Source organism: Uloborus diversus, chromosome 1 (assembly GCF_026930045.1).
Source record: "Uloborus diversus isolate 005 chromosome 1, Udiv.v.3.1, whole genome shotgun sequence".
In the NCBI taxonomy this organism is placed as follows: domain Eukaryota; kingdom Metazoa; phylum Arthropoda; class Arachnida; order Araneae; family Uloboridae; genus Uloborus; species Uloborus diversus.
Window position 1 is genome coordinate 35,930,702 of NC_072731.1, and position 72,089 is coordinate 36,002,790.

Sequence of the window (72,089 nt, forward strand, 5' to 3'; positions counted from 1 at the left end):
AGTAATCATAATGAAAATTTTGAGTCAAGGCTTCTCTGGAGCAAGCATGACATGTATATAATATCATTGCTTTCTTAGGATTTTTATCCGCATCTGTGCCAATAATCGATAACGGTGCTAATGAGACACATAAAGATCTTTATCGCGAGTAACTTGCATGCTGTGAAACATACATTAGTTTGGGAAACCTTTTAATATTTAAATGGTTCTAATTAATTCAGCTCACAAATAAATCTTAGAGAGGGACAAGGATACATTTTTTAGGGCCAATTGTTTTAAGTTTTAGACATGTATATAGGATTCGTTTTCATTTAGTATGGAGCGTGTATATGAAAAAATAAGGTAAAGAATCGTGATAGTAACATTATTCTATTTCTGAAATACATTTACACTAAAAAGAATAAAATAACAGAATTTTTTTTTTTTTTTAAATACTAAGCACTTTTCATAATGCACTCAAAAGGATGAAATAACTTTTCTGGGTCAAAAAGGACAGTGTTAGTATTCCTGTAGTTTTCAATTTTTTTTTTTTTTTTTTTTTTTTTTTTTTTTTTTTTGTCGTGTCCATGGACAATTAAATGGCTCCGTGTATCTTCAAGACCGCACCCGCTAGCTGCAACGCATCTGTGCTGTAGAGGACCTCTCGAAGTTCTGAAGCCAGTGGCACCATACCCAGCTGCAGAACATGTGGGATAAGGGCCGGGCACTCAAGAATGTGATCCGGAGTCAGTTGGGCATCGGTGCAGTTCTTGCAGGGGATATAAGTTCTCGTTTTGTCGGGAAGAATTTTCATCCCTTTATAGTGGTTTGTTCTTAATCTTGCAATTGTAGATGTTAGGATTCTGGGGCAATCAAAGTCGGTGATGAGGGGCTTCTTAAAGGTATGTGGCAGAAGTCTATGTTTTGCGACAGCATTTGAGTCTGCTAGCGCGTGGTGGTGCAAGGTTTGCCAATGTTTCTGCCTTCTTTTGCTAGGGAATCCGCACACTCATTCCCTTCAATATTCACGTGTGCCGGTATCCATTGCAGCATGCAGGATTTTCCATTGCCGTGCAAGTCTTCGAGTAGGGCATTTATGGCAGAGGTGATGTTGGTTGCTCCGTTTTTGATTGCTTCTAAGGCCGCTTTTGAGTCAGAGAAGATTGCCAATCCATCAGTTGGGACTGAGATCTCTTGATTGGTCATGTAAAAGGTGAGTGCCTCCTTAATCGCAAGAAGTTCGCTGGTGAAGTTAGAAGCAATTATGCCTGTGTTGATTTTATGTGTATATTTATCTCCATTTGGAAGGAGGAAGAGAATGCCAGCACCTCCTTTGTTGAGGGATGTGTCAGATGAGCCGTCCGTATAGACAGTCACAAAGTTACCCTGGGAGAACTTTTCAATCGTCTCAAGGCCTTTTTGTCTGAGTGTTTGTGGGTCTTCTTTTTTCGAGCATGGCTGTAGGAGGTTCAAATTAATCTTTGTTTCCTTTGGTGGCTTTCTGGGAAATAGAGGCTCTTGCAAAAAGTTCAAGGTGGAATGCTCTAACTTTATTTGGCTCCTGATGTCTCCATCAAGTTGGAGCGTTGATGATCTTTTAAGCCTTTTCCTGTCTTTCCATTCGTTGAACACTCTGGTGGAGATATGGTCTTTATTGTAGCAATGTAGTTTGTTGGTGAACTTAATGGTGGTAAGATTGCGCCTACACTCCAGAGGAGGCAGACCACATTCCTGTTCAGCTTTTTCGTTATTAGCGGAAGAGACTGCGCCAATAATAATTTTTGATGCTCGGTGTTGTATTGAATCTAATTTAAGTTTGGAAGTGGCGGATGCCGGACACCAGATTGGGGCAGCATATTCAAGTACTGGTCTAATAATAGAGCAATAAGCACTTTTTAGGGTTTTAGGTCTTGATCCCCATGTAGTTCCGCAGAGTTTTATAAGTATGTTTAATTTTCCAAGCGCTTTGTTGGAAGTTTGTTCAATGTGCTTTGAAAAGCGAAGCTCAGGGTCTAAGGTTACTCCGAGATAGGTAGGGAAGAAAATCCTTTCGATGTTGGAGTCTTCAATTTTAATATTTGCATTAAAAGTGCCTCTATGTCGTCTGTCAGTAGAGAAAATGCAAAAGTTTGTCTTGTCAGCATTTATGGTCAACTTAAGCTCTTTTGCCCATGCGGCAATGCCCCTCAGAGATTTGTTCAGAGCCTCCTCTGATGCTGCAATGTCTGCGTGAGTATGCCATAGAGCGACATCGTCTGCGTAGCATGCGATTTTCGTATCTGGATGAATGTGAGGGTGAATGGTGTTCATATATGTAAGAAAAAGAAGAGGACTGAGAACTGAACCCTGAGGTACTCCAGCCCACAGTCTACGTGACTCAGAGAGCACACCATTGAACTTAACAGAGAATCTCCTGCCTCTGAGAAAGTCATTAATCCAGAGGAGTGCATTTCCCTTGATTCCAGAACTGTGGATAATGTCTACCAGTTTTTGACGCCAAACTCGGTCAAAAGCTGAAGAGAGGTCTAAAAACACTGCGACAGTTTTCAAATGAGGCTTTTCTTGGAAACCATTGATTATTGTTTGACTCAGGTAGAACAACTGGTCCACAGTGCTATGATTGGCACGATAGGCTGTTTGATAGAAATGAAGAATGTTGTGCTCCGTGAGATAATTCATAAGACGGCAGTGGATTACACGCTCCATAAGCTTACAGAGAATGCATGTCAGGGATATAGGTCTATAACCTTTGCAATTGGAAGCATCCTTTCCCGCCTTGAGGATAGGTATGATGATAGAGCTCTTCCAAATCTTGGGCAATTTGCCACTGCGCCAGGAAGTATTAAAAATGTTGAGTAAGTACCTTTTGGCAATTTCTCCAAAGTGTACAATCATCTGACCAAAGATAACATCAGGTCCTGGAGATTTCGTTTGATTAAGGCGCTGAATAGCATATTCCAGTTCATCGAGGGTAAGATCAGATGTGAAAATTTCCTCTGCGCAAAAACCCTTGTTATTCTCAATGATTGATTTATATTTCTGGTACTGTAACCTGTCCTCTACTGTGAACTTAAGTTTGCTTGTGACTTCATACTGTTTTGCAAGCATATTTGCTGCTTCCTTGTTTGTTCTTGCATTAACTCCGTCCATTGAGATAACGTTTGACTGAGGTTTCTTGGACATTGGGATGCTAGAGTTATTTAGGACCTTTAATAGTTTCCAGTATTGTGATGTTCCTTTTGTGGGGTCCAGTTTGCTGCATAGTTCAGCCCACTTTTCTTTTTTGCTCTCAGAGATCATTTCCTCTATCCTGTGGCTGACTTCAATAAATTTTCTTCTAAGTTGTTCGTTATTGTCCCTCTGGAGCTTTTGACTAATGGCATCTCTCTCATGGATCAGGTCTTCTATGTTGTAATCCTTCCAAAACGGGACCCAGTTGTCTCGTCGTTTTCCTCTGGGGATATGGTGTTTAGCTGCTTTTTGGATATAGCTGGTGAAAAGATGGAGTAGTTGCTCAAGATCTTTGTGTTCCGGCGAGGTGGAGCAGAGGTTCTCCAATTCTTGTGTAAATCCGTGCCAGTTCGCTTTGCGGAAGTTCCACGAGCGCTTAACCTGTGCAGGACATTCCTGTTCAATTGATAGAGTAGTGAGAACCGGATAGTGATCGCTAATAGCGGAGTCAAGTACTCTCCAGTGGGTTTTATCTGCAAAGTCATAGCTTATAGCAGTGATGTCAAGAGCCGATGCTGTGCCATTTGTTTTAGAGACGTAAGTGTTTTCTCCTGTGTTGAGAAAAGTCAAGTTGAGATCATCTGTGAGGTCTTCCACTTGATCTCCCTTGAGATCAAGAACTTTGCCGCCCCAGGTAGGGCTTTTTGCGTTAAAGTCTCCTAGAATGATTTTGATCTCAGATGATGTTGAAGCGAGGTCTTGAAGAAGACTTGTATCAATGGGTAAATTATCAGGATGGTATACATTCACCACCGTAATAGTGTGTTTGGGAAGAAAGATGTTGATAGCTTGAGCTTCAGTGCTGCTGTCTGTGTTTGAGGTTGGGAGGACCGTATATTTAATTTCAGGTGTTTTTACTAATAAAGCAATTCCACCTCCAGTACTACAGTTTCTATCTTTCCTGATAGTAGTATACCCCTTAATGTTAAAGCATAATTTGGGGTTTAGCTTTGTTTCTTGCAAGCAAGCAACATGGATGTTATTTGTGTGCAGGATATCTGAAAGTTCGGCACATTTTCTCTGGGTGCCATTGATATTTAGTTGTCGAAAGTTCACTGTCCCCGTAACATATTTCTCGACGCAACCCCGGACTGCAGGTAGCGACGCGTCGGCTGCCCCGGACGCGGTAAGTTTTCAATTATTCTATGAAAATGACATCACAAACGAAGAAAAGTGCGGCTCAAGTCATTTCAAACCAAACTTTCCCGTTAAGAAAAATATGCATGTTTGAACACTCAAACTTATGATTGAAAGCTAAGTAATGAGAAATTCTCTACATGACTCGAGCTTTTCCTCATTTCTGGTGTCATTTTCTTGGAATAATTGAAAACTACAGGAATACTGTACTGTCCTTTCTGACCCAGAAAAGTTATTTTATCCTTTTGAGTGCATTATGAAAAGTGCTTAGTATTTTTTAAAAAAATTCTGTTATTTCCCTTTTGGAATGATAGACGACGATAAGGTGTCCAATAATGTCTTTAATTTTATGTACGAGGCACCCAACTTCTTTTACATTCGAAACAGGGAAAAAAATGAAAAATTATTACAAAAGAAAAAGTTGCAATAGACGTGAGTTTATTTAGTTTTAACTTTCGGAACACAGCACAGAAAAGTTATTAAATGTAGTCATCTGAAAGTGAACTATAATTTTCAGATTAATCATTTAAATTAGTTTATTTTCAGTTTGGCAACATTAACTTGTAATAACTTTTCCGAGTTGTATTCCGAAAGTTTAAAAAAAAGAAAGAGAGAAAAATCTCATTTTTATTACTACTTTTTCTTTTGTAAGAGTTTTCCTTTTTTTAAAAAAAAAAATAAAGAAGCAAAAGAAAGTTGAGCGAATTCAAAAATGTAAAGACAAAATTTAAACAAAGAAATTCGCCATATGGCAAACTCAATCACGTGTTTGGCTTGGACAGAAGCGAATTGGTACCGAGCAGACGCCGTTGAATGCGAATACTATTGGATACCTTTTTTTATTAATTCCAGAGAAAATCCCCAAAAGTGGCATAGTGGCAAACCTTCTGGCATCCTGTTCGTTTACTTTCGGTCTATCTGGTCCGTGAGCAGAGTTTAGTAATCAAGCAAAAAAGTCAAGATCTTTAGCAAGAGCTCAAAAATAACTTTTTCTTTTTTGGAAAAATATGTTGTCTTTCATTAACTCAGTCATTCATTTACTCTATTATTCATTTAACTGTATTATTCATCAGTTTATTTCATCTACTGTTCTGCTCTTTTCTATTCGGCATTCATCACAAATATCATAAATGTTGGAAAACCGCAAAAGCTTGAGAGAACAAAGCTTCATGTAAACAATAATAATACAACATTAAAATGCACAAACTTGCAAGAAACTGAAATGCCTGGCCTTGTACCCTAGCTTTTAACTTCACTTTATAGTGCCACATCATATTTGTGAACCTGCTTTAAGTAGACGAAAAAATATTTTAGTTACCAGTGTGAAAGCAATATCAGTTTGTATGAGACGTCTACTACCTGCAGCTCTGCTCTAGCTATTTTAGACTGATGGTCCCAAATAAGAATGAAACAACATTCTGTGTATGTCGTAAAAAGAGCTGTGTAGCGTATTTTCTTGCAAAACAATCTATGTTGAGAAGCTAGTGATGTACCTGTATGGATCCTGAGACATGAAGTTAGAGTCGGTACGTCAAGTACAATTTTTTTTTATTCCCCTGGATATATACCAGCTGAAATTATCCCGCCCAGGGCAAATGCCAAAAGCTATAATACTTGAAAGCTAAAACGGGGGAGGGACTTTTTTTTACATTGGCACTCTAAAAACATTATTTTAAACCATCATTGGTGATTTTAGGCGAACGATTGAAAGATTCGGGACTTAATCTTAAAACCACATGTTAAGTTATCCTTGGCAACGTTGGACAAGGGAAAGAGGAGGCTCTGTTCCGGAAATTGTTTGAAATTGGAGTCGTATAAACGCTATTTCAGGCTATTTAACCAAGTTATAGGAAAATGAGGGAATAAGCGTCTCTCCTCCGGAAAATTTTCGAAAAAGAAGTCTCAAAAATGCAATTTTATGTCACCTATGATGGCATTAGAAAGGAGCGAGAGAAGCGCCCCCCCCCCCCCACACACACGGAAATTATATGAAATTAAAGGTCTAAAAACGCAATTTTCAACTCCCTTCGATACCGTCAAGGGGGTATGAACAGCCTTTGGAACTGCGCGGAGTTTGTCTTCCTCCAAAGTTGCTTTCTGGAGCACGCGCTATGGCTCGCCTCCTCCCCAAAATCTGGCATGTGCTACAGCAACCGCACCCTGTATTGTTGTGCAATTTTCAACTCCAGGTTTTTTTTTTTTTTTTTTTGTAGGTTTACGCTTTTCTGTTCTTTTTAATTTTCTTTTACTCCAGGAATTTGTCACCTCTACTAAAAAGCCCCATTGGGATGAACCCACTTTTAACTTTTCCACGCTAAGCTACTGTTAAAACGTCAATTCATTTAAACCACTTTTAAACCTCAATTTGGATGTCGAAATAAAAATTATACCTTAAGTCGAAGGCTATCAGGAGCTAAATGAATATAAGATTAAGGCAGTTCTGAGTTTACCGTAATCTTCAGTTAAGTAATAGTCATACGTTGCTGCATACAGCGTGGCTCTGATAAGTTGAGCTATGACCTTGACGATATTTACTTCTTTTTGGGGGGATAAGTTTAAAAGGGACGCGTTATGGGCTCGGATTTGAGTTTTAATACTTCTTCCAAACCACTACGAATAACCCAACTCAACTCAGCCCTCTCCTATTACCCCAAAAAGAGGTAAACCCTGTCAAGGTCATACCTCAACTTATCACAGCCGTACTGTATTAGCCGTAATAGTAGTAATTACTCATTCAGGGGTTGCCAACCTTGGAGAAACAATTTAAGGAGCACTTGTGCTGATTTTGAGGAGCAATTTCAAACTTTGCGGAGCAGTTCAAAATTTTGTATAAAAATCAATTCAAATAACTAAAACCATTTATCTAAAATTGTATTAGATCTTTAAAAATCATTTTTTAGTATTATTTTTAAATTAATGAAACAGCTTTAAACACTATTTCAATCTTTGAGTATGAGTATCTTTAATTTCCCATATTTACATGTTACGATGAAGTTGCAAAATTTAAGTTTAAAAGCGTTCGGCCGGGAAATGCGGAGCAAAAGAACTTCTTTGCGGAGCCGCGGAGTTTCACCATTTTTGCGGAACAATTCCGCAAAATGCGGAGCAGTTGGCAACCCTGCGTTCGTAATTTTCCTCCGACATCAAAAATGACGTTTAAAAGAAGAATATTACTTAAAACTTTTAAGTGCAGTTTATAATTTTATGAGTGGTAGTTTTTCCCATCTGAATTTTGCCTTGAAGTCGGTACTCCCTCCCCGCCTCCTCTATCTTGAAAATATGCATTAAAATATTACTTCTACGAAAAATTAAACATTCAATCCGAAATGTGCGTCGATATTGAACCATATTTTTCTTCAATTTGCTGCTGAAGATAAATAAGGAATGGAAAATCGATATGAGAATAGGAAACTATCTGAAGTGCTCATTGATTCAAGCTCCAGTTATTGTTCAGCCTCTGTCGAATTCGGTTTATTGAATGGAAGCATATTCCATAACATCTGTGTTAGAAACTTCATGCTGCTAATAACAGCACTCAATAAATTAATTTTTCATTTCTAATGCTTTCAGCTGAGTTCAAAAATGCATAATTCATAGCGAAAATCTATTTCCATATTTCTGGGAAAAGTCATGAATAAAAATGTGATGCGGATTTGTTGGAAAACGACTTCGGTTTTATTTTTATTTTTTTAGGAAAAACTCTTTGCATTTTGAAATGATGGATTATATGATTAATTACAATGCAATTGTATCTTTTCTGCTCTATTATCTCTGTTTACAATCCTACGGAAGCCTACTATGGATGCAACTTCCATGAACTTCAAAGATAATGCTTTAAACTTGGCGTATTGTACAATTGGAAGAATTGATTCATGACAAAACAGTTGAAAATAAACTTTATTAGCACCGAGAAGAACGTTAACTCTTCACAGTGTTGTCGTTTTGGCATGAATTTAAAACACAAAATAAATATCAAAGTCTCAAGAGCGGTTTTAAAAGATTCAACCAATTATTTTATCACAGCTTTCGTCAGGAAAATACTTTAAACAATAAGCCTAAGGGAGGAAAAATAAAGTTAGCATTACGTATTTAAAAAACAAAGTTTCACATTACAAAATGAGAGCAAGAATATGGAAACAAACTTCGTGTTGTGCAAAATTTTAGTACATCAACACATTTGTTATAGTGGAGTTCAAATCCGCCCGATTCTCGTATGCTTTCGGATTGAACTTTGATATCATTTTCTACTCGGTAACGAGACGAATTTGACGTCCGACTGGTAAATTGGATGCTATTTCGTCCACGTGACTGGTCGGAAACAACATCCAAAAAAGTTCGACCGAAACGAGAATCGATCCGGTTTCCGACGGATATTGAAGCCAATGGCGGATTATACTCGTGGACAAAATTCAAAGGATTTTGAAATACCATAGAGCTTTTCGAAGACAGAACAAGTTGTGAAAATTGTGCCCTGAAGAGATGTTGAAAAAAAACAATGTGTAATTGCTTAAAATGGTGTTATTCGAACAAAATGTTATTGCAATCCAGGAATTTTTACCTTTGACTTCACTTTTGTCCAGATTTCAAGTAATGATAAGACAATAAAGTTACATATTTTTTAATTACGTTTTTTTTTTTTTTTTCAAATTTAATTGATGAGTCATTTTAAATTTAGAACTTAATGTAACTTTTCAGTTACATTATTCATCTTTTTTTAATGAAAAAAAGATGAACTGAAATAAGTTATGTTTAAACTAAATAAAGAAACATTTAAGTCCATAAATGTGCCCCGCCCCCCCCAGTGTACATTTGGGGATCGTCGGAATGAATTTTTGGAGGATGGGAGGCTTTTCTACATCTAACCCTCTGAAAGCTCTGTAAAAATGTCTTTTTACAGTGCTATATCTGTACACAATAAGAATATCCTTTTAAAGACCTTCGTCAAATTAGACCAAGAAAGGGCTAGAAAATCTTTCAATCAGAATCAACCAATCTAACAATCAGAATCGTGAAAGTTATTCTTTTAAAACCATTTCTTTTGCATTTTCCATGTGTTAATTTGGAACATTGGTTGACAGACGATAGAAACCTACGTCCGTCCGCTCTATCAGACTCCCTGTGGTCTTAAGGGGTTCTGTTGCCTTTCTGAAGAATTTCTAACACGGGTAGGGTGTTCTGCAGTAGTGCATTGAACTTAAAGAAAAAACGCTTTACATTTAAGCATTTAAAGAGATTTCCTTTCTACTTTAGCGGAAGTACACATGTCAATGATCTGTTACTAATATTTTGAGCTATTCGCAGTTCTAGAGCTTGGTTACGCCACCTTGCGGTGATTTAAGTAATGAGCCTCAGTGGTAAAACAATGCAATTTAACGAGGACAAAGCAGATGTCAAGTTGGACAAGTGTAAGTGGACGGATCTTTGTTTTGACTCATTTAGCAGACACTTTGGCCAGAGACTGCAGGGGCTCTCATGATTTATTTGAATTGCACATTGGTAAATCTTCAAAAAACTGAAGAAATTTCTACGTGTCGAAGTTGTTGAGGGTATTTATGATGATGAGTGTTGCTCTCTACTAATACTGCAGTCAAAAAAGCTTTAAAACATCGGATAAACTCGAGCATTAGACAAGTGTATTTTGTAGTAGAGACATATAAACATATTACATAGGGATGACATAAAGACTGAAAAGCCTAGGTGCAACTGTTCAAAGTAAAGTTCGTTCAACGCAATAGTGGGCTTAAAACTTTACCGGTACCAATAGAGAATGAAGAGAATTTTTTTGTGAGAAAATGGGTAGCAAAAATAATTCCTGAGCAATCAAACCAAGCTCCTAGAATCCTGAGTGGGAACCTACAGTAGAATGAGGTGAGATTTACATAACTTTATTTTCTAGCTGTACCTGGCTACAAAATTGCAAGCTCACAAGTTTCAACTTTCGAATTAAAGTTGGCATAGTCAAAATATTTTTTATTAACACCATAAAAACACAGAAACAAATTTCAGGGTTAAATTTGTTGAATTCAATAGAAGATGACTGTAGAACCAGATCATACACATTGACACATGATATGGACTTCTTTCATAAACGGAATTCAAGTTTTAAAGAAGTCTAGAAGTGAAAGCAGTCTTTAAAGAAAACGAACAAAAACATGAAAAATCGCAGGAAAAATAAAAATGCTATTAAGGAACAAAAAGATTCTTGAAATATCTCTTAATTAAGTTGGCTCATTAACTAATTATTAAGTACGAGAAGCTTTGCGGAGTTCAAATTTTTCACTATTCGTTTATCATAAGGTCGCTCTCTTTCCTTTCACGTAAAATAATAGGATTCATTATTTCGTCTGATCAGTGATATACTTTCTTATAATTGCCGTATATTTACTGTTTAGATTATATTATATAATTTAAACAATAAAAAAGACAATTTGAAGAAATCTTTTTTGAATGCGAGTGTACGCATCTGTGCGATGCACAACAATATATGAATATTATAGTAATGCAGAAAAAAGGGAAATAATACTTCATCAAACTCTGTTCCAAATTTCTTTCTTATATATTGCAGGTACCTTGCTGCCGCTTCGAACACAGTAGCTTTGTCAGTTTTCTCACTTATTCCCGGTATCAAGTGTCTTAAAGTGCTGCAGGCTTCGGCTACCCGGCTCCTGAAATATAATCAGTACTTTCAACGTAAAACAATAGTCAAAATCAAGACATCTTAGAATTTTAAAAGTTGATTAAAAAATTGAAACTTGTGCCTTAAGCACAATAAGCAACAACGCTTATTCAATACAATTTTTACTTATACTATGGGACTACTGTCATGATGCTTCGCTGCATCTCACAAACCTCTAGGAACTGCAAGTTGTTCCATTCGGATCGCTTCGCGATTTGTACTTGCTGTTCTCGTTTACCACACATTACATACTTCGTAGGGGAATGCGGAACATAATGAAATGATTAAGATGACTGATTTTTTTTTTTTTTTTTTTTTTTTTTCAAAATGAACAAATCGGAAATTTGTTTTGAAAATTGCAGTACATAAAAAAAAGAACATTGCATTTTATGATAAAACTTGTGTTGAAACAGTATTTTTTATTTTTGAAGGTAAATTTGAGTCTTCAAAAAAAAGTGAAAAATGTTCACTTTTTTTTCTATGGGGCTAAGTAAAAAATAAAATATTTTTCTAATGAAATATTTTCTATTCGAATCCAAAGCATAGTTTGATCAAAAGAAACAGTAAATAAAAGCTTCAATGAATAAATGAAAAGATAATGAAACAATAAATGTATAATTAAAGGAATAATTCAATTAATAAATATATGGAGAAAAATTAATGAGCGAGTGAAAGAATGTATGAATAAGAAAATAAGTGAATGCGAATGAATAAATATGAGTGAATAACCAAATGAAGGAATGTAAATGAATGAATTAATAAATGAAAACATAAGTGATATATATTAAATTATAGATTGAGTAAATGAAGCAAACTATTTCACTTTGCCCCATCCACTTTTCCCGTATGTACTTGACTAATTGAAAAATTTATTTAAAATACAAATGAGTTAATATTAACTAAATTAATACTGCATTGGATATTAGGAGGTCTCAACTAATATTTAAAATGTTAATAACTAACTTTATCATTTTACTAGCAGTACTCGCACGGCGATGCCCGTGCTAAGAATTTAAAGAAAATCCGTTGAATAAAAAAATCCACGCCCCCCCCCCTCCTCTCCCACTGATGTGAAATGATAATTTTTCTTTAGTTAAAAGGCGTACAAACCTTTTCAAAAAAAAAAACTATTAAAGTTTCTTTGGAATTTAAAAGTACTCGCCAAAACATTAAATTAGATTCACTGTTGCTCTAAAACTTAAAATAAAATAACAGATTTTTTAAAAAATACCAAGCACTTTTCATAATGCACTCAAAAGGACAAAATAACTTTTCTGGATCAGAAAGGATAATTTAAGAATTCCTGTAGTTTTCGAAAATTTTAATAAAATGACACTACAAACAAAGAAAAGTGCGGCTCAAGTCATGAGGGGAATTTCTTTTCATTATCTAGCTTTTAATCGTAACTTTGAGTGTTGAAACATGCATATTTTTCTTAGTGGGAAAGTTTGGTTTGAAATGACTAGAACCGCACTTTTCTTCTTTTGTGGTGTCATTTTCTTGGAATTTTCGAAAACTACAGGAATTCTTAAATTGTCCTCTCTGACCCAGAAAAGCAATTTTGTCCTTTTGAGTGCATTATGGAAAGTGCTTGGTATTTTTTTTAAAAAAATCTGTTATTTTATTCTTTTTAGTGTAAATGTATTTCAGAAATACAATAATTTTACCATCACGAAGCTTCACCTTATTTTTTCATATAAATGCTTGGTACTAAAACGGAAAAAACCTGTATACTGTCTGACTACGGATTGTATGGAAAGACAAACATCCATTTTACAGCCGGAAATGGAGAAATCCATTATTTTTAGCGATGTCAGTTTTTTCAGAAGCAGTGACTCATTCAAATGAGTGGGATACACGCATCAAATTTTTACTTTTCCCCCTCATTCAGATAGATTCGTCTCATCTGGACGTTTGAAAATTCCATACAATCCGTGGTTGGTATAACGTACCTATAACGGACAAAAAAAAACGTGTTTCTGATATAATAAAGGTAACACTTTTCGAAGAGCGTCGACCGCCCTTTAAAAGCCTCGTCTGGAATAGTTTTCAAAATATTCATTGGAATAGGTCTAATTGCATAAAAAAACACCCTTTCAAGTAAGAGAAATATTCCTCAATATCGCCATTAAAACAAACATATCATTCACCCTTAAAAATAACGTTAATAAAACCAGCAATAGTCAGATTTTTTTAAAGACTACCACATCCATTAAAATCGTACATGAAAACATCGACTTGCGAAAACCTAATCAAAAAGGAAATATATTTTAAATGCCCTGCTACAGACAAAACCTCAATGCATTGAAAACCGATTGCAAGAAATTTTACTTTAGACACTCAAGCAAGAAATGGCAACAAATAATATTGTTCAGCTTAAATCTCGAGAAAGTCTTCTGATACACTCTGGATCCCCTGAATGTCCCCTTAATGCGGCTCCTGGGTGTGTCTGTATGTACCATGGGTGAGAAGGAGGCTCCACCCAGGTTTTTCTTAAGAGTTCCCACGCCATGGAGGAAATCTCAGTTGAAGTCAATCGCGTTTGGTCTGCCGGATCGACAGGAGAGCAGAGGCTTCCTTCGCAAGGTCGTCGGCAACTTCATTCCCAGGAAAAACAACATGCGAGGGGACCCACTGTATGTGGCTAGGGCACTGGAGAGACAGAACTTTCATCAGGTGGAGCACACTCCTGCTTGCGCTGTCGCCGATGGTCGACCAATTTGAAAGGTGCCGGATAGAGGGACGGCTGTATTTTATACTATATATCATACTCCAGGCACGGTCTCCCAAGGCGTGAAGGCCGTTCCATTATGCTCAGCTAAGGTTTGCAGGTGAAAGAGCAAAGTCAGTCTTCTACCTTAGGTCCTAACATCTAGCCAAAGTGCTCCAGGTTTTCTGTTCAACAGAAGCTGTCAAATTTTCCTTCCTTACCATGAGTCAAAACATGAGTCATTTTATATATACAAATAGCAACAAAAATAATTTTTGACGTACAACAAAATCGGCGGTATTTTTTTCCTGACTGGAATAGACTACACACGGTTCTACATAGTTAAAATAAGACAAGAGAGAGATGGAGCTAAAAGCAGAGTAAATATTTCACCATTTCACTTTGCCCTACTTTTTCACTTCGCCCATGTTCCCCTATATCATTATAATAACAACAAGTGGTGGCACCTTTTCTACCTGGAGAATCTTGTCAGAATAAAACGATATACGTAAAATACATAGTTTAGCCAGTATGCCGAAATCTAAAGTGTCAAAATATTTTCCACGATTAGGTATCTAATTTAACTTCAAATGATTTTGTGAAACATATATATGCAAAATTATAACACAAAAACTTTCAATAACAAGATTATTAGTAATGCCAGCCGCCTTGTTTAGTGGTCAAAGTAATCTGACTTAGATGAGGAGGTCCCGGGTTCGAATCCCGGCTCTGGCATGGATGTAATTTCCCTCCATTGTCCTTGTCTTTTTTTTTTTTTTTTTGTATGTGAATGTGTTGTTGCGCAATGAATGGTTGCCTACCTACAATATAAACGGGTCCGTATGGCATGTGTATAGTGTGGAAGTCGGACTTCACACAACATTAAGGTACAGTTGGAAAAATGAAGCAGCGCACCCCCCAAATTGCCAGCCTAGCTTGCACTAGGCAACAACTCTAGTATTATTTTAATCTACTGCAAACTCTACCACAAACTTTTAGCGTATTATTTTTTAGCATTCCTGTTACAATACGTTTGTCCATATTCCACGTTCAAAACTCATGAGAAAAAAAATCACGCATAACATTTTAAAATTCATGACAAATTCGCATTAATACCTTCGCTTTCTCTCCTTTTCGTTGTGACTTTCTCGGTCGCTTAGAGACGCGTACAGTCTTAAAGGATGAATCCTGAGTTCATCGGAATCTTTGTATCCGTACACGTATCGGCCATCCGATGCAATAAAACGCTGCAGCAACGGTTCGTCAATGGTCCGAAGCATAGTGTCATCCCCAGAAGAACTGCAAGAAAAGAAAATATTCTCACTTTCCAATCAACTCTTGATGGTATTTTTAGCAGCAAATTAGCACCCCTAAGCCAGGGCTAAGGAAGAATTAAATGCAATGTACCAGACAGCCCGGTTACCACATCCTGAGACTGCAGTTTCGTTCTTATTAGAGCTCTTCAGTCAGGAATAGTGAATAGCCGAGCTGGAGGCAGATGTCATCTCATTGAAGCTAAGAGTTCCTACAAACTGGTATATAAAGTGAATTTATCTCACCAGCGAGTGTCCTCAGCATAGCGCGGTTTGACTCGTGAATTGAAGGCAAAGCTTGGGCATTTTTTTTTTTTAGGGAAAATGCATATTTCGGTTGTTCATACGCTTATAGGTAAATATGTGCGTGCGGAAAAGCCCCCCCCCCCCCACCAAAAAAAAAAAAGCTCAGCATTCATTCAGAAGTGAGTAAAATGGAAATTTAAGCTGAAATTAGAGTGAAAATTTTTCTGTAAATACAATACGTCAAGTACTTCTTACAAAAAAATAAAAACTGCATAAGTCTTCCAAAAAATGTTGTTGTTGACTCCCTAAACAAACGTAATAAGAAAGTTTTATCCTAAAACCGAAACAAGAGGGCGATATTTAAAAAGGAATGAACTGCCAAAAACAGTTTTGAAGAACACACACACTCGCACAGAAAAGAGAGAAAAGACAAAACAAACACAAAGACAGCAAAACGAGCGCTTAAAATGAAAAACAGAGAACTAATCTGCCACTTAAACGAAAATGATATGAAAATGGTATCAAAGATTGTCTTTGGTGGTACTTCTTCTTAATAAATCCTTCAAATATGTTTTGGCTTTGAATAAACTTTTTAAAAAATGTAGGGAAATTTGATCAATTTGTCAGGATATGCAACGCTCTCTATTTCACATGATTTGTGCTGCATACAGGAACTGATTGAAAGCAGAACAAATATTTGTAGTTGATTGCAGTGTGATCAATACGAAAAAAGACTATCATAATAAATTGCGCACGAAAAATTAAAATGTGTTCAGTATACGCTACATCATATATATAAAATAATGCTTTCTTCTTAATTATTAAAAAAGTATAACCAATAAAAGTGAACTAACTTTGAAAATTCTGAACATGAATTTGGAAATTCAATGGTAGATGGCGAGAGAACAGAAATCGATGAAGATACTTCAGAGCTAGTGGAACTGCTGTTAGTGTTAAGAACCCACATAGCTGACTTTGGAGTTGTCCCCAAATTTGGAGAATTCTGAAACAAATAAGCACAATGAATTAACTTATTTACCTATGCTTGTATTCGTTTAAACAGGGAAGCTTTTGAAAACAGTTTTTTTTTCTTTTTTTAACAAACATTGACAAAGTGAAGTGGGGTAAGATTGTAAAAATAATGACATAGACATGAATCAGACATGAATCAGCCTTAGCTTCTTGTAGCCGAAATTAAACAACTAAGAATTAAGATTACTATGTAGAAACATGTGCACTTGGTTAGTTCAAAGAGATCTACACAGATGTGATGTTCATCATTCACGTTGTGAGCTTTTTGTATACAAGTCAACCCTTATAGGCCAGTGCCAATAGCTTTGAAAATGGTAAAAAGTCGAAAAAATTTAGAACACGATAAAATCAGTTCGAAAGGTAAGAAAATCTAATAACATTAATAGGAAAAATAAATTACGGGCGAACTAAGTTCGGGAAAGGTGGGTAGGGGGTTAAGGGGGGAAACGGTTTATCACGATTTCCGGAAAAACTAAGAGTCCTATCGAAAAAAACTAACCTACAAAGTTGTTGGTAATAAAAAGATCTACAACTTTTGCATTTGCACTTTTTTTCTATAGCCTTAAAATTTATGCGAAAAATTCAAAAAACCGATTTTTTGGTCTTTTATTTTTATCTCCCACAAAAAAAAAAAATTTCACTAAATTTAATGAAAAGTTACCTTATTATGTCTCAAATACACTGTAATTTTTTGGATTTAAAATATTTATTTTTTCTCCTTATTTTGATTCAATATTAAAAAAGCATCAGAATTTTCAATCAAAAAATCTCACGTCAAAATGTCTGATTTTTTTTTAAAAATCGGAGCAAGTTTTTTTCGTTGGAATCTACTTTTCGATGGTATAAAAAACAATACACAATACTATGGAAGCTTTTCGCAAAAAAATAAGAAAATCAAAAAACTCGAATTTGAAAAAAATAAAGTCATAACTATGTAAAAATTTTAAGCTCTTTATTAAAATGTACAATTTAATTACTCGAGAAATGAAATTTTCCATGTTACATTGACACAAACTGAAAATAAAAATATACTACAATAATTAAAAATCAAGCTACAACATGCGTTTGTTTTACCCTTCTCATCCACCATTAGACGGTGACTGTAGTGCCCCCTATAATTTTTTGGAGTTACGAATAGCAAGCTACACTGTAGCAACAGATTGGGGCTAGGAACAACATCTCACGGGCATTATGCCCAAATTCATCAAAAAAGAATTAATTCCGCAAATATTGTTGAAAACTATTTGTTGCAGCTGTGAAACTGGATGCAACAGTCTAAAATGTGGATGCCGAAAACATGGTTTAAAGTGTACGAATCTATGTTCAAATTGTCACGGTTTTGAAAAATGCGCCAATGTGGAAGTAAAAACCTACGAGGAAGTTAATGATTTAGATGAAATTGGGGATGAAGAACTAATGCAGATTGGAAAAATTATTGGGGACAAAGATGATGATGGTCTAGAAAATTTCGAAAATCTACTGAAATCAAGAACAATAGTTGAGCATAACGATGAAGAAAAGACATCAAAGAAGCGAAAACTAATGGATAAGTAAAGGATGTGATTATAGTTAACGATTAAATATTGATAGATAACAAGATAATAAAGCGTTTTGTTAAAATGAATGAAGTATTTTTTAAACGAAATAAATGTTCTATACCTTTTTTGTGTAATTAAAGTGCAAATTTTAATAAATAGCTTAAAATTTTACATAGTGATGATTTTTTTTTTCCCCTTCAAATTCGAGTTTTTTTTTTTTTTTGATTTTCTTCATTTTTTGCAAAAAGTTTCCATAGTATTGTATATTGTTTTTTATACCATCAAAAGGTAGAGATTCCAACGAAAAAAACCTGCTCCGATTTTTTAAAAAAATCAGTTATTTTGACGTGAGATTTTTGATTGAAAATTCTGATGCTTTTTTAATATTGAATCAAAATAAGGAGAAAAAATAAATATTTTAAATCCAAAAAATTACAGTTTATTTGAGACATAATAAGGTAACTTTTCATTAAATTTAGTGAAAAAAAAATTTTTTTGTGGGAGATAAAAATAAAAAACCAAAAAGTCGGTTTTTTGAATTTTTCGCATAAATTTTGAGGTTATGTAAAAAAAGTGCAAATACAAAAGTTGTAGATCTTTTTACTACCAACAACTTTGTACTTTAGTTTTTTTCGATAGGACTCTTAGTTTTTCCGGAAATCATGATAAACCGTTCCCCCCCTCATAAACCCCCCTACACCCCCCTTTCCGAACTCAGCTCGCCCGTAATTTATTTTTCCTATTAATGTTATTAGATTTTCTTACCTTTCGAACTGGTTTTATCCTGTTCTAAATTTTTTTGATCTCAAACATTATTGGCACTGGCCTATTAAGTGAAGAACCCTAATTACCCAACTAAACTTGCATTGTTCAACGAAATTTCATCGTTACTAAGCAATTTGAACCAGTATGAAAAATTTCTTTAAAATTTGCTTTAAGTAAATATAAATACTGTTTGCTGTTTCAAGTTTAGAGGAGAAAAAGAAACACTTCTCCAGTCTCTGAAAATATTAGTAGGGGGAATGTTTGTGTGTTGGGGGAAGGGGGCAAAGTAAAATAATGAAATATTTACTCTGTTTTTAGCACAACCTATCTGGTAATATTTTAACCATATAGTAACACATAGTCTATTCCAATCAGGGAAAAGTTACCCCTGAAGATCAAAGAATATAATAATACACTCAAACCTGTTTTTGTGCGATTTTTTTTTTTTTTTTTTTTTTTTGTACGGTACATGAAAATTTCTATCATATTGGGACTCAATCGACGAAATTATTTATAAAACGAGTGCGAGGTAGTATCTTCTAGCGACCACAGGGGCACCCTGATGGAAAGTCACTGTGACCTCCCAAAAATTTCCTTTTTCGGGAAATTTTGCCTGACGATTCGGCAGAATCATCATCACTTGGTTTATTTTGACTTCCTTTAAAGAAGCAATTCATAATTATTTCCTTTTATATTATTTATTTACTTTTGTGGGTTATTTTCTACGTGAGATTTTTTTTGTGCGATTCCTATCCACCGCATAGAAAAAAAAATTAACTCTGTTGCGAAAGCTATTTTTTATAGCTACTCGTGAAGTTTCGGACGATTTTTTAAGCGATTTTTTTCTATGCAGTCCCTATCCACCGCGCAAAAACAGGTTTGGGTGTACAAGCACTTTTTAAAAACTGATACTCAAATTGTAATGTTTTGTTGTAACTTAAAACGTGTTTTTGCTATTATAAAATGGTTTAATTTTTGTGATTGACATTTTAAATTTTTGTTGGGATCTTATTCGGTGCAGTATTTACTAAATATTCAGCTTATATTTCATTACGTTTACTTGTTCACTCATTTATTAAATCACTTACGTATGCATTTATTAATTCATTAATTGACATTCCTTATCGATTACATTCAACTGGAGCAAGGTCTGGTTAATTACCAGAGTGTTTAAGGACATTATATCGTGGTAGACTCTGTTGCGAGAGTCCTGCAATATGCGAACAAGCGTTGTCTTGCTGAGAAATGATGCAGTTATTTGAACGAATATTTTTACGAGGACGAATTATTTATTGTTTTCACTTTGCTAAGTTTATTTTTTGCTATTCATTAATTTGTCCATTTTTGTTGATTCATTTATTTATTTACAAACATTACTATATGTTATAATAAACGGTAAGATACGGGTTTATTTCATTGCTTCTAAGATTAATTTTCTTTCTTGAAAACAGAACGTTGTAAAAAGGGTACACTGAAAATAATGAATCGATGTAAGAAATGTTACCTTGTCACTTTTTGGAGTCCTTGACTCAAGTGATGAAGAACTTGAAACGCTCATAGCAACTCTCTTATAATCTGAGTTCTTATTTTCTGCATTAATATCCCCTAAATTTTCTACTTGCACAGGCCTGAACAGACCTGAACTGGTTACAGTACTTGCTGAACTCAATGAACGATGCAGTGGTGTTTTCGGAGTCAAAAACTGATATCCGTTCTGAAAACAAACGATAATTTGCTTTCTAGAAGTTGTAAATTACAATAAAGATTCTATTGCAAAACTTATACAGTTAGAAAGAACAGATTTTTACCTATCAAAATAGGTTTTTTTCCCGATAGTGTTCCTTCAGATAAGGATATAAAAATGAGTTTCAAATACTGTCTGTCGTAACGAATTGCTATCAAGGCCGGATTTAGGGGAGAGCAGGTGCGGCTACTACCCCAGGGCCACCACAATAAAGGGACCCCCACAATAAATTTTTTACAAAATATCCTTTCACGGGTCAGCAAATTTTTCGTTTTCTCTCCAAGACATTTTTTTTTTTTTTTTGAATTTCTACAAAGAATGCTTGCACAAAAATAATATTATTATCGATATATCAGAAAGCCCTGATTGCAAGTATCCATTTACTATCAAATTTTTATTTGATCGAGCATTTCAGTGGCAATATTTTTTTTTTATTCATTTAATTTGTAATTTGTACCGATGAGTCAAGGTATACATTAGTTTTACAAAGCATGTATAAGTATAACATTCAACATCCAACCTAATAACCAATCAATATCAATACATATATGTGTTTTATTTTTATAACATTAAGTTATCAGATTTCGCAAATGATTGTAAATATCATATGAAAATAACCTTAAAAGTACATAACTTTTAAAATGAAATGTATGTTCAGATATAAATAAGAAACAGTAATTTTAAGTCTATAAATAATAATAATAATAATAATGTAAAAAAATAAATAGCAGTAACTTCAGGATGTAAGTAACAAAATTAAAAATTTGGAGATAACCAGTACGAGGTATTTACTATTGAAGTGCTGATCGAAAATATCGGATATATACATGTATATCAAAATATTCGGATATATATCAAAGTATCGGATATTTTCGAAAATATGATGATCTTTTCGAACCCTGATTAGGGGCTTCCACTCCTTCGTTGCCCCGGGGCCTCCACACTTCCAAATCCGGCTCTGATTGCTATGTTTAGACAGAGATTGCAGAAACTTATGTGTCAGTGGAAGACTGAAATTTTGGGAGCTTAAATAAACATTTAATTGTCAATACGTTCTAGTAATTTTGTGAGTTTGAGCTCATTAGTTTTTGTGTAGGACGCATGCAAACTCTTGTCCAAAGCGCGGTGGGGAAATTTTTTCCTGGATTTTAGGACGTCATAAATTCTGAACAAAAATCATTCAAAAGCGCCTACTTCGTAATTCTATTGTTAAAATACTTGTTTTTAATGTTAACACAGCTGCAGAGCGTTAAGTTTGATTTTGCAAAAGATATTCTCATCCAAAATTGGCCATCAAAACCCTACTCAGGAAAAATAGTCCATTTTTAATGTGCTGTAAGTTCAAGTTGAATCTTCATTTGGTCAGTACCATTAGAAAGAAAAGATTTTTTCCTATCAAAACAGGGGGGGTTTTGTATGGTTTTCTTTCAGATAATTATGAAAAAATGGGTTTGAAGTAGTCTGTCGTTCACGAAAAAATCTCGTTCTGCAATGTATAACTGATGGTGCTTGTCATGGAAACCGGTTTATAGTGATTTTACAACTGTTATTAGTAAGAAATACCTTTTTATTCTTCTTTTAAAACGTTAATTTGCAAATTAAATATGATAGAAACGGAAAAATATCTTGTTCTAATTGTTGCATGTGTCCCTGTTGTTTCCTGAATTTGCTATTGTTATTTTTCGGAAATACTTTTTTATTCTTTTCTTGAAAGATAGTTTTCAAATTAAATATGATAGAAACGGGAAAACATCCTGTTCTGATTGTTGTGTGTATCCCTGTTGTTTCCTGAACAAGATGTTTTTCTCTTTCTATCATATTTAATTTGAAAAATAACTTTCAAAAAAATAATTAAAAAGTATTTCTGAAACATATATAACAGTAGAAAATTTACCATAAACCGGTTTCCATGGCAATCACTATGCGTTATACATTCAAGGACGAATTTTTCTTGTGAACGACAGACTGTATTTCAACATCATTTTTTATCTTTATATGAAAGAGCACCATCAAAAATAAAACTTATTTTGATAGGGAAAACTCTTTGTTCTAGTTGTGCTAACCAGTGGCGGCGATCCGTGGGGCAAGGAGAGAAAGACACCCCTCCCCCTTTTTATGGTTAATTTATTTTATTTTCCAATTTAGGAACCAAAACCAGAAATTATTTTTAAAAAAAGTTTTTTGTATTCAATGTTCAGATATTAGTAAACAATTGTTTTACTTAAACAAGCCGAATTCGTTTAATGAAATCATTACCAAGTTTGTGACTTATTAAAATACTTAGGGTTAAGTAATTTAAGTCTATTTGAGGCAGTGAGAAGCAAAGGGATGTAAGTGGACAGTTTCACGTTTTGAGTAAAATGTGTTTAAAGACAAGGTTCTGGGTAGATTTTCATTGAAAAGTTTTTCTAAATCATGCGGTATAGCAGCACCTACGAGGGCTACTAGTACTATCTCCTGTGCTAAGACACAGGGGAGGTTCACCAACCATGTGTACTGGTTATCATATTTTTAATTTTGCCACTTACAACCCTTTGCTTCTCACTGCCTCAATTCATGTCTAAGTGTTTCTTCAGGGAAAGTCATTGTATACACAATTCATCAAAATCTTAAGAAAAATGTGAGTTAAGTTGTTAGATTTCAATCAATTACCTCTTAGCCGCTCTCAAAACTAGCATTAATAATTTTTTTTTACTTTTTTTTCTCCTCTTTTTTTCTTTTCTTTTCTTTTGTTTTGCTGCTAAAATACCTATGGCTTAGGTTTTTTTTTTGCCCTCCCCCCCCCACTTATAATCCCGAGCGCCGTCTCTGGTGTTAACTAAAAGAGGATACCAGGGGACAAGCTTGAGCTACAGCGCATTGAAAACAGGATATGTTTTAAGTGAAGAATTTTGATGGCCTGTTTGAATGACATTATCTTTTATTAATGCTACTGAAAAACATTAAAAACAAATATTCTGACAATATAATAACTTAGTACTACAAGTTTTTGTATAACTTTTGTTCAGAATTTTTGACTTCCTAAAACCCAGAAAAAACTTCCCTACTGCGCTTTGCATGCGTGCTACACAAAAACTAATAAACTGAAACTCACAAAAATACTTGAACCTATCAACAACTAAAAATTCCGAAAATTACTGACTCTCAATGCGATAACATTTTGTACAATCTTAGCGTAAACATAGGAATTCGTTACGATGGACAGTATTTTAAGTTCCCATTTTCGCCCTTATCTGAAAGAACACCATCGACGAAAAATCCATTTTGACAGGAAAATAGTTTTTCTTTCTAATTGTACTAACGAAAAAAAAAGATGCAATATGACCAGCTTGAGCTACAGCGCATTGAGATCATTAAAAACAGGCCTTTTTTTACATCGAGTCATTTGTTGACCAATTTGGATGACAAATATCTCATTGATCCAAGATATTGATGGAGCTTGATCACGGAGAGATGGCGGATGACCTTGAAGCGAAAACCTAATTGTATCAATTGTAATAGGTAGAATCAGCCAAAATGCACCAAATATTAAGAGGTGCGTTCTCACGGATCCTATATATTAGAAAATAATAACAAACAACTACTATTGCAAATGATAAAAATCACGTTTCCACTTCAAGGTCATCCGCCACCTCTACGTGGTCAAGTTTACTTGGAATACTTTTGTTTTTACGAAATTGTGCTTTCTTTTATTTCACATAAAACTATACAAAATCAGTATTAAAACTAAAACAAAGCTTTGGATGCTGGCTCAACCCCACTTCATTCCCAACAGGGCATTTGTACCTCGGAACTTGCTGAGTTATTTGATGGAAATCCTTTCTCATGATCATCGCATACAGCTTCAGCGGAATCACTTGAAAATGACATGTCGCTGGAAGAATTTTTTCTCTTTTTTTCGTCGTAATCTGAGGCTACTTGGAGCCGCACGAGTCTAATGCTTCCTTTAAAGGGAACTGTTTTTTGAGTTCCATTTGCAAAGTCCTTTAATGACATAAACTTCGTTAATAGCCACATACAAACAAAATCATACAAAGTAATATTCGACTATAAAATTGCAAATTTCAATTGAATTTCGTTTTATCAATAAAATTAATATAGATAATTAGATTCAATATTTATATTCAGACAAGAGATGCATCATGTATTTTTTTAAACAGTAAACTCACATTTATTATAAATAACAACGATGATGACTGTACTGCAGAATTGTCCAACAAAAGTCCAAAAGTGCGCGAATTCACTAAGAACGTTAGAACCAATACTTTGGTTTGAAAATTTTATATAAAAACAATAATTCACACTGTCTGATATGATCGACAAATATAAAAGACATCTAACTTTATTTCATATAACCTTTTTAGTTATAACATATATGCGATGTGAATGTTAGTGTTTTCTTCCTTTCCTAAAACATTCCCAGTGCGACACGCTCAAAAACAACTTAATTATACATGGAAAATTCATACAGATTACTGACGAAAGCTACACTAGTGCTGCAGCTTTAGATGCATTCAGAGGAAGAAGTAACAAGAGTACATTCGATTGCTGACCCCCCTCCCTCTTGAGCTATTGGTACCAAAATTGAATCAGCATATGTCCCCTTTGAGGTTTACCAATGGACGAATTTTGTTTGATTCCGTCCGTTACTTCCTGAGATAGCAGTCACGCATACCGAAGAAAACGTCCGACTGCTCCCCCCCCCTCCCCTCGGAGGAATAAGCGACAAAAACAAATGAGCTCCAATTCGCTTAGAAGTATATATGTGTACCAAAATTAGTTCGATTTCATGCAATAATTGTTGAACTAGAGGCACCATAAAAAAATAAATAAATACATGAAGCAGTCACGCACATACCAACACATATACAGAGCTTTGTAGAGGTACTAATCAAAATCACACTATGTTCGTTCTAAACTACTTTTGAGAATTCACAAAAAACTTGTTTCTAAATTACCTTTCATGAAAAAATTTGTTTATATATTAACTAGAGAATCGACCCGACCTAGTTCAGATTTATAAAGCTATCTTAAATGATATTATACAGGTACTTTTTAGCTTGAAAATTAATAGTATGTAACATTTTTTTGTTTCGTTTTTATGAGATTTGAAACAAATTGATGTATCTCATTTCCTGATCAAGAGAGACCAACGTAACGTCGCACTACGTATCGTATAGTTGTACGTTTGATGATGGTGATGGCATAAGGATTTTTATTGGAAATTGTAATCACTTAAATTGGAAAAAGGAATATACAGGGACACCATGAGGATGCAAGGATTATGAGCCAACTGATCTGCTGTTGGTGTTGTAAGAACAATACTCGAAATCATATTATTCCGTAGTGAATTTAATTGGGGTTGAATTCCATTGAATAGATTAAAAAAATTAATGTTGCGCAATAAAATTATTATGATATTGCCTTTAATTTCAAAAGCATGAAGAGAAGTTCTGAGGAGTACCCTACTGAAGAAATTCTCAAAATTGCCCGTTTTTTCTTGTTAAACATACGGAGAATTTCTGAGTTTAAAAGTGGGATGGTCAGTTTTTACACCTCTAACTACAGTTCCGGAAGTTCCGTAAAAAAAACACCGCAAAAGTCTGTTTATTGATTTTTGGATTGAGTTGAATTTATTATTTTTTTCAGTTCCACCGGGTATGCCGATCAACATTGATTTATATTCCTGCTTTTCATATTTCAATCATTTTTTAATAGATTTTTTTCTTTGATTCTCCGCGGCAGTGGCAAACAAAAGTTCCCTGTTGAGTGTCCGCTTCATTCACAAATTTTGCCTTTAATTTTTATATTGCTTGACATTGAACGACAATCATAGCATTTCAGCTGACGCTCTTCTTGCAACTTGTCGTCACAGAGATCTTTTTTAAACGTTTGCCATAAAGCAATATGGTCAAAAATTTGACAAAAAAGTTAAAATAGTTGTAAACAATTCTCTGAGTCTAGTAGCGGAGTCAGAAAATTATATGTAACAACTAAGGTAAGTTTCCAAGGTTTGTCGTCGTCTATAAGACCGAGCACTTTAAATGCTTTATAGGTTGGCAGAATCGTAAACTGTTAAACGACTTTGGAAGTATGTAGGACCACGAAAATGTTCCAAATGAATTATTATGTGACAAAATTCAGATTAGCTATTAGGATGAATATTGTATATTCTACTAAGAGGTGAGTCTTTCTCAATCCCCGGATGCAAAGGAATCCCGGGATGGAGAAAACTTTTGTACTCGTTTTATTCGGGAAACTTGTTTTTTTTTTTTTCATGTGCCTCCATTTTTTTACTTATTTATTTATTTATTTATTTATTTATTTTTGGCAATTTCACTGTGATAGCACATTTGTGAACTTTATTAGTTAACTAGAAAGTCGCCCCCCTCATGGTATGACGGGTGAAAATTATTTCTACATTTGAACGAAGCAATTGCCTGCATGGGGATATTTTGATAGTTAAAATTTTAACCCTAACATCAGTGGATTAACACTAAACTCCAGTAGATAGCGTCAATTCGCATCTCCAGAGCTCAAATACGCTATCTTGCTGTGATTTACAATACCATATAATATTGATTTAAAAATATAGTATGAATACCTATATGCATAAATTATAGCCTATGTCACTCAGTAAGAATGCACCTTTCATATAATGAAAAAAATTTTCAAATAGTTTCAGTGGTCCTGGAGATTACCTCGAACATATAAACACGCAAAATTCCAGTTTTTATCCTTATAATATTAGTATAGATATTGATTGATTTAGTAACATTACTACTCTTAAGAGTAAGTTTTCAAATGTAGGATCAATAAACCTGTAATTAAATTTTTAAGTTAGACTTGACTTCTTTTGATTGGACCTAATGAATATGTTTTTCTATGATTAAAATCGTGTTGGACATGTTTGGTTTTGAACGAATTTAGAAACTAAAAACCATTCAGAGACGTTCACCATAACCTCAACAGTAAAAGTAGCACAAAGTTTGACAGTGCAGATCAGCTCCATGTCACGTGAACAAAATGGGGGCCTCCTATTGGTCAATTGGACATGTTGTGTTTTGATTGAAGCAAGTCTGTGGACATATTCTTGTTTGATTTAGGGTTCTAAATTTTAGTATGACATGATTTTCTTTTACTGGGCCGTCGTAGGAACATTTGGTAGGAGAATCCTGTAACATTTGAATAAGCTGTACCTCAATTTTTCTTAAAACTGAACACGCATGTGGTTTTGATTTATACATCCTCATTCTTAAAAAAAATGGTCAAAATGGATTCACTCAAAGCTTGTAAATCCGTAGAAATTCGAAAATTTTCACGAATGCAATACTTTCTTCTTCAGAGAGGTTCGAAAGTGGGTGTACCCCCCATTTTATTTTCAACATTATGTTAAATGCGTGTAAATGTTTGTTATAAACTTGAAGTCTTAAGAGTTATTAACATTGGTAGATCATCATCCATGTCGTAACACAGCTGAGTTGTACGTCATGTTCTCGCAGATCTTTTCGGAAAAACATCCCCGACACTACGCAAAACGTTTGCGAGAATTTCGTGCAGAATTCACTTGTGTTGCGACCCACAGGGGCGGATACAAGATTTCATTTTAGGGGGGGGCATGACCAGGGGTGATAGTGGACTCAAGTAACATTTTCTGAAAACAGTCTGAAATTTTCGGAAACTATGAGGAAGCTCGGTCCCCCCTCTTCCTCACGTAAAAAAAAATTTTAATTTGCATACAAAAATCATAGAAAAACAACATTTTTAAAGGTTTTTTTTTAAATAATTTTTCAGGTTTAGAATGTAATGTTAGCCCAAAACTTTCGGAAACGGTAACCCAAGATTTTCGAATTATAGGAATTTTTCGAAATTTTATGAATGTAATTCGGACATTGATAATTACTCACAGACTGATTCTTTTCAGTTGTAGAAAAATCGGAGGTGATGATGAGGACGTCCAAGTCTCAGAGTATGATATAGGAATTCGGGATATGGTTTCCATCGGATTTGGGTTCATCAGTTTTTTTTAACTTTGCAAAAAAAGACAACAATGTTTTGTCACCCGAAAGCTTCATCGTTATTGTAATATGTAGTCCGTTTGTGACAAAACACGGCATTTTTTAATACAGTTTCGTCTAATACGAGGGGCTAATTTTCTGGAACCCTCGTATAACTAGGTTTCACGCAAACACGAAACTAAAATTTTACATTTCTTGGATGACACAAAATCCAAAACATTGATTTTATCTAATTAACTATTTACAGCACATTTACAAATAAACTCAGCACGAACAAAAACGAAACTGTGTAAAAATTACAGTAGAAAGAAATAATAATTTAGACTTCACAGAAAATATATTTACACACTCAAATGTTTTATAAATTGAAACGATGCCTGCAGCTGCGGAAATAGTTTGGCAATAACTGTAGTCGATTAAATTTGTTGCATAAAAAGCGATCGGGCGGCAGACACTTCTTTGTTCCTTTTTATTTAACTGGCGTCTGATGACAGTGCCGTAGAAAAATTTTCTCAAGCAAAGCTATATATAAATAGAAAAATGACATGCAATGCCACAAAAAAGGAGCTTAAAAATTATTTACTTTTTCTTGTGGTTTCGTTACGGTTTTCTTTCTAAGGTTTTTTTTTTTTTTTCAAGCAACCATTTTCACTACTCAAATGTAATGAACCTTATAACGATTACAAAGTATTGTCGTAGATTAAGGGGAGGGGGATCACAACACTTATGACCCCCCCCCCTTCTTATTGTAATGCCCCACAAAATTGAATTAAAAAATTACGTTTTCTTATTTTTCTGATCAAGTTTTTATTTTTTCGTGCAAACAATCAAATACCGTAGCAGGTTTGGGGGCGGGTTATGACCCCCATGACCCCCCCCCCTTGTATCCGCCACTGGTTGCGACATATGGATGGTGTCCTACCGGTGTTTATGACTCTTAAGACTTCAAGGTGCATAACAATTGTTCAACCATAACTGACATAATGTTGAAAATAAGAAAAGGGGGACGCCAGCTTCCATAACACTTTGTGAACACGAGACGTAGAAGAAAGAAAAAATATGAACGACATATTTTTGTTGCCATGAAGAGGATTATCTACTTCACATTTCACGATCCCCCGTACCTACCACAGTTTGTGGTTCAACCGGTTGAAAGGAGCCCTGAAGATAGCTTTGATTTTTTGATCCAGACCAGAAGCCGAGAGATCCATGGTCCAGCACCCCGAAGGTATTTATTCACTTAGAGGACTTTGTAACTACGACATATTTAACGTGCTGCATTCACCATTAACGAGCAGGGAGGATCTTCGACCGACCGGATGAGATGGAACCCGGGACCCCGTTACGAGTTTGACGTCTTACCAATCAGGCTATGAGGGGATTCTCTACTGCGCATGCGCTTTTTACTGTATCGTCTTCTCTCAGAAATATATTGCATTATCCTGTGTCTTATGGCTTTGGGTGAAACAAACAATGTCAAATTGAAAATTTTAGCTTATGTTTTTAGTACAACTTTCGAAACCCATAGTCTAGTCCTAATGATGCAGCCTCAGAAGGCAGTGACTATGAAAGGTGGTGCCCACAGAGATTTTTTTTAAAAAGATAGCTCCCTAAATGCATAGTTCTGAAGCTATTTCTCTAATTTTTCCACCAATAAAGAATTTAAAGCTTCTAATTCACATTTATGTTTTATAAAATCTATCAGGAGACAATATATCCGAAAACACAAAACCATGATAGTTTATAATCGACTTGCGCATAATATTTTTGTTCAAAATTCGGCAACCATCTCATATTTTTACGTAGCACTAATTTTATTTTTTAAAGTATTCACATTTGTTCTAATTTATGAGTTATTGTGTACTCAGTTTAAATATTTGAATCAAATAGTCCTGGCATTAAAAATTAAAAAACAGAAAGAACACAGAACAGAACTTTAACAAAAAAGCTTTGCTTCAATATGCATCGTTATTTTTGAAGAAAAAATGACTTAAACATGCCTAGAGGGACAAAAAGAGTAATTAATTGAAGAAGCTAATTCTCAATAAGTAATATTTTTTAAATGTACAAACACTCAAACTCAAATTGGACGGAGTTTATTCGTCAGTTGAATAGAGTGAAGGTACAAAATATAAAGAAGTTACATACAAAGTTGAATCAGAATGGAAATAGGTAAGAAACACGGTTCCCATCCTGGTAATCACATCGTCTTGCCTTCTCCTGGTATTCTTTCTTCTCTCTCTCGCTCTCTCACTCTTTCTCTTTTTTTAGAAATTTTGCTAATTAGGGGCATAAGTGACGTCAGAGGGAATTAATATGAAAAAAAACTTCAGTAAAGTGTCATCCTTAAAATAATTTACATTCTCATTAAACCGTGCTGGATGTCTCTCTTTGTAAAATTAAATGAAACGATCTTTCATATTTAAGAACTTCGTTACTGAAGGACAAGTGTGTTCAGTAAAGCAATTATTTGAAAATAGTTGGAATAAAAGTTTGATTCCAAAAAGTTGGAAATGGAATGATTTCAATGCTTTTAAATTGGATCTCAGTACTACTTTGTCATTTTTTATTTATTTTTCTTTTTTAATAGTATAAAAGATCTTTATTTACCGTAAAAGGAGGTAGCTTTGAGACACCTTTCAAAGTTTTACTCTATAGGTATAGAATTAGGGTAGACTGGGGCACGTTTATGAGGATTTTTTTCAATGAATTTTCTAATTTTTATATTTTAACTTAAAAGCTTTCCGACATGGCGATTTTATGAAGCAAATAATGGAGTCAAAACTCGTATATTCAGTTGTTGGTCGGTTTGTGTTTTTAACCGTTAAAAAAATATTTTTGAGTCCAATTCGGTTGCGTAAACTTGCCCCGCATACGGGGCACGTTTATGCATATTTATTTTGACACCAAACGTGGTTCTGTTAATGTTTTGAACATAATTTCTTACCATCGTTAAAAGAATGCAAATTTATTACAGACTGAATCTTTACTAATAATAAAGTTGAAACTCTCTCTGTCTGGATCGCTCTTTGTCTGGATATCTCTCTGTATGGATATCTCTCTGTCAGGATCTCTGTGACGCGCGTAGTGCCTAGACCGTCCGGCCGATTTTCATGAAATTTGGCACAAAATTAGTTTGTAGCATGCAGGTGTGCAGCTCAAAGCGATTTTTCGAAAATTCGATTTTGTTCTTTTTCTATTCCAATTTTAAGAACACTTTATAGGGCAAATTATCATAACGTGGACAATTCATCATTTATTAGTTGTAAATATACAGACGAACCAAATGACCTTTTAATTTTCTACTACGGGCATAGCCGTCCGAGTACCCCTAGTAGTGTATAGCGAAAAAACTGAATGGGCACGAAGACAGCGCTACATGATTCTTTCCAATAAGATACGAATTTGTATTTCAATTAAAAAATAAATGGTGATTTTCAAAACTAAAAATCCTGAAAATACTAAAAAAGGTTGAGACAGTTCAGAGCGAAAAAAGCGTGAGGGCACGTTTAGAAGTAAGACACTGCAAGAACGTGCGCAAAGGTGCTTCGACGTCAACACGTAAACTTGCTCCGTCGCCAAGTTTGGATTTATTTTTAAAGTGCAAAAAAAATTAATAACATTTCAGTTCATACAAGAACAATTCTCAAAAAAGGATAAAATTCAGCTAATTTTTGCATAATCTTTCTTTCTAAAGTATTATTTATTCACAACTAGCCGCCTGCGGCGACCGGCTGGTCCGCCTTTTTACGCCATACGCCTTTTTGCGCCAGGGTTGGCGCCTTCGGCGGCTGCTTGGACAATTTAGCGACGGTATTAATGTTTTTCTCTATATTATCAATATTATCATTCGCCTTTTTACGCCAATGTTGCGGTCTGCCTTCGGCGGATGCTTAAATAAACTTCGTGGCGGTATCAATCAATCTATATCTATCTACATCATTAGTAGTTTGAATAAAATATTTTCTAGATCTATCTCCAGTTCCGTCGTTTGGAATATTATTAAAGGAGGGGGAGGGGAGACACAAACGGCGTACTCTTCATGGAAATATTTGTCGAAAAATAGCAAAAAGCACTTCCACTTTTATGTGAAAGCATTGTTTTTTCGAAGTCATGGTGTGTGTGTGTGTGTGAGAGGGGAGGGAGCATTGACACCTCGTTGAAGATCCTTAAATGACGGGCATGTCTCTTTCTTTGCTGTCCATTTACTGTATCGACCTCTATATTTGTTTATCTATCTATACGAACTATGCATATCTATCTCTGACAGAAATTAACAATCTTTTTTTATTTATATAAGTATTAATTCGAAAAAAACATTTTTTGTCCACTAAATCTCAATCTCTGTATCTACCTAATGCCGCCTTCGGCGGCTATCTACCTTTACGATCTATCTCTAAGTTTTCTTATCCATCTCTATTTATTTTAACTTCCCCGCTCATTTCCTAATAAAAACAAAGATCACTCAAAAAAACGCTTTTTTAATTTAAATAGAGCAAAAAAAAAAGTTATCTCCAAAATTTCCCGTAGTGTGCAAAAAGTTACTAAGTAAAGTAAGTGACGAAGAAAAAAAATTTCGCTGTTTTTATTGAATTAAATGCGCACATCTATGAAATTTAACGTAATATAGATACAGCAAAAGGTCCAGCTTGGGGGGAGGGGGTGGAATTCGAAAAAGAAATAAATGCAATCCTTAAATTAAACAAAAAAAAAAAAAGGAAGGGAAAGAAAAGCACTGCCGGAAAAACACGTGGTTATCACGTCATAAAATGTAGAAGTAAGCTATATAGTAAAAAAAAAAAAAAATTAACACTGTTTCCGATTAAGATTCCGTCGTAAATATCGAATCGAAATCCAAGTAGTGACGTCAGAGGCATAAAAGATTGAAGAACGCTTTTTTCGACCGATGCGTAGAAAGACATGATGTGTTCAGCATTAAAAAAATTGTAAAAAAAAAACTATTGCGTATTTTTAAGAACTTTTTTCTTTTGAAGAGGGCGAAATCTTTTTGCTATTACCAACTTAAATTTTAGAAATGAGGCTGTGATACTTCTCGCATTATGATATTAGAAAAATATAAAAACCAGGAAAAAATGCAAATTGAAGGTTTTTTCAAAAATTCATAAAAAATACAAAAATTGCTCTATCTTCAAAATTTTTTCATTCATCGTATTTAAAATTAAATTTCCAACACTATAGTACAAAAAATATTTGTGTGGCGTGATTGGTTCGGGGTCTGTGAGGTAAAAAGTACTAAAAAGTGCAAAAAAACACATAAAACATTAAATAACTTTTTTTCTAATTAAAATATCAAAAATCGAAGCCCGAGGTGCACATCTTCGGCAAAAACTGTACCTGTATACCAAATTTCATCTTTCTAGGCCTTACTGTTTTCCCGGGAAGCGCGCCACACACACACACACAAACATCTTATTTTATTATATGTATAGATAAGCTTCAATCGTTCAATACAAAACTTACTCAATTTGGTAGAAAACATATTATTATTTCTACATGCTAGACCGAAGCTCGACTGATGCTCAAAAACTTGTAAGAATATGTGTTAGAGAGCAGCATCAATCTGTAATGAGTGTTGTCCCTACAGTTATAATTCGTTTTGAAAAAAGAGCACTGCGTAAACTTGCCCCGGTCTACCCTACTGTGCTCTGATTAGTGTTTTGGAAAAGATTCCCTTTGATACTTTAACCTTGACATTTCTTTGTGTGTAACACGCCCTGTAATGAATGAAATGAACTATAACTAATCCAAACATAAAAAAATGCTTTTTTAATCATTTCCTGTCTTGTCATAAACTAGCTGCAATGAAGCGATGAAAAAAAAGGTTTTTTCTTGTGTCTTGCTATGCAATAAATTATTTAACGTAGGTTTTAAAACCGGTTTAAAGTAGTACATCAATACAAAAATTCTTGAAAACAAGGTTGAGCTTTCCTGCAAGTTTGCTTTTTTTCAATAAACGTATCGTTGTTGTGAAATCCAATCTACGGTACTGACAAGGCTGCCATCCAGTGATTCAAGTTCGACAACAGTTCATTATTTTTTTAGTTTGAAAGTTATTGAAGTTGTTTTATCGAAATGCGAACCTCAAGAATCAGTGCATGTAGTTTCTTTCTCGTATTTTTTTTCCGATTCTTCAATTACGAGTCCTGTCCCCCCCTCCCCATGTAACCCTCACTATATAATTATGCGCAATACTTCTCGCATTACTTGAAAAACTAGCTGCGTTGCCCGACCTTGCCCGTATCTACCTTGAAAATAAAAATTGCGTCAAGTGACATGTATTCAACAATCAAGCTTAAATAAAAGAAAAAAAAACATAATGCAAACTTTCCCTTCCAAACAATGACGACAGATAATAAAATCTTATACATATAAAATCTGAGTATCTATCTATCTATCTATGTCCAAGCTTCTTCTCCCGAACGACAGTGAACTGACCATCGAACCGGGTATCGATGGATTCGTCATCTTCCCGTCTTCATGCTTGGCTATTTAACATAATCCTCCGATAATAATTAGCGGAGATATCAATTAAAAACTATTAATTATGACTCTTAGATTTCAAAATCAAATCCCTATTTTTCGAAGGCTTTCCTCCATTCAAATTATTATTCAGTGCTTCATCTCAACTTTCCATAACAGTGCTTTTATTAAAATGTATTCTACTCTATTCAAGAGTCACAACTGACTACAACTGTATTTATGTCGAGGACTGCATACTAAGTGCCTTGCCTCCATTATTTTATATACCGATAGATGGCAGCACCATCACCGGATCGAACAGTTAATGAGAATTTAGAACTAGTCCAAGAGCTAATAGCTACCTGGTACTAGCACCCCCAGAGGTATCGTTTCACTTGGAGGACATTGAGACCACGAGCATATTTAACGTCGCCCAGTCCCCTTTAATGACGACGGTGGGTCTTCGACCAGCGGGGATCGAACCCGAGCCCCTCCGGCCCCGTGTCCAATGCCCTACCGATCAGGCTACCACGGCCACTATTAAAATGTATAGCGGGTGAAGAAAATCATTGAGATGAAAGATCTGTTGCCATTTTTTTTCTCGAATATGAACAGGTAAAATTCTTGTTTTTATTTTGAGGCTTTTCCTGTAACCAGGGGATTTAAAATGTTTACTTTTGGGGGTTTTCCGCAATCTGCCGCAAAATTTCAGTGACTTTTTTTTTTTTTTTTGGTTCAAGCCTGATTGTTAAATACGCGTCACATGACATAACTTTCATTTTCGAGGAGGACCGTGCACGTCGTAAAGTAAATGAGTGATTTACAAGTTATTTGAGTTCTTTGAGGGTTTGTACCTGGAAAACGGATTGATGTAATTCTTGTACGACCATGTGGATAGAATCCATCCAAATATTTATCTGAGTGGTATGTTGCATTAATAAACACCCGGGCAACGCCGGGTAGTAGACTATTTTATGTAAAAAGCGGATTGTTATTGTGCATAAATATTTCCGATATAGTCTATCAGATGTAATTCAGTTTAACGTGAGTAAAGATTATAGTTGATAATGCATATATTTTCCCCTTTTGTGCTGACTGAAAATGTACTCATAACTTGTATCATTGATAACGATTATTAACGTTGATGAGGTGTTTTGGCAAAAATATGTTTTACTGGTGTTTTGCAAACCTTGCTTTACGCGCATTTATTTATTCCTTAACGCGTTAGAAACTAGTGTCAGTGTACTACAAAAGCATCAACTGGACTGCTCTTACATTTTTTAGGTAGCCCGTGCAACGCCGGGCACGCAGCTAGTACTTTTAAGAAATGAAAATGAGAAAGATGGGTTTGAAAAGCGTAACCATGGAAACACAAAATAAAATAAGTTAAAGTGAAAATGAAAAAGATGGAAATAAACAATAGATTCAAAAGGCGTAACCATGGAAACGTGAAAAAATGGTTAACAACTTGACTGGAGCTGAGATTTTTCGAAAATGATTTAAAAAGTCTTACAACTTTTTTTCCTTTGGAAGTAGAAGCTTCGGTTTTCGACCAAAGGTCGAGATAGATCTGAAGTAAAAAATGTCGATGTGTGTCAAAAAGAAAACTGTGGGACAGTTCCTTCCTTTATATTGATATACTAGCTTTTACACGCGGCTTCGCTCAAGTTGACATAGATTTTTTTCAATTGGTTCAGGTTAATGGTCAACACAGGCAGGGGTCAAATAATTACTAAAAATTGGTTTGTTCCCAGTTTCTCCGACATTTCAAATTTCCTCCTCCCCTCTAATATATCAAAAAGTATGATTAAAAAGGAAAACCTGGGGGGGGAGGGGTAAATGAAATGTTGGTGAAATTGGGGAGCCACCCAAAAAATTACACAATATAAATCAGGAAAACGCATAGGAGTAGCAAAGAAGTTAGTAAGGGTAATTCTTAAAAATTCCAATTCGAGTGAGGTCAGCTATTCTTATGTAAAGTCAAACATTTTCCTTATAATCCTGATCCCCGTCAAATGGTGTCCAGCGCTACGCCGGCTATCTAAATTATTGCACATGCTTCTTGCCGGAGAAAGGAACAGAGCTCAGGTGACGCACGTCCCTCCTGAATAAATAAGGAGAAATAGACTTAAAATGGGGATCGTCCCAAAATAGTGTCAGCAGTCACTACAAATACTGATTTTCTAATATTGTCCCTTCGGTGAGAACATCAAATCTTTAAAATCCCCATCGGAAGGAAATCAACTGTTTCTAAATAACGTCAACGGTCCTGTTTGAAATACCAAAAAGTTCAGAGTAAAAATATACCATTACAATCAGAGCAAGCAAACTGTGTTTTTTTTTTCCTATTTCAATGAGGACAATAGTAAAAAAACTTCCCATTTCGGAAAGAGAAACTTTCCCTAAAATTTCAACTAGAATGGTGTTTTTATTTAGTTACCAGATTATTGTTCATTTTATCGAAAGTTTTAAGCTTGTCTTCTTGCGACTTTTGAAATCCATCGAAAATTTTAAAAAATCTCTACCAAACAGTCTTTTTTTTTTTTTTTCAAAGTTTGGGAATGTATTTTCAATATTCGAGACTTGAGTTGGCGAATTAAGCGCAATGATTATCTTTTGATGCATTGATGATTAGTGTTAAAACACTTGGCGACAATTGGAAACATTTCTAAGAGTACATGAAATACACCGCCAGCTCAGTCATTTCCAGCCGAGGACAGCAGTTTCGTGCTAATATTGAAGTTGCAACCTATTAAATGTTTATATTTTGGCTATTGGACGGAAAATTGAGTTGAAGCACTGAATAATAATTTGACTGGAGGAAAGCCTACGAAAATTAGGGATTTTCTGTCGAAAGTCAATCATCATAATTAATAGTTTTTAATTGATATCTCCGCTAATTGTTATCGGAGGATTATGTTGAATAGCCAAACATGAAGACGGGAAAATTACGAATCCATCCATACCTGGTTCGATGGTCAGTTTACTGTCGTTCGGTAGAAGAAGCTTGGACATACATACATGCATACATACATAGGTACATACTCTCAGTTTTTCATTATATAAATTTAATGAAAGAAGTAGTGCCTAAATTTCAGCTAAGCCTAAAAGAAATCCAAGCTAAAAACGCAAATTACTTCCGCCGCAATTAAGTTAGAGCATTGAAATAAATTGCGTAGAACGCTGAAAATTCTACCCTATCCAATGATATGTAATATTAATGTATGCAAGTAATTTTTCACCCCCATATTCGGGAATTTATGTGAAAATTGAACCTAATTTGGAATAAAAAAAGAACTACTCGTCGAATTTTTTTCGAACTGGTTTGCAAACCTTTCCGGAGCTAAAAGAAAGTTACTGTGAAAATTTCAGAGAAATCGGCCGGGTAGTCCTCGAGCTTTGCGCGTTCACACAAACATACGTTTTTTGGAAACTTCATTTTATACTATGTATAGAGAGAAAGGTTAAGAAAATGAAGTATATCTTGGCTGAGCCATATTTAAAAACAATAACGCAATTTTACGAATTTCGTAATCGCTATACTGGCCAGGTTTTGTCAAAACTACAGTTAATATTCTAATATTCTTCAAACTGATTCAAATTTAAATAACAAAAATTAATACAAAAAAAAAACAAACAAACAAAGAAAATGAAATAAGGAGTTCGTGCTTCTTATATGACCATGTATATTTTTTTTACTGAAACGAAAAACCAGCTGGTTAAAAAAAAATGTTGTCAGCAACTTTAAAATTCTTTGAAACAGAATTTAAATATTCAAAGCTTTTATGTTTTGTAAAAACTCTTTCGTGGCTTGCTTAATGTCCTTGACCGCTTTATTCGAACCACCGCTTCGATTCTCAAACCATCGAAAGATCTAACTCGATTTGCTGCAGGAAATGAATGTGGTTTTTTCACCGTGAGTCCTCTTCATATTCGAAATGTTTGGCATTGTTAAACGAGTATTGTAAAATCATCAATCAACAGTCAACACTACTAAAAGTTCTTGGAATGACATTCACCGCGCATTTTAATGAGTGTCTTAAAATAATCGCATCATTTTATATGCTGTGAATATATGTCCCTCTTTCTGTCCCTACTGCCGAGCTATCTGTATTTTTAAAAATAAGACTTACGATTTGTAAACAGGCAAATAGTCGGTAATTTGTTTAATTAGTACTTATCAAATTAAGGAAATAGAAAATTTATGTAGTCTTTAATTTTGAGCCACATAAGCGAAATAGTTTTGTAATTCCATCGTTATGAAAACATAATCAAAAGGAAAGTTTGTTCAACTCCCCCCCCCCTCCACCTTTTTATAAAGTCTGAGTCATAAATACGGTTGAAAAAATTAATTTTTTTCACACTCAAGTGAAACATAGCACCAGATAATATCAATCAGCATTTTCTTCACGCCAATTCTCTTGCGCACAGGATCACATAAAAATTAACTTTCACTTACGTAAAATTACTTATATAACTCTTTTTGTAATCAATTTACGAACTTTGTGCTTCGGAACGTTGGAAAAATGCTTCGAGGCGACATTTTTCACTGGCTTTCTAAATTCGAAAAGATTGGATTATTCTTTTGCGTAGAAAGAATCATTCAGGGCAAAACTTTCGCTTTTAATTAATATATCCTCTAATTCAAATCCTTCGAAAATGAGGTAGGGTTAGATGGAATCCTTGCAAAATTTCTAATTTTATGATATACTAGCATTCCCGTACCCGGCATTGCTCGGGTAATGGAATTAGCAGGGTTGACAGTGCTTCGTGCACCTAGTTTCGAAAATTTCCTATAATAATTACTTATTACCTATAACTTTTTCTAATTTGGGGAGGATCCCGGGGCCCCTGGACTCCTTACATATATGCCTTTGTCCTTAACCGATCTTTAACTGTTATTAACGATCCTTTTAAAGTATTGATTATCTTTGCAAACACTGGCCATCCACATTTTATTGATATACCTATGTTTAAGCAAGAACTTCTTTGTATACAACATTTTTAGTTTTTTTTCTGGTGCTAAAATTATTAAGCTGCTTGATGAACTGACTTTGGAGCAAGCTACATAACATTGGCCGTGTGAAAAAAAGACTTCTCTTAAATCGGTCCCTGCTACTTTTAATGTCTGTCCTTGTGACTTATTAATGGTTATTGCAAAGCAAACTTTAACAGGAAACTGCACTCTTCTAAATTCAAAAGGATAGTCCGCCTGTGATGATGTTCTTAAAAACTTCGTTTCTAGTTTTGAAAAAATGAAAGCAAAAGACAGAAACATTATGATTTGACTTCAGAAAAGCCTCGAAGAACCACGTGAGAAACAAAAACAATATCAAATTTATAGTTCGCTATCGACCAAAAGTTGAGATGAAGTACTGAATAATGATTTGAATGGAGGAAAGCCTTCGAAAATAAGGGATTTAAATTCAATGACAGATTTTAATTTCGCAGAAATTAAGAGGTTTTAATTAATTTCTCCCGAACTAATTGAGATTTCGAAAAATCCTTTCTTAGTGGTTACTTTCGTAATCATGCGGATATGCCTGCCAAATTTAAGTCTGAAGCTTCAGTAGTTTCGGCTGTGCGTTGATATATATATATATATATATGTATATATATATATGTTATCTCAGGACATTGATTTTTATATATTAAGATTGCATCCTATATCGCACATTAGACATAACATACACAACAATTTAGCAAAAATGAAAATTCTTGTGAAAAACAACTTTGCATTATAGAACATCTTTGTACAGTAAAAATGCGAACAAAATTCAAATGAAACTTTAAAAAGGATCATTAATGTTAGTCCTCCAAAATTGAATGTTAAAAAAATATATTTACGAAAGAAAATAACTAAGCAAAAAACTTATCCGTGAAAACACCAGTTTACATTCATAAAATCAGAAGTTGTTTATAATACTCGTAATATTCTAGGTAGTAAAAAAATATTAGTATAAATGTTTAATAAACTTTTTTTTACCTTGTTTTCGCTACTTTCTTTACCACCTTGCATTTCAGTTATATTTACACCTGTGCAAGGTGACTCTATATGTGTCGATAAATCCGTAGCGTCTGAGAGGTCATGACTGGTCAGAGATTCTCCAGTCCTGTAAAATAATTTCATCTTGTTCAATAATTTATACATCCCAAAATTGTCTCAATATGCTGTTTTGATTGCAAGCCTTTTTTTATTTTTATTTTTCATTATTGCAATTTTAGTATGGTTCCCTGGTCATTATTGTTCTGAAACCAACTACTGTTGATATCTAGCAGTTACTTTTAGAAGTCATTGACTTTTATTAATCCAACTGGAAGAGGCAAAAAGTTTGAATTATATACAAAATTTGAGTTAAAGAAAAATGTGTAATTATAATTGAAGAAGAGTGAAACACAATAAAGTTGAATACTATTTGACTAAAAGAATAAAGAAAAAATAAAAATATTAGTTTAATGGCTGCTTTCTTATAACTAGTACATCTTTTTCAACATTTCTGTAGTCACAAGGTACAAGCATACTAGAAATCAAAAACTTAATTGATAAACAGCTAAATTAAAGGAAGCTAAATAACTGAGGAGTAGTTATAGCTAAGCTGCCAAGAGTTGGTCCTTAACTCCACATTATTTCAGAAGCGTCTATGTCTTCATGATAAGGATATACGCAGAGGAAAATTAACGAACGGAATTCGCAATGTGGTATTGGTTCTAGAGCTTGAAAAGTCAGCTTGTAATTTAAAAAATCAGCCAAAGAGGTACAACATTTTAATTTTGTACGAGGCAAATGTCTCATTGGTCAGGTCATATTCCAAGTACGTGGGTGGATCTTGGATTTACTTCTTTGAGCAGCCATTGGTCAGAGACTACAACGCTTCCTATAATTAATTTGAACTAAAAATTGGTGAGAGTAGGTTTGCAACGAAGAATCCAAACCTTGTCATTTTTACTTTTTCGCCAACTCAATGCAGTTATCGCTGCAAGTTAAACATTTCCGATCTAAACAATCATATAACGAAAATAACTAGAAGTACATTTTTCTTTTCTTTTTTTTCATATCACAAAAATGTCACTAAACTTGAAAATATGGCACACGTCCTTTTTTCCTTCGCTACCTATTGTAAGGAATGGATTCGTCTTCTCAAATGATTGACAAGGGTCATTTGTTCGTGGTCGAACTAAATACACACTCGAAACAGTAATTTTAACCTTGGATGACTTAAAAACATGCCTAAAACCCGGTTGCTTCTTTTTGCTTATTTTTCCTTCATTTATGAAATTTTGTATATCACCTACAACATGAAAAAAACTCCTTCCTGACGTTGTTTTTGATTCAGTGAATTTCTTCAGGGATTTTCCCCTGTCTATTTCTTTTGAATTATTTCCAGAAACTCGAATTTTAAAATTTATGGTGCAGAAGTTGAGTCAAACTTTTTTTTCTTGTAGAAATGATCAGTTTCTTTTACATAGGCATTGCATTGTTGCATCTACAAATTAAAAATGACTCAGCATTCTGAGTCGCACATTCTGTACAGATCAATATCTTCTAAACTTGAACACAAGAAAAATCTAACCACTAAAGGCAATTAAGATAAAAGCAAGTTACATCGTCCAATATAACTTCATTACATATTTAGAAACGCTCGTTTAATATGGAAATATGCGTATCACAGATAAAAGCAGAAATATGCTAATGAATCGAGTCAAGCAGCTTTTGAGATAAATTTGTTCCTTTATCACTCGACGATAACAAACGACGATACTCATTGTCAAGCAGTTGTGCCCCGAGCAGCCATTTCATTGTCATAATTAGTGACTATTCTCTTGAATATTCATAAGGAAAATTTTGAACAGGGAATAACTTTCAGGAGTGTGAACGGCTTAAGCTAAGTCCAAGAATAATCAACGAAGATATTATTACTCTAATGAGAAATTGCATTTTGAAGTTCACCTTTGATTGAGGAGTAAGAGTTATATGAATCAAAAACAGTTAAGGTACCTACGACCAAAACTGAGAAACTTGCATGAGAAATTCATCACTTACTGTCATTTATAGAATTTTCATGAGAACTGAGAAAAAAAGCATTTAGAAAACATTAAATTGCTCAGAGTTCACCTTTACATACAGGGTGATCCAAAAGTCACACAAACCATTATTAACTAGAAAATCGCCCGTCAAGATATGACGGTTGAAAACTGCTTCAACATTTGAACGAAGCGATTGTCTATTTGGTGATATTTTGATAGTTGAAATTTTAACCCTAACTCCAGTGGATGAACCCTAAACTCCAGTAGATAGCGTTCATTGTTGACCCCTTTTTCGTTTCTTCATTCCCCTGAAATGACACAGTCTTACCAGTAAAACAGTTAAGTTACCGGATCCAGTTCAGCCTTGTACAATAAAGCCTCTCCCTGCATTTTAAACATGACCAAAACATATTATCAAATTATCATGCCTTGGCACGGGTTTCATATTGTTGATGACGTCAGGAGCGTTTACTGGATCATTGACTATTAAACTTAACTGTCCCGTTTCAAAAGGAGCTGATGTGTGCATCACATGACTTCCTTTTACACCAATTTAAAGTTATTTCTCTATTATTGGCAATTTTAATGTGATTCAATAGTTAATTCTCTAAATATCACCAACAACGGCTAAATTAAAACCAGATTTTTAAAAAAAACCGTCAAATTTGTCGCCAAGCGACAAAACTTGGCTACCAAAAGCTTTACGTATATTGTCAAGTGTTAGCATAAATTATAACCCCACTTGAGTTTGCATTGAAATTAACAATGATTTCCCCCAAAAAAGGTGTAAAAGACCCCCTTTGGAACATCCGAATGCAACCAAAAAGGGTGGTGCACAACTAGACCCCAATAGGATCTACGTACCAAATTTAAACTTTCTAGGACATACCGTTCTTGAGTTATGCGACATACATACGCACATCCACACATACATATATACGTACATACTGACGTCACGAGAAAAGTCGTTGTAATAAACTCGGAGAATGTCAAAATGGATATTTCGGGTGTCTATACGTTCTTAGGCACTTATTCGCGTGTGGTCGGGTTGAAAAAAAACTGAACATTCATTCGGGGGCGAGCAAAATGGAAATTAAGGCCAAATTTTGAGTGAAAAATTTTTCGCGAATACAATACTTCCTTTTTTGTAAAAGGAAGTAAAAAGTGGAATGTATTCTTGCATTCTGTACCTCAGAGCCAGAGTGACAAAAACCAAAAATTGCGATTTTGTGTTTATTAGTGCATTGTACTGTCTGACCACGGATTGTATGGAAAGACAAACACCGTTTTATAGCCAGAAATGGACAAATCTATTATTTTTTACCGATGTCAGCTTTTGCAAAAGCAGAGTCTCATTGCAATCCAGTGCCATGCAATCCGTGGTTGGACAGTATGTAAAAACCTATTCCGCATCGAGCCATGTGAACGTAATTATTCTTTTTAAAAAAGTCCCTTCCAATTTTTTACCAGGGGTAAAAGAACGCACGCCCCATCCTTTGCATGGACCAGAAAAAAGTTTTTCCTTTGTATTATAAAATCATCATAATGTGACGTGACTTACGTTCTGGCTCTGAGGTACAGAATTATGCCTCATTTATAGTCCATATATTAAGAAATAAATGAAGGTTTCAGTGATATTAGTTTGGAAATAGATCTCGGTGGCTGACAATAGATTTTCTGGTATTTCACTAACATTGAGAAAAAAAATACCCAATAATTTGTGCTGTAGTTGAAGGGGAGCCCGAAGGGATGTCGTTCCCCGAAATTGTACTTACGTATTAACGCCACCGCAGCGACAGATTCGGCAGGTTTTATAATATTTCGGCGGGGGGATATTAGGAAATTGGAAATCTGGCGATCTTTCTTCATTGGCGTCAATTTTTGTCTCCAGCGCCTGCGCGAGAGGTATTTTTCTTTGCAAATCAAAACAAAGAAATTGGAAACATTTATTCACATAGGGTAGCTATAAATCAGCACGGTTACCAAATGTTAAATTTTTTACACCAAAAATGAGACGACCGCACCAGATTCTCAATCATCGAAATATCCCCTTCGGCGGTTTTCCCTTGTTGCAAAAACAAAGTAACAAGGAATCAAAATAACTGCGTGCGCGTGCAAACAACAAATACGCCAAATGATTGCTCTTTATTGGCGCATCAGCGTAGCTTCTGCAGCGGTGGCGTTAATACGTAAGTAACCCCGAAACATTTGCTTTACTACTGCAAAAAAAAAAAAAAAAAAAAATGCAAGTTTAAAGTAAATTTAGGTATAACTTTGATATACCCCCCCCCCCCCAAAAAAAAAAAAAAAAATTACGCGCCAAATCTGGCACACCTTACGGACTTTTTAGGGTTGCTGTCTCTTATTTTGGTGTTGCCAATTTAGGATTTTTCAGCTTTTAGGTTTTTGTTGGTTCCAAATTTAGTATTTTCTTGTATTGTGTACCAGTTTTTGAGTTTCTTTCTTTTTTTTTTTTTTTTTTTTAAGTTTTGTGGCAGCAATTTTTGGATTTCATATATGTTTTAGCTCCATTTCATTCATTCGCCATTTCTTTGTGAAGTGATCAAGCAGATTTCTGACTTGCTGTATTTTGCTGCAAATCTGGTTGTATTTTCCAATTATATTTTTTTTTCTATTAATTATTTTTATCTTTTAGCTTTCAATATGCCTACTGTATGTAGTGTTGTTGAATAGTTTCAAGGAATTTTGAGCCATAAAACAGGTATTTTGCTTGGCGAGGAAAAAAGTCGCCAAATTTCCGATTTGGGGGGGGTATATCAAAGTAGTTCCTAAATTTATTTTAAATCACTTACATAAAAATTTCATCAATTATGACATCTACTCTAAAAAAGACGCGTTTCCCAAAAATGTTTCTACGACTACAGAACTGCCTTTTATAATTCAGCTTGCTAAGCTTGTACCTTAGAAAGATTTTGTACACCTTAGGAGGTTACTGAAAATTTTTGAGCGAAAAGACGATGTTTATTACCAAATTGTTTGGTAAGATTCCAAATTTCGCCCACAAATCTCATATTTGAAAGTTTGCCCGAAGTTTTAATATTCAGTGTCAAAATTTAAAGAAAATACCAAATTCCGCAAAACCAAGTTCTGGAAAGACCTCCAGTATTCTATTCGATTGCAGAATTTATAGCTTCGGAAGGCAAAATATGCATTTAAAATGAAATTATACTATTGATTATATTATTATGTCTAATAGTGTCATTGCATAATAGGCAATGGGTTTGAACTGAATCACTGAAAAATAAATACAGTATTAATTTTTAAATGCAGTAAAAAATACTTCTCTTCCTGTTTCAGGACACATGTTTTATCGGATTTGTAAGAATAATTCTCATATTTTAATGTATCACTAATTGATGTTTCAAGCCCAGCTTGAAGTGCAGAATGTCCTGCATCATTTTTTTCTTCGTGAGAAATATGAATGCCTTTCTCAAAATGTTCTTCGTTATTCATTTTTAAAAAAAATTAAGTTCAAAAAATATTTCAGATCAACTGAAAACCACGAGAGATTCGGCCGCTCGGTTTTTAGAAAAGAAAGATGCCGATATAATTTACGGAAAAGAATTTGCGTTGCCAGAGAAATTTTTAATACTGCTAAAACAAGAACGTTGCCATTCAATTTTGTAATTGGCAACAAGGGGAAAAAAAAGGTAAAGAAGTACTTTAACTGTAAAAGATATTGAATTAATCATTGAAGGAAGAGTTATTCAAACAAAGTGAAATTTATGTTCACTTAAGAGAAGAATTATTGCGAAAACTTCAAGTTTACTTTAATTAAAATTGAAATGCTGATTAAATCATATTTTCAGGAAAAGTAGATTGAAAAATAAATACTTGTAACTTGCATTTTTTAAGTGAAGTAAAGAAAAAACTGCATTCGAGAAAAACTTCCTTTCAACCAAAACGTACTATATTTCTGTTCGTGTAGTTTTATCGCTAGACATAGTATCGTCTATCTGGTCCTTTGGCGCGATTGTGGATAAATCTCCAAACATGGCAACCTTACCTATTGTCGCTTGTCTTCGGCAATTCTTAACTCTCTCTTGATCATTTCAGATTTTTGAATACCCCCTAGTTTCAAGGTACCAAAAAATAGCTGGTAGGGTAATGTGTTTAAAGTGAAAGTATTATAAAATATCACATGCCAATTCCATAATTTAACACTGAAAAAGTAAAAAACTTGAATTCATTTGAGTCAGAATTAATGAATCATAATATTTTTAAAGTTGTCTAAGTTACGGAAACGTAGTCGAGACGAGTTTTCAAAAATCTTGGCGACTCCATTGTTAATAGTCCGTTAAAATATGAAAATTCAGTCAAAAAATAGATTGACTGTAGTTGATTGAAGTAGATAGACCACACACACACACACACACACACACACACACACAAAATAATCTTACTACTAATTATATATGCGGAAGTTTGTCTGTATGAATGTATGGATGTTTGTTACTTTTTCACGCAAAAACTACTGAATGCATTGGCGTCGTCAGATGAAATTTATTGGTGGGGGGGGGACTAACTTTTAACACTGCTAATTTCAAGTTGTTTCAATAGGTATATGTATCGTAAAAATGGAATAACATTATCCTTTAATACACAATGTTGAAAACTGAAACATCTTGATTAGCATATTCACACAACATAAAGAAACTAAATTCCACCAAAGGAACATTTTCTAGTGAGCACGTGAGATAATAAAAAAATTTTGAAAAAAAAATAGAACCGACTTCAAAATTGCTCTAAAAAGTGAAAAATAATTTTATTCTTTAAACACCATCGATAATACCTTTAAACATAATTTTTGAAGTTGGCGCAAAAACGATCGATAAAATCATTCACAACCATATCTCAACTACAAGTATAAATTTAACCAGGTCCAGTTTCTTCACTACCACATGCATTAGGCATTGATGACAGCATATTTGAGTAACGATATAAATGTTTCGTTCCTAACTTTGGATGATTTTTTGATAAAAATATGAAGGAAGCATGGTTACAATGGATTTTACATTTTGTGTTTGCGCCAACTTCAAAAATTATGTTTAAAAGTATTATCGATGGTGTTTAAAGAATAAAATTATTTTTCACTTTTTAGAGCAATTTTGAAGTCGGTTCTATTTTTTTTTCAAAATTTTTTTATTTCATTCTTTTTAGTGTAAATGTAGATATTTCAGTAAAAGTAAGAAGTTACCTAGTAAGAAGTTCGGCTCTATATCACTGTATTGCTTTAGAAAAGCCTTTATTCAAAATTATCATTACAATTACTATTAATGTTACTGTTATATTTCACCAAAGTTTTATAACAATGAGTTTCATATTGTCGCGAAGATGAAGATAGCGAAGACAATGTGAAAGCCAAATGAAGCGAATACTCGTTAGTCTCAACTCGAGATCTTAATTCAGAACCACGAATGAACGTTACATCTCCTCATATACAACTTGAGAAAGTGCTGGAACTTTCCAGACTTGGAAAGCTACAGAAATTTAATAGAACATTCGAGAAAATACGGGAATAAGTAGAAACGAAATTTTAGTAAAATTCACTTTGTCCTAGTCGGGATTTGAACCCGGGTCGCTCGTGTGGGAGGCGAGAATCCTACAACTGAGCCACCGTTATCCACGGATGATAAGTGCGAACTTCGCTACAATATCATTTAATAGGGAAATTGCATAAAATTTACTGTTTTTTGCCCATAACTTTTTTTCTAAAGAACAAATATGGTCAAACAAAGTAATGGGACCTAAGTTGAGCCATCCCCTATCCATTAAAAAAAGAATCATCAAAATCGGTTCACTAGGTGAGACGCTATGAGTGGACAAACAAAAAAAAAACATACATATGGTATGAACTGATAACCGCCTCCTTTTTGAAGTCGGTTAAAAATAACTGTGTTTATTTTCCTGTTGTGATTTTTTTCCAAGATATTTTAATGAAGCGTTAATACAAGACTACATGATTTATCCGTTTTTTGCGTATTTTGAGCTAAGTGAACGTACTGAAGCATAATACTGACTCAGGAATGAGGAGGGGTGGTCCGGAGGTTTCTCCCCTGGAAAATTTTTAAAATAATTGTTCTATAAACGCAGTTTTAGACGATTTTTGCTGATGTTTGGGAAAAGAAAGAGATTCTGGGGTGGGGGTTTTCCGGATTTTTTTCGAAATTGAAGTTATAAAAACACGATTGTAGGTCATGTTTGGGAACAAACAGTTTTTTGAAATCGAAGCTCCGAAAAAGTTAATTTTAGATGACTTTCGATGGTGTTTGGTGTTGGGAAAAGAAATTTTAAGATTTTTTCCCCAAATTTGTTTTGAAATTGGATGTCTAAACATGGAGTTTTAACGCTCTTTTGTGCTTTTTGAGGGAGGGAAGGTTCAGGTGATCTTTGGAATATTTTCAAAGTTGGAGCCCTAAAAACGAAAGTTAAGACGATCTTTGAAAGACGTTTGGGGAAGGAATGGGATTTGGATACTCTCCCTTGCTTTCAAAATCCCAAGTTTCTAAAACACAATTTTTTACCTCTGATGAGGTAAACTGAAGGGATAAGTTTTGAGGAGAGTATTTTTCTATTCCATAACTATTTGACTACTTTGGTTTTCTATACATATATTTTCAATTTCCAGTCAGATAGTTTATTTGTTAGAAATACGTCTGCGGCATCAGTTAAAACATTTTTAATATTTTTGAGTAGTGTAATACTTATCACTGACACTTTAGGCCTATTTTTTCACATCATGGTAAACATCATGCCTCCTGAATCTCTCAATAAAGTTTTGCTTTACTTTTTTTTTCTTGCACTCAAGCACTTAGAGCATCTGGTGTGATTATTCATTAAAATATTTTAAATCTCTCTAGCTGTATTTCAGTTTTTTTCTGTTTAAAACATTTTTTGGTTGCCCAGGTAAGATAATTTAATAATACAGCATCCCGATGCTCCTAAATAATTTTTTTAAATTGCATTTATAAAAATAAAAAAATAAAATACTTTTTTTTTTCACTTTTCCTGTATTTACTCGTTTATCAACAACTTGCTCATTTTTAGGACTGCGAAGGTTTTTTTTTTTTTTTCTTTTTCATTTTAATCATTAAAATGAACTTCCAGGGCCAACTTCTAAAAAAAGGGGGAGGGGTGACAGATCAGTTATAAGAAGTGGTCTTCTGCTGTTGTAGGAGTTTTTTAGAATCCCAGAAAAGTTTCTTGAGGATCTTAAGCGTTTTCTAATTCAACATAATGTATAACCTCAGCATTTGTACAATCTCATTTTGAATATCCGGTTGAATACATTTTCTCTCTCTTTGAAGCCTCTTTTTTAGGCTTGGGTTATGTATATTCCTTCACTGCAAACCCTCAGCAGCAGTATGTGGTTTCTTCATCATAGCCATGTCTTTATGGCTAATCCTTTTCTTGCGAACAGGCCCGTCCCCTAGTTTCGAGAAAATAATGTATTTGCATGTAAGTAAGTGGCCATGGTTCTTGTTTTTTTTTTTTTTTTTAATATAATTTGCATTGAATACACCTCCCCTCCCCCCCCCCCCCACCCCCGTCAGTAAAAATTCTGAATGACAGACCTGCTTGCAAGGTAGTTCAGACTTCAAATTATAAGTATAGCATCGCTTCAGCAGCAATTCTTTGCTTCTAAGTTTTCATTGTACAGACAGTTGCTTTCCTTTTGTGCAAGCGAAGCTCCTTTTGATTTAATTACATAAGAATTAAACATTTCACATAATAAATTATGTGTTATGTAACTGTGTATTATAGTCCTTTTTCGAAATTGAAACAGTAATAAATTCCCCCAAAAGTAATGGATTTTATCTTAACATATTCTAATTTTTGTGGAGGTCCGACTCCCAATTATTGAGGGTGTCCGGACCCCCCCCCCCCCCTCCCTCCCCCCGGGCCGCGACGCCCATGACTGAATGGATTTTGATGAAACTTTACAATAATATAGTTTATGCATCAGAATAACACATAGAGTAGTTTCCTCCCCATTATGGGGGACAAAACCCCCATGGGGCGTTAAAACCCAATTTTCGTATAAATTCTCTAATATAAGGAAGAAAAAATACTTGCACATATTAACATTATATGTTCATCGAAAGCTCTGATTTTTCTGCTGAAGATGACACCTGTTCCAAATTTCTAAGTAGAATAAAAAACGAGTTATGAGATTTTTAGTTCCCTGTTCGAAGGCTTTCCTCAACACAATATAGTATTTAGGATATCATCTCAACTCCCTGTCGATTCGCAACTCCAGGGCTCAAATACGCTACCTTGCAGTGATTTACAAAATTGCCGAAAAAGGTAAAACATTGCGTTTCACGTGTAATATTTTGGGCAAAACAAGCAGTTTGTTTTGTGTACTTTTTATTTGCGTGATTCATCATTTGGAATCGTCATCCGCAACAGCGTAACATCAAAAATATCTGCTAAAAATCTGTGAGTATACGCATTTTATTTATCTTGTTCTGGGAGAAATAGAATAGGTAAATATTAGTTTTTCATTTCGACGAACAAAAGCGAACTTAATAACATCGGCTGGACACTAGGGCCATGCTGAAAAACTACTGCTTTTTCCTTGACCTGATCTCTACATAGTATAAAATGAAGGCTCCAAAAAGCGTCTGTGTGTTTGAACTCGCAAAACTCGAGAACTACCAGGTCGATTTTGTTGAAGTTTTCACAATTTGTTTTTTTATGTCTGGAAAAGGTTTGGAGACCGGTTTGGAAAAAAAATCAAATTAATAGTTCTTTTTTTATTTCAATTTAGGCCCAATTTTCACATACAGTGGCTCCCAAAAGTGTTCGTACACCTTGAAATTTTGTAGTAAAACCAAAATAACGCAAAACTGAATTCGAATATGAAGTCCAATTTTTTTTCACACCCTTTCTATGCCATTTCGAATAAAACCCAGTAGTTTTTTTTCAAAATATTGCCAGATTTTATTTTTGAAATTTGTCAAAAAACGAAGAGAGAGAGAAAAGATACGCCACAAAAGTAATCGTACACTGAAATATTTTCGAATAAATTCATAATTAAAATTATCATATGTGGTTTTTTTTATTATTTTTGCATTGTAATGATGCTATAAAGTCATTTGCCTTTAATTTTTTGTGTATTTATTCCCTAATATTCTGCTTATTATTTTCAAATGGCAGGTATGCGTAGAAAACAACAAACACGACTCGAAATTTGATTTTTCCCCCTCACAGTAGCCGTAAATTGGTTTAAAATGTATGTAAATTGGTTAATTTATACCATACTACAGTGAAGTGCTTGAAAAAATGCTTTTAAGACAAGAATCGGATCAAAAACAAGGTAAGAAAAGGTCAACTGGCAAAGTTAACAAAGCGTGATCGGAGGTTTACAGTTAAAAAAAACATGAAAAATACACATTTCAGAACTGAAAAAGTTTCTGCAGAATTGAATGAAACATTTTACGTTTAATTTTTACCTAAAATTGTTCGCCAAGGTTTCTGATTAGCTGGATTAAATGGGACCTCTTTACGCAGAAATTTTCTTGTTCGTGCGAAAAAAGTAAGCTTACGCTTTCCGTCGTAAAATCAATGATAAATAAGCTCAAAACATTTTGGAACAACGTCTAAATAATAGATGACAAAAAAATTCAACATTTTGGGTTAAATTGTTGTATAATTGTAAATGGAAAAAAATGAAGAATTTAATCTTAAGAACTTAGTTGGATCAGTTAATCATGACGGTGAAGGTGTTTTTGTGTGAGGGTGCATCTCAGCATCAGGACTTGGAAATTCGGAATTTTTTGGTGAAATAATGAATTATACTGTTCATTTAAATATTTTAAAAACGATTTTAAACTATTAACCCAAAATTTGGTAATCGGAAACAACTTTGTTTTTTATCACGATAGCGTAAGAAGCACACGTTCGCGTTTGGTGCCTCAAAATTTGTCCTTAAGCTTAGAAATATCTCCTCAATCGCCAGATTTAAACTTAATGGAACATATTTGGATATATCTGGTGGCTAGGTTACGAAAATACACCATTGAAACGAAAAGCGAAATAGAAACAGTAAGACTAGTAATGCGGCTGAACACTTACTCAGAGATAGCACAAAAAAGAAAGGAAAAACAGTGAAATATATTCCCAGACGTTTAAAAGCTGTTGTTGTTACTGCATGATATTCTACTAAATAATAACTTAGTAAAAAATTAGATTATTTACTAACTTTTTGACATTTTTTCAAAGTGTACGAAGACTTTTGTGAGATAAAATTTCCGGCACTTTTTGGTTTTTGATTTTTTTAAAATGAAGTTTTAATGTTTTATTAAAAATTTTCATGTAGTTTTGTTAAAAATAGATCATAGATCTTATAATAAAATACCTAATCCGAAATATTAATTGTAACCAATGGATAAGAGCCTATTTGTTTGAAAGTCGTAGGTGTACGAACACTTTTGGGAGCCACTGTAAATTCCCAAATATGGGGGTGAAAAATTACTTTCACATATTAATATTACATATCGTTCGAAAGGGTAGAATTTTCCGCGTTCTACGCTATTTGTTTCAATGCTCTAACTTTATTACAGCGGGAGTTATTTCCGTTTTTAGATCGAATTTTTTTAGGCTTAGTTGAAATTTAGGTACTACTTTCTTCATTAAATAAATCAATAAAAAGTGAAGGAGTTGTCCCACAGCTTTCTTTTTGACGCCATTGGAAAAAGCGACCTTTTTTACTCCAGAATTAACTCGACCTATGGTCGAAAAAATATGCTTTTATCTCGAAAGGAAAAAAAAGTTACAAGCCTTTTTAAATCAAGTTTCAGAAATCTCGATTCCATTCAAATTGTGAACCATTTTCTTTCGCATTTTAATTCCTTAATCTTATTTTATTTTATGTTTCCATGGTTACGCATTTTTGACCATCTTTCTGGATATAATTTCTTAAAAGTATTTTAATTCGCAACTCCAACGAACTATAGGGGGCACTGCAGTCACTGTCTAATGGCGGAATTGAAAACTAAAACAAACGCATGTGGTAACGAAGAAAATGCTAAAAGTGTTGTGATTGTTGTTATGTATGATTTTTTCGCTTTATTCATTTGAAAAGATTTTTCAAAGTCTTTTGGTTATTCTGACCCATATAGAAAGAGATTAGAAATCAAAAAGTATTACGAAAGTAAACAATTGATGCAGAACACTCAGTAAGTTGTTCTGAAGCAGCCATTTTCACGATGTTGAATTCGGAATTCATAAATTTTTGGTTCGCTTCGAACGGCATTTTCATTTTGTACCGTTTTTTCTATACATTAGTACATATTAAGTTCAGTTTCGTGACATTTCCAGCATTTGTTGACATTTTTGTCACATAGTGCACATACGTGGCAGACTGTCAAGAGTAACGTTTAACACTAGATAATTTATTTCTATGACTATATGATTGGATATCACAAGAAATCATGCATTTAATTCATTCGTCATGGAAATGATTTACCTGATATGCGAAATCTTGTCAAGATACATTATTCTTTCACATAATTTTAAAACCATAAGCCTATAAACAGATTTTTGGCGAACTTTTATTTTTTATTGTTCAAATTCTTAACGTTCTTTCTGGATTTTTCAATCTGTTCTGCTATAAATATTTTCAAGAAAATTTATTTGCATACTGTCTATTTCAGTAGGATACTGTAGTAACAAAGGTTATTTAAATCATTTATGTGGAATTAGGTTAAGGAAAAGTGTCCAGTCAATGTTGTTAAGTTCGTTTTTTTTTCCATCGAATTGAAAAACTGATTCAAATTCACTCAGAACAAAATAAATAAAATGTGTACTCACAGTTTATATATGGTGGTAGTTTTCTTTTCAGTTGATTGACCATTATTTCTTTTTGCTTATCGAATTCTGTAATCTTACTATCATTTTATTCCACTCATGATAAAAATTAAAAATGGTTTAACTAAAAATACGAAAACTCGCCAAGGCTACTTTGCTTGCACAATACTAAAACTACTATAACCCTAAACAAATTTGGCGAAACCTTTCAGCTGAGAATAAAAGGAATAAAGTAAATTCTTTCTCGGTTAAACATTTTTCATTTTGTTCTACGATAATAAATTCAAGAAAATATTTTGCATACTGTCCATTCCAACTAAATGCTGCTGTAAAATATGATTAGTTAAATTAATTTAAGATTAAAAAAAACTCATATTCTTACAAATTCATACAAAACAATAAAAATTTTTACCTGGTATTACGTTATCCAATTTTGTTAATCCAGACTTTTCTTGTTTACGCTTCCACCATTTAATACTTTTTTGAAAGAAATAAGAAAAACTAACATTATTTTGAGAAGCTCGAGAATACTACTAAGGGACGAATTAATTTCTGTAGCTGAAAGCAAACTAAGACACATCGATTGCGTTAATAAATACTCAGAACAAACTGCCTGTGTTTACGTCAACAGACACACGTGATGCGCAACGTGGCAATGTTTTAGGTGCAGACGCAGTTTTATAAATCACCGCAAGGTAGCGTATTCGAGCGCTGGAGTTCCGAATAGCTGTCGTCATTGTTTGGAAGGGAAATCATGATGGGTTTTTTTTTAGTTATTTTTTACGCCTGATTGTTGAATATACGTTACTTGACACAATTTTTATTTTCAAGGTAGACCGGGCAAAGCAGGGCAAATCAGCTAGTTCCCAATAATTGATTTAAATAACCTTATTACTACAGCATCTAACTGAAATGGACAGTATGCACATAAATATTCTTGAAAATATTTGTCACAGAACGGATTGAAAAATCCAGAAAGAACTTTAAGAATTTTAACAATAAAAATAAAAGCTTGGAATTTTTATAGAAAATGAATTTAATTGCAAAAAAAAAAAAATGACATTTTGAAAACTTATTCGATAGGCAGAGTTATGATAACGCGGTCGGGACGAGTGTTCAAAAATCTTGGCGTACAGCTATTACAAAATTAGCATTAAAATGTAAAAACTTCGCCAAACTAATTTTGGTAAAAATATCATTAAATACTATGTATAGGGTATTGCAGTTAAAATTAATCCAACAAATTAGTGAAACAACACGCTCAAATAACATTAAAACTGCTATTAAAATGTAAATTAATCCACCAAATCCATTTTATATCTCCAGACTCACCAGGAGACTTCGTAAGAGCATTGGCGAATTTTTTAAATCTTAATGAAACTTTTAATTTTATTTTTTATTTTTTGTGTGTGTTTTTAAGTATTAATGGCGCAAATTAGGATTTTGTGAAATTAATATCCCTACTTTAATAGCGACAATAGAGAGTATTGTTCTTTTTTTTTTTTTGAGCAATCACATTTTTTATTGTTCTCACATGACTGTCCTTGACGTTACGCTGATTTTATTTTCCCCCGCCTCCCTCTGCAGCACCACCGTCGACCGGTTCCTCCCGATGCTGCTCCTCTAGCGAAAACCGTCTCCAGGTTGCGTCCATATCCTACACACAAACGCATGCAAACATGCGTGCAAACTACACACACACACACACATACCCACACACGCCTACATATACACACATACAAACAACCACGTGCCTGTACACAGACACAAACACACACGCCTACACACATACCCACACAAACACACACGCCTACATATACACGCTCGTGATTGCGGAAAACATAATTTGAATTCAAAATGTCAAAATTCAAATTATTTGTTTTCAATAGTTTTTTTTTTTTTTTTCTTAAAAACTGCCTGAAAAGCAGTATTTTTTTCGATGCACGGGTCGCAAAATTTTTCTTTCCTTATGATAATCAAAAGGTTTAGCAAAATATTTTAAATTTAATGTAGGACAATGTTTTTAACAGTAACCATTCTGTTTCCAGAAAGTTAATGAGGTTGATTTTTTTTAATTTGTTTTTTATGATATGACCTGTACTAATGAAGATTTTTGAAATTAATCATGAAGGAGATCTTCAGAGGGAGATGTTATTTGAAAACGCTGATATCCCCATTCTAATCACGGGACGCGGAAGCGTCCCGCCCCGCCAAGGAAACCAAACGTCAGCAGCCAACAGAAGCAAATCCACCGCCAAAGACGAAAGAAAATAAAAGCGACCAAGAACAAGATAACACGGCAGAACAAGTTGGGGTTTTTCACCCCTCTGTATCTCAGCCCCATGAAGACCCCCGGAGTTGATTTTTGGTACACTCAATCTTTAGTGGCCCCTGACGCCGTAAACCAAAATACAATCCCCTGGACCATCAGGGGGGGGAGGTAATAAAGTTATAAAATCGCTGTTCAAAAAGGTTTTCGCTTTCTTTGATAGGGCTACAGCCCAGACGAAAAAAGGAATCAAGCTGAAATTTCGCACACACATTCCTTGTGCCCTACTGAGGAGCCTTTTGTGCCATTTGACCCACCTCCCCTTCCCCCTCGTTTTTACCCCCCAAATTGTACCTTCCCGGGGCTCTATCACAGCCCCCGGGGGGCTACGGTAATGATTTTTTGTATACATATTCTTGGGGGGGGGGGCATTGAGTACATATACAAAAATTCAACACCCAGGGACATCATGGGCCTGAGTAATTGAAGTTTGAAAATCACTAATTTTCCCTAAATTCTTATGTACTTACTCTCAGCTCATAGGGTTTGTTTATCTCGGACTGCAACTGCAAGGTTAGAACAGATCTAACAGTTATTCCAAAGCTGTCTTAGGAAATGAAATTCAATCAAGTCTAAAACATATCCAACAGTTGCAACTCGACGTTAAATCGCGGATGTCACAAATTTAAACCATTACAATATTATACGTGACAAATTATATGAAACTGTACGCATATGAATACGGCACATATAACTTTTTAATTGAAAGCGAAAAATAGCACTTTTTTATTTGTTTGCTTATTTTATAAATCAATGTATTTTTCTCAAACAACACATAATGAATTGAAAATATATGAAATACGTGTGTGGATATCCGTGCTTTGTAGTAATTTGTTGGCTGAAAAATATTTTGCAATTAATTTAAGCAAGACTTTTAATGAGCTTAGTCCGCGCCCAATATGCGCATTCGCTATGGCAAATTTGTTATATCCGCGATTTGACATCGAGTAAAGTTGTATAGATCTTCTGACACATTCAAATTTAAAATATTTAATGGCTTAGTTTTTTTTTTTTTTTTTTGCTTGGTGATAACATGCGTTATTTCGTTTTTTAAATGAACTTTTAAACAAAACTAGGTATTAAACAAGACAAAGACTTCTATCAAGAAAAAGATAAATCAAAAAACAATTAAAATTATCCCATAAAACGTAAAATAATCCACGATTTAAGAAAAAATGTAATTAAACAAAAAGTGAAAAGCTAGATTAAAATAGCCCTCAACAAGCTATAAAACATTTAAAGAAACCTTCATGAAAATGTTGAATAATCTCTCAAATAAAGAAACTGTAATAGAATTTATTGCGAAGTTGTAAAATACTCGAAAACAATGTAATTTAAAATATAGTATTTTATTATTCAAGAAGTTTTCTTTGCAACAGAGAAGATACAAGAATTGCAATAAAATTTAAACCGCCAAATTCTCGCAAAATGAACATAGAATCTTAATAGTCAGAAAAAAACTTGACGTAAAATTAGGCTAGCCATTATTGTTCCTCAAAAACACAAAACAGCGTTGTATCAATTGAAAATTTTCTGACTTGAAGTTCTCAATTCTAAAAATACAGACAAATTAATAATATCAATGCAAAAGATGTAATATCTCATCAAAAACAACCCTGTTGAAAAAATTTCCCCGCTAAGAAAACCTTTAACTTTTCCGCACAAAAAAGAAAACCTGCATCCTAAACTCAAAAACACTCAGCCATAAAAAGTTATGATATCTAGTTTGCCCGTGAAGTATCTGCCAAACTATCATCCTCCCTCTTCTCCTTTTTCATCACAGCTACTTCCATTAGAACCTCCTTCCACCTTCAACCCCTCAGAAATATGGATAGATCTTTTAAATTGTTGATCTTGTTTGGCGGGAAGCTTTTCAAAGTGAAGTGGTTGCTTGGTGAGCAAAAAGCTTCCCCGCCAAACAAGATAAACAATTTAAAAGATCTATCCATATTTCTGAGGAGTTGGATGTGGGAGGAGGTTCTAATGGAAGTAGCGATGATGAAAAAGGAGAAGAGGAAGGATGATAGTTTGGCAGATACTTGGCGGGCAAACTAGATATCATAACTTTTTATGACTGAGGGTTTATGGGTTTAGGATGCAGGTTTTCTATGTTGTGCGGAAAAGTTAAAGGTTTTCTTGGCGGGGAAATTTTTACAACAGGGTTGTTTTTGATGAGATAGAGACTTTAGGGAATGTTTCTCTTTCCGAAATGAGACGCTTTATGTACTATTATCCTCATTTAAATGGGGACTTTAAGAAAAAAAAAAGATTGTTATGCTTACTCTGATTTTAATTTTTACTGTATTTTTTACTCTGAACCATTTTGGTATTTTAATCAGGACTGTCTACGTTGTTAAGAAACAGTTGGTTTCCATCATATGGGGGATTTTAAAGGTTTGATGTTCTCACTTTAAAGGGACATTATTAAAATCTGGATTTGTAGTGACTGTTTACCTTATTTTGAGACGATTTCTCCGGTAAGAAACTATACAATAATTTAGATAGCAGGTGTAGCGCTAGACACCATTTGACGGGGATGGGGAATATAAGGGGTTTGACTTTATTTAAGAATTGTTGACCTCACTCGAATTGGAATTTTTGAGAATTACCCAAACTTTACAACTCCTGCTAACGTTTTCCTGATTTATGGTGTGTGATTTTTTGGGTGTCATCCCATTTTCGCCGACATTTCATTTACCCCCCCCCCCTTGATTTTCAGTTTTCATCATATCTTTTGATATATTAAAGGGGGAGGCCATTTTAAATGTGGGCGAAACTGGGGAAAAACCATTTTTTGGTAACTATTTGACCTTTCCCTGTGTTGACCATTAACTTGAATCGATTGAAAAAAACTACATTAACGTGAGCGAAGCCACGGGTAAACGCTAGTAATAGTAATAAATCTATACTAATATTATAAAGAGAGAGGGCGGATTTTTGTGTGTTTATATGTTCGAGGTAATCTCCGGAACCCATGCACCTATTTCAAAAATTCCTTCACTATATGAAAGGTGCTTTCGTATTGAGTGACATAGGCTATAATTCGAAAAAAAATCCGATAAATAGTTCTTTTTTAACACGTTTTTATTAGGTTCACCTGTATGTATGCATGTATGTATCTTGTAACGGAATCTTGCAGCTCAAATTTCGCCCACTTCCTGCAATCGGATTCTTTTGAAATTTGGCACGCGACCTCAGACCCGATGACAATGCAATATTCTATAATCAAATTAATTAATTAACTCTTTTAATTGTTAGTTTCATTCAATTTTAATCAAAATTTTGGCATAAATCTAACAATGTGAAAAAGGACAAATTAAAAAAAATACATTAAAAAATGCTCGCAAAAATTATTTAAAAATATCTACAAAAACCTTTAATTTTTCTGCATCAGACAAAATTTGTTCCAATGTTCCAAGGTAATTAGAACATGAAATATAATTGTTTTTAACTAATTTCATGCCAAAATTTAGATGAGCCTTCAGTTGGAAATTCATTGATGATCAGACCATTGTTGAACAAAACTTTTATTCAAATGCATCTCAAATTTTCAAAGTAATATAAATATGATTTCCGCAAACATACATCGATGACTCACATTAGCTTCCCATCGGGTGCCCTTGTCTTAACTTTAAGATATTACCTCGCACTCGGTTTATAAATAATTTCGTTGCCTGATAATTCTCCAACATAAGACTAAAATACAGAAAAATAAAATAATAGTTTAAAAAACTAAAAAAACACGCTTTCGTAGCAAAATGAACTAAAAAGTGAAAAATAATCTTTGGAAGTTGACCAATCACTTAATTTTAATGTAATACAAAAAAGCGTGGAGGGCTTCTTATCAGTGGTCTTCAATTTCTTCCATTTGTTGTCCAAGCAAAAATGTAAATGGACAGCACCCCACGCTTTTTTGTATTACATCAAAATTAAGTGATTGGTCAACTACTATCATCCAAAGATTATTTTTCATTTTTTAGTTCATTTTGCTACGAAAGCGTGTTTTTTTAGTTTTTTAAAATATTATTTTATTTATTCCAATGTAGGCCCAAATTTCACATAAATTCCCGAATATGGGAGTGAAAAATTACTTGCACATATTAATATTATGTATCGTTGAAAAGGGTAGAATTTTCCGCGTTCTAAATAATTTGTTTGAATGCTCTAACTTAATTACGGCGGGAATAATTTGCGTTTTTAGTTTGAACTCTTTTAGGCTTAGCTGAAATTTAGGCAATACTTTCTTCATTAAATCTATCAATAAAAAGTGAAGGAATTGTCCCACAGTTTTCTTTCTGACACCATTGGAAAATTTTTTTACTCCAGATCTCTCTCGACCTAAGGTCGAAAAACGTAGCTTTTATCTTCAAAGGAAAAAAAGTTACAAGCGTTTTTAAATCAATTTCGAAAAATGTCATTTTGATTCAGGCTGTCAACCATTTTACTTTCATGTTTCCACGGTTACGCTTTTTGAATCCATTGTTTCTTTCCTTATTTTGCATTTAATTTCCTAAACTTATCTTGTTTTGTGTTTCCACGGTTACGCTTTTAAAATCCATCTTTCGCATTTTCATTTCTTAAAAGTATTTTAATATCTGTCGTCATTGTTTGGAAGGGTAATTTTGCATGAGGTCACTTGACACAATTTTTCTCAAGGTAGACCGGGCAACGCAGTTCATAATATATAAAGATTTGAAAGCTACTATTGGTGCGATTTTATACTTTTTTGTTTGTTTGGCGGAACATTTATTATTGCCAAAGAAAACACCCGCTTCACTCGCAAAAGGGCTGGGTTCCGGTAGCGTTGTCGCTTGGCGCTATACAGTTCAGTTTAGGATTAAAACAACCGTAAATGTAATTCATTGTTTTGAAAGAAAAGAAACTTTTGATTTGTTTTTATCCGAGTGAAATGTACATTTTCTTCTTTTTTTCTGACGATGATTTTTGAATGTTCCACGGGATGTTTTTTTTTTCTTTAGATGGATGGATTATGATAGCGTGGTTGCTGGGCGAGTTTGGCGATAAACAATAGAGTTGCGGTATTATTTTTACACTTAAAAGATATTATTTGATGTCTTTTTTTTTTTTTTTTTTTTTGGCAAAATATTTTATATTGCAGTAAAAATTTCTTCACTCGCTAAATAGAGTTTTAAAGCAACTGTAAATCTAATTTAATGATTTGACGAAAAGTTTTAAATTCCAAAGAAACTTTAATATTTTTTTGAAAAGCTGTGTACGCATTAAGAAAAATGATCATTTCACATCAGAGGGGGAGCGAGCGTAATTTTTTTTTATTCAACGGACTTCCATTAAATTTTCAGCACGGGTATAGCTGTGCGGGTACTGCTAGTAAATAAATAGAATTTCATTCAAATTTAAGGTAACAAGCCAAATAAATAAATTGGATATGTTGATGGATCGAAACTTTTTTAAAAAAATTTAAGTTACCATGTCCTTGGTTGGTTTATGGTGAAAAAGATATTATAGAGAAGAAAATTCACATTAGCCACTTAGTGCAGACGCTAAAGGGAGTTGTGTATGCAAAATGTAAGGACCGCATTCTGTAAATTGTTTTAAACTCAGAAAAGCTTGCAGATTACGATTCTGGATGTTGCCAGCAGGCTTGTTGGTCCATTAATTTTTTATACCCCGCTCCCTTAGGTACTAAGTAAATGAATTGAGCAAACTCATCTGAACCATTTTAATGATTGTCCTGTCCTAGCTACAATGCCACGTTGTTTCTTAAAGTCTAAGATATTTAAAGCTAGGTAAAATAAAATAAAACAAAAATAATTAAAAATTAAAAGAATAATTTTTGTTGAAAAAAATTATTTAATACCAAAAATAAAATTTCTACATACAGTGGCTCCCAAAAGTGTTCGTACACCTAAGACTTTCAATGAAATAGAACCCTAGCCACTGCTTAGAATTAATATTTCGGAATAGGTATTTAATTAAAAGATCTATGATCAATTTTCAACAAAACTACATGAAATTTTTTAAAAAAATATTAAAACTTAATTTTTTAAAAATCAAAAACCAAAAAGTGCCAGAAATTTTATCTCACAAAAGGCTTCGTACACTTTAAAAAATGTCTATATATTATTGAATAATATAACTTTTTATTAAGTTATTATTTAGCAGAATATCATGCAGTATCAACACCTTTTAAACGTCTGGAAATAGATTTCAATCTTCTTTCTTTCTTTTTTTTGCGTAATTTCTGAGTAAGTGTTCAACCACACTTTGAGAGTCTTAATATTTTTAGCTCTATTCTCGTTTCAAAGCCGTATTTTAGTAATCTAGCCTCCAGATATCTCTGAATATGTTACATTAAGTTCAAAACTGGAGATTGAAAGGGTATTTTCTAAATTTTAGGACAATTTTTTAGGCACTTGACGTAAACGTTGAAAACCGTGTGTTTCTTATCGTTATCTTGATTTAAAAAAAAAAAAAAAAAAACAAACAAAGTTTTTTCCTATAACCAAATTTTTGGCTAAGAGTTTAAAATTGGTTTTTAAAATATTTAAATGAACAGCATGATTCATTATTTCATCAAAAAATTCCAAATAGCCAAGTCCTGATGCTAATATGCACCCTCACACAAGAGACTAGAACACCTACACTTTCCTGTTTAACTGGTTCAAGTAATTTCCTAAGATTAAGTTCCTATTTTTTTCTTTTATTTACAAGAATACAACAATTTAACCAAAAATGTTAAATTCATTTTTATCTGTAAGTATAGTAAGACGTAATTTAAAACGTTTTGAGCTTATTTATCATTCATTTTGCGACGAAAAGCGTAATTCTTTCTGTTTTTCGCAGGGCCAAGAAGAGGTCCACCTAATCACAACTTGGCGAACAGATTTAGGTGAAAATTAAAAGTAAAAATTTTCATTTAACTCTGCGGAAACTTTTACAGCACTCAAATGTGTATTTTTCATGAAATTTTTAACTGTAAATCTCCGATCACGCTTTGTCAACTTTGCCGGTTGACTTTTTCTTACCTTGTTTTCGGTCCGATTCTTTTCTGTAAAGCATTTGATCAAGCACTTTACTATAGAATGGAACAAATTAACTAATTTAGAGACATTTCAAACCAATTTACCTCTACTGTGAGGAAAAAGTTCAAATTTCGAATTATGTTTGTGGTTTTTTACGAATACCAGCCATTTTAAAGTAATAAGCCCAATATTAAGGAATAAATAAACAAAAAATTAAAGTCAAATATTTTTAAGGGTAACACAATGCAAGAATAATCAAAAAACGACATATGATAATTTTAATCATGAATTTATTCGAAAATATTTGTGTACGATGTCTTTTGTGGCGTATTATTTCTCTGTCTCTTCGTTTTTTGGCCCATTTCAAAAAGAAGATCCTTCAATGTTTTGAAAAAAACTACAGGGTTTTATTTAGAATGACATAAGAATGATGTGAAAAAATATTGGACTTCATATTCGAATTCAGTTTCGCGTTATTTTGGTTTTACTAAAAAATGATAAGTGTATACGAACACTTTTGGGAGCCACTGTAGGTCTTCAAAAGCAAAATATAAAAATCAATCTTTTTAGCCTACTTTCCCAGTAAAAGTCAGAAAAAGAAGAAAAAAGCATGAAAGAAGGCTTAATGCATCTTAAAAATATCCCAAAAAACAAAAAAAAAGTCAAAAATAAATAAAATAATTAAATAAATATCGAAAAATTAAAAATTGGAAAGTAGGGTATTGAGATGGGGAAAAATGTCTGTCGGTCTCGGTCTGTCTGTCTGTCCCCCCTAATAACTTTTGAATGAATAGTCCGATTCGAACAGATGTTCGAGGGATGATTGCGGCTTCCCCGCTCTCTCCAGAAGAGTATGCGATGAGAATCCGCTACTCAGACTGAATCTGCTCTCATCTGTAAAGAGTACTCGTCCCCATTCATTGTCTCTCCAATTCCGGCGTTCCCGGCACCACAGAGAACGCCTTCTCCGATGGGCAGGCGTTAGAGGTACACACCGTATATAGGGCGTCGTGAAAACAGACCACCACCGTGCAGTCTTCTGGCCACGGTAAAACGCGATATCGGTCGTCCAGTCGCCTGTGTCTAGCGATTTCTCCCGCTGTCAGCCGCCTGCTTCTTCTGGCCTGTAAGACAATATACCGGTCATCTGCGGGTGTGGTTCCTCGTGGACGACTACTACTGAACCCTAGCTGTTCCTGTAGTTCGAAATTGTCTCCAAAGTCGTGAAACGATGCTGTGAGGAATTCCGAACTCTGCAGCCACACTTGTCACACTGCGGCCTTCCTCCAACTTCCCAATAATTCGACATCGGGTAAAAGCATCCAGATGTCGTCTAACAGATTGATTACACAGGGTAAGTCGTTTTGGTGCACGGATATTTGGAGCAGATTCAGAACGAATTTGGCACACTGAGTTCAAATATCACATCAGTTTTTGCACAGGAGCTCAAATTTCCAAGGAATTGAGCTTGAAATATATGTGACATAGGTTTAAGTTACACCCATAAATCAAATAAAAACGAAGCATGGAATCTTTATTCCTACTGTATGATACAAATAAATCAAAGCTGCCAGACTAATAAGGCTGTTGGTCAAGAATCCCTGATTTTTAAGGGCCCCCGAAAAGACTAAAATTGTAATAGTCGATTATTTAAGAAAATGAAAGAAAATCAAGGTATTCTCCTTTATTTGTTTACAATTTTTTAGGTGTACAAGTGTAGGATGCACTGCCCATCAACAACAAGTATATTGAATGAGTGGTTCAACACCTCAACACCCCTGAAACCACCACCCCTGATTCTCCATTAATGTTTATGTTTTTTTAGGTTTGACTGCAGAGGTCCCTCCATAAATGTTTGTTTAGGGTTACACTCTATATTAATCGAGCTACTTCATGTAGTGAATTTTCCTGAGCGTAACTGAACTGCAGACTGACAATAGGTTAAACATGCTGGAAGCAAACATTGTTTTAGAAGCCTATACTAGCTTCAGAAAGGCGCAAAATGGTGTTAAAACTGCCTATTTTGGATAAAACAGCCGTACTTATCTGAAAAAGTAGAGCTGCTAGAGAAAAACTAATTTCATATTTCGATTCAGAGTCCCAAACATATCTAAAATCAGTTTTCATACTCTGGGCACCAAAGAAAAAACATTTTTTTGTTCCCCTGTGTTATTCGCCATTTCTCGCTGAGGCAGCAACTCGATGTGATTTTAACTGCTATACGGCGTGCAATCTTTTTGCCAGAAATACTGATCTTACACCGACAACATGCTTTACACTACTCAGACAATCCCCCATTACGTCTGCCTGCATATCTGCTACCGTACATCACCTTACTTAGGCCTGGACTCCACATGCGCGGAAAACCAACTGAAACCGAATGCGGAATCCGCATTCTAACAGCCAATAGGAGCTCGACTTCAGATTGTAAACATTAGCAATGGCGGCCACCGAAGTTGAACGTATGCTGTATCGCTGTATCATCAATTTTTTTTTTTAATGGAAGAATTAAAGAAATAATTTTGCTGTTATTAACAACGAGAAGAAAGTAGCGATAAGATGCGCCATGCTTGGGACAAAATGTGGCATTTGCGGTAAGTGGAATTTTTGTTGAACTCTTATCATAAATTTGTAATGTAATGAATGTGTGCATAGTTTCATTTAATTGTATTAAATATTCACTTTTCTCAGCTCCAGAAGTACAGAAAAAGGAGGTGAAGAGAAAAAAACAATAGATGGAAACTTTATCAGATGAATTGGTGGATGATGAATTTAATACTGGACTGGACTTATACTTCCACGAAAGTACAAGGTTAGTTCTTTCATTTTGGATTTTGAAGAATCCTACCCTCCTTTTTGCTTAATACATGTATTGATAGCCGTTTATTTGATCATTCTTTTTGTTTATTTGAGTTTTAAATCATGTAATAACGCCATACTTTTGATATTTTACCTTTTTTAAAAGTTAATCTTCTGTACTCGATCACCGTAATGTAGTACAATATTGCTGACCTTCTAAATGTTGCGTTAAGTAGGTCATACTTTGTTATGGTGTATTTTGTTAACATATTGATAAAGCCAGAGAATAACAAACTTTTCCTTACTTTTTCTTCTGAAGGAGTATAATTTTCTCACCACTCTGAAATCATTAATTATTGTATTGCATTACAATATGTATATTTGTGTATACAGAGTTTGACAGATAAAACATATTTGCTAATTTGCATGATTTTGTAGTAAAAGCTTGGAAAGTGTGTAGTTATAAGGTTTTCATTTAATATTTGCTTATTGAAAAAAGCACAAAAAGTGAAACTTTTAGATCTAGAAAAAAAATTGTACGTACTAGGCGCTCTATTTCTCAGTTTATGGTAAAGTTCAGTGGCACTCTGATAGATTTTGTTTTTAGGAAGTTTGACAAGGTTTGTTTAGTCACTTGTGCGATAAATCCTGGGTGATACCCAGTGGTGTTCCCATAGGGTACAAGGGCACCCATATAGGGGGCTACGGGGGAGCTCAAGTCCCCCCAACCTTTGAAATTAGAACTTCCTTGCTTTTAGTACTTTTTTCTTTGCAAAAATGTGGAAACGTTTCTTCTCCAGCCGTTAATGAATAAGTTATTAAAAACGTAAAATTTTAATAACTCTAACCTGCACCAAAATCAGTTTCTATGGGGAAAATATCCTGCTAAACCATGGAGAAAATATCTGAGCCCCCCCCCCCTTGCAATTTTGCATATGGGCACCCTTGATTGGGTATACTCTATATATGCCGTATCTCTCAAATATTTTTTTACAAAAATAGTGTATACCCTCAAATGTCAAAATTTTTCACATTATGACTCATTATGTATATGATCATGTACATTTATTGTGCGTAATGGATTACTGAGAGTATACCCTCAGAAAAATTGATGGGAAAATCACTGGTGATACCAGTGCCCAGGATTTGTCATATTCCTGAATGAGGTTATTTAATAGAGATGTACCGAGCACTCGGTAACTACTCGGCCAAATTTTGATCAGGTACTCGGCCAACACCAAGTAGTTGTAAAAAATTTAATATTGTTCAAAGCAGATTTTACAATTAATAAAAAAGTGCAAGCATATAATATACTGCACTCATTTACAAGTAAAATACAAATTTTGAGAATAATGAAGTTTGTTATGCTTCAATGGAGTAAATCTTATATTTTAATGTCCCAAAGTTGATGAAACTTATTTATTAAAAATGAGGCAAAAAAGGTAAGTACAGAAAATATGAAATGTTTATTATAATAAATGGATTTTTGCCACTTTCAAAATTATTTATAAGAAGCATAAAAATACCTTTTCTTAAAAAATAAAACATCGTTAAAAGCACAAATATGCCAGAACACTGCAAACACGTGTTTTGGCATTACAAGGAATGCTTTTTTCAATGCACAAAATATGAGCTTACAGATTTAAAGACATCTGACAAATATCTGATTTTTTTACATTCATTAGCTCACATTTTATGCACCGAAAAAGATGTTCCTTGTAATACGGAAACACGTGTCTGCAGTGCTCTTGCACATTTGTGCTTTTAACGTTGTTTCATTTGCTTTTAAAAATTATTTAAGTTTGCCGGACTAGAAGCATAGATTGATATGATTTGTTTTAAATTCCAACTTGATTAATCCTTTTATGTATTTGTTTATTTTTACTTTAAAAAATAACTTATTTGTAAAATTGTTGACTTAAACAAAATCTTTTAAATAATGCATAGTTAAATTTCAGCTGGAATTTTGTTTTAAAAATTATTATTTGGATATGGAGGTCTATACTACTATTCCAATGAGTTCATAATTCGTCACGTGTGTGTCGGTGGTATTTCTTAAAACATAATTGGAACTCAGTACTCGACTACTTGGCCAAAGTGCTACTCGGTACGTCTCTATTATTTAAAGGATGTTTCTTTCTTGTTAGTATTGTGTATATGTAACTTACATGTGATTGCTTCATTGACAAATATGATATTGTTTACCCTTCGTGCCACTGTTCTCATCTGCCTATAAATACTCAGGATCACGGAAAACCAAGGCAGGATCCTAGTTTGACCATCCCCAACTCCTTGTAATTAACCACGCTACCATGATTCTAAGCCGGGTCACTAGCTTCCGACTGGGTTGAGATGACCTCTTGTCGGCCCTGTGAATACCTTACATTTTGTCCATCATAGATGTTCTTCTTTTTTGAACAGTTACAAATTGCTTATTAAGCTCCCTTGACTGAGGTTGATGTTGCACTGATTTTTCAGATTATCATGACAGCAACAATAAGTCTAGCTCGTTTCATATTTTAATAGGTAGACAAATTTTTGTCGCCACAATTTGTCATCACAAATTGTTTGCATTCATACAAAGCTAAACTTAAGATTTTTGGACCTGAGCCTCTACATACTCAAGCGGGACCAAACCTGGGTGGTGAGTTCTATATGCCCTACACACGCACACATTCACGTTTGCACACATTCGCGTTTGCACACATACACGTCTGCACACATACACGTCTGCACACATACACGTCTACACACATACACGTCTACACACATAAATGTCTACACACATACACGTCTACACACATACACGTCTACACACATAAATGTCTACACACACACATGTCTACACACACGTCTATCCTCACATGTCTATCCTCACACGTCTACACTCACACACATCTACACTCACACATGTCTACACACACACACGCGTCTATACACACACACTCGTGATTGCGAAAGACATTATTTGAATTCAAGATGTCAAAAATTAAGTGTGCCTTCGTTTTTTTCCCCTGCCCTCAAACCTGTGCACCTTTGTTTTATTTATTTATTTATTTTTTGGCGCCTTTTTGGTAGTCAACTTTCGTGCCTTCTTGGTAGACCCAGCATATGCGTGTCACGGGGGGCATCAGGGGTACCGTGGTACCCACATTAGCACATAAAAATGAAAGTTAATACAAAAGTGGCTAAAATTTTATAGTTGTAGGTTCATTAATTTCTTACCTCATATGCTTTAAAAATGCTTTTTTACCCAAAATATTTTAAATTTTTCCTTAAGCAAACAAGTATGGGAGCCTTTCCAAATGCAGTTTCAACTTCTTGGTACAGTGGTACCCCCATTTCTAAAGCCCTCCGCACACCTATGAGACCCAGTCTGCCCCTACTCATGAGTTCGTGCTCATTTTTGAAAGCCCGAGCCCGGTTCATATTTCTCATATCAGAATTCGAGCCCCAGGAAAACTTCTTGGATCAAAAACTTAACCCGTAGTGCCCAACATGATTGAATGAAATGTTAGTCTCAGCTATTATTTTAGATCAACAAAATATGGGTACTTAGATTGCAGCTGCCCAGTTGGTTTGAATTTTTTATTTTGATTTTTTAAACTTTTAATGAAGAATATTTTTTAAAAAATTTCTTGAAATGCTCCACTTCAGATGCATGAAGTGTATTATGTTATACTTTGTAATAGTAATCCAAAACATCCTTATTGCCTACGGCCTCTTAAGTTAGGCAAAAGCTTCATATAAGTATCTTTCTCAATCCACCATTGTTCAAACCAGGCATTAATGGCAAGCAGCCAGCCACTTAAGTCTCCTTTTGGTAGACCTTTGGTACTCCTACAAGTTGAAAAAACAAGAACTCTCATCAACATAGGGTTTCCAGAAGGTAATGATTGAAGAGTTTGACGTCCGTGTTCACTAATGGTGACTGGGGCACATTTAATGTGTTCGTAATCAATGTCCCCCAAGTTTCTATTTGAAATCCTTTTCTCTGGGCCTGCTGGATCAGGGGTTGCTCAGCTCCTGCTCTGGATAAAAAATCAGAGCTCTCTTCAGAACCCTATCCTACTGGTTAACTGTTTTTCTTTGGATTGTTTGGAAAATCTGAATAGCCTATATTATTATTAGAAAATAATTCGAAACTTGAATATAAAGTGTGTAGTGCCTCAAAGCAGTCTATGATGAATATTTTGAGTACAAAATAGATGAAGTGATTGGCAGAGTTATATATAAGTATTAATTAATAAATCATTAAAGAGAACTAGATCATTAAAGGGAAATAGTTTAACTGAACATTTTCTATATTAGATCTCTTATTAATGTTTGTATGTGACACCCTCCAAAAGGATTTTTGCTTTGGCAAAACTATCTTTCAAAGAAATGATTGTTCAAATCAAGAAATATTAAAAACTATCTGCTTTGATCAACAAAGCGACTAAACCTAAATTACACGACAAAAATGAGCTTTGTAACCAATTATTGAAAACTTATTAGTAAGTATATTAAGTATATTCTTATAATTTGTTCAGTTGAATCAAATTTCAAACATTATACAAATAATCTGAAAACTAACCCTCTATTAAAGATTAGATTCAAGTGAGAATTTTAGCTTTTTTCAACATCCCTTGAACTGCAATGATTGTCTCTACTGCTCACTACTCAGTTATATACTTATGTGTTGTGCTGCATATTAGTTTCTTTCTTTCTTTTTTTTTTTTTTAATTATTATCACTATGAAGACCCCAGCCCTATTCAATAATCACCTCAGATTAAAAACAGAAGGGTGTTCCTGAGAAAGTGTGAGGCCTCAAAAAAGAGAAGACTAACTTTGGCCTTTATGAATGGACCACCTCCATAATAAAAGCATAGCTCTGATAAGGATAAACCCTTATAAACTGGTTGTGCATCTGTGTATACATATGTTGTTGTACCTTTGCTTTGAAGCTAGGAAAGAGTTTACCCCTAAAGAAAATTTTCTGTCTGTACCATTGACCCTGTCAAGGATCTACATCAGGCTCTACTGCTGCAGTTACCTGATTTGTGTGTAAACAAATTTAATTTATATTTCAGATCCAGTAAACACATTAAAAGAAGGATTGGAGGATTAATGCTGATGCAGGAATGACTTAAGTAGAACTGCCATTTTGCTGTCAAGAAAGCAAAGGAGAATTTTTAGTTAAAGATGATCCCATTTCAAAAAATTTCTGGTTAAATGTAAATTCCTT

The 72,089-nt window shown here is 34.2% G+C and overlaps 1 protein-coding gene across 2 annotated transcripts; it reads right to left on the bottom strand.

Annotated features, from left to right (window-relative positions):
* Positions 1–8,265: 8,265 nt before the first annotated feature.
* On the bottom strand, positions 8,266–40,977 carry LOC129229273 (uncharacterized). 2 transcript variants are annotated; one of them, XM_054863556.1, is made up of 6 exons: positions 40,856–40,977; positions 20,132–20,341; positions 16,147–16,295; positions 14,850–15,032; positions 10,871–11,012; positions 8,266–8,402 (listed from the first exon to the last, which is right to left on the bottom strand). In XM_054863556.1, the coding sequence occupies exons 1-6, from the start codon at positions 40,886–40,888 to the stop codon at positions 8,349–8,351; spliced, it is 771 nt and encodes a 256-aa protein (XP_054719531.1). In that variant the 5' UTR covers positions 40,889–40,977; the 3' UTR covers positions 8,266–8,348. The 2 variants fall into 2 exon arrangements, with proteins under 2 accessions (XP_054719531.1, XP_054719524.1); XM_054863549.1 differs by lacking the exon at positions 40,856–40,977 and adding an exon at positions 24,158–24,331.
* Between the last annotated feature and the right edge of the window lie 31,112 nt (positions 40,978–72,089).

Coding starts and splice junctions, on each gene's coding strand:
- LOC129229273 (XM_054863549.1), bottom strand. CDS start 24,241: ATGTCATTTTCAAGTGATTCCGCTGAAGCTGTATGCGATGATCATGAG. Junction 11,013..14,849: donor GAAAAGGAGAGAAAGCGAAG/GTATTAATGCGA, acceptor ATTATATTTCAG/GAGCCGGGTAGCCGAAGCCT. Junction 8,403..10,870: donor TTGGAACAGAGTTTGATGAA/GTATTATTTCCC, acceptor TTCCTCCCTTAG/GCTTATTGTTTAAAGTATTT.